This window comes from Neolamprologus multifasciatus, chromosome 16, assembly GCF_963576455.1.
Source record: "Neolamprologus multifasciatus chromosome 16, fNeoMul1.2, whole genome shotgun sequence".
Classification (NCBI taxonomy): Eukaryota; Metazoa; Chordata; class Actinopteri; order Cichliformes; family Cichlidae; genus Neolamprologus; species Neolamprologus multifasciatus.
This window is the reverse complement of record NC_140454.1, coordinates 2,416,611-2,488,699: the sequence shown is the minus strand read 5'-3', so window position 1 is coordinate 2,488,699 and position 72,089 is coordinate 2,416,611. Positions and strand designations below refer to the sequence as shown.

Sequence of the window (72,089 nt, the reverse complement as noted above, 5' to 3'; positions counted from 1 at the left end):
GCTCCTTTGACTACGATGACCTGGATGACTGAGAACCTTCACAGACATATTGCCGTACATTTTGGGAGGAACACCCTTCAACTGGTGCGGGAGTATGAAAGGGAATCGAGGAAACTAGCGGATTATAGGAACCATCTCCGTTTCAACCTAAGATGCAGACAAACCAGAGTTGTTCCTAAGAGCCTGCGCCTTGGATCCACTGTCAGGGGATACAGAGCAGACTTGATTCTACAGAGAGCGCAAAATCACCTTTTAAGTGAAAGGATAAGACAGGTCCATTTCACTATAGATGCCCTCCAGATCAAGATCAGCCAGACTCTGCAGGAACTGGAAACTCTTCTACCCTCTCCAATCTTAGAAGAGGTTTACAAGTTTGTGGACAAGGCTCAGCGGGCCCAACACTCGAAAGGAAAAGAAAGAAAACGCAGGAAATTTCACACCTTGCTTTCAAAAACACACACTCCTCATTCTGAATCTGAACCTACACAACCCATAGAAGAAAACACACCTGAAGACAGTCAGGAGAAATGGGTTAAGAACTTTTCAGACAGGAATCTCACTGAACCTGAAAAGAGAGTATTAGCCAAAGGTCTCAATTTTGCCATTTCTCCACAACAGTTGCCCATAGTGGACCTCATCACAGCCACAGAATCTGCCATACGGATTAATAAATTATCACAGACAGAAGCAGAGCAAATCAGGATGAAAGTCTCAGCCACCCTCTCCAGTGCCAAAGTCCCTCCGTCCAACCTCACAATACAGGAAAAGAAGGCCGTCGCTTCCCTGAGCAAAGACCACAACATCACTGTTTTACCAGCGGATAAGGGAAGATGCACCGTGGTCCTAAACACTACAGATTACCATACAAAGATCACTACTCTCCTCAGTGACAACAATACCTACGAAGCCTTAAAGCGAGACCCCACAAGCAGCTACAAAAAGAAAGTTATAGCTTGCCTTCAAGACTTGGAAAAGGACAAAATCATTGACCGCCTTACTTACCACCGCCTTTACCCAGGGGATGCCATACCCTGCATTTACGGACTTCCAAAAATCCACAAGGAAGCTGTCCCACTCAGACCCATAGTCAGTAGCATAAACTCAGCCACTTATAACATTGCAAAACACCTTGCTACCATCCTTGCTCCTCTCATGGGGAACACCCCACACCACATCAAGAACTCCACCGACTTCACTGACAAGGTCCAGAAACTTACCCTGGATCCAGATGAAACCATGGTGTCCTTTGATGTAGTCTCTCTCTTCACGTGCATACCCACCACGGAGGCAGTGGAGACTGTCAGAAAACGACTACAAGAAGACAACTCCTTGGAGGACAGGACCAACTTCACACCCGATCAGATTTGCACACTGTTAGACCTCTGCCTCACCACTACATATTTCAAATACAACGAAGGCTATTACAGACAAAAACATGGCTGTGCCATGGGCTCCCCCGTGTCACCTATTGTAGCCAACCTTTACATGGAGGAAGTGGAAAGGAAGGCTCTTGGCTCTTTCAAAGGAAGAGTACCCAGCCACTGGTACAGATATGTAGACGACACCTGGGTCAAAATCAAGACACAAGAAGTGGAATCCTTCACTGCGCACATCAATGCTGTGGATAAAAACATCAAGTTCACCAGGGAAGACACAAAGGACGACTGTTTGCCTTTCCTGGACTGCGCTGTGCACATTGAAGAGAATGGCAACCTCAACATCGAAGTTTACCGGAAGCCCACACACACGGACCAGTACCTCCTGTTTGACTCCCATCACCCTCTGGAACACAAACTTGGAGTAATTAGGACCCTACACCACCGGGCAGAACATGTTCCCTCTAAGCCTGAAGGGAAAAAGAAGGAACACACACATGTAAAGGAAGCACTCAAAACGTGCGGCTATCCTAAATGGGCATTCTTAAAGTCAGCAAAGAGGCACAGAAAAGAAGATCAGACATCAGCGAGGGAGGATAAGAAGGACAGACGCAACAACATTGTCATCCCCTATGTAGCCGGTGTATCAGAGAAACTCAGGAGGGTTTTCTCCAAGCATGACATCCCGGTGTACTTCAGACCCAGCAACACACTCAGACAAAAACTGGTTCACCCGAAAGACAAAACGGCAAAACACAGACTTAACAATGTGGTGTATGCTGTACAGTGCAGCGAGAAATGCCCAGACCTCTACATTGGAGAGACCAAACAGCCACTTCACAAGCGCATGGCACAACACAGAAGAGCCACCTCCACAGGACAAGACTCAGCTGTCCATCTGCATCTTAAGGATAAAGGACACTCTTTCGAGGATGCCAATGTTCACATTTTGGACAGAGAGGACAGATGGTTTGAAAGAGGAGTGAAAGAAGCCATCTATGTCCACTGTGAGCGACCATCTTTGAACAGAGGCGGTGGTTTACGACACCAACTCTCTGCCATCTATAATCCAGTTTTGAGATCCCTTCCCAGACGCCTTAACGCCCACTCACACCCTGGGCCATCTGACCTCAGGAATTCGCATGATAAGGTGGGGCCAGGTTTCACAATGAACTCACCCGAAACTCTGGCTGATTGGGACCCACACCCAGTTCCACACCTTGGCTCAGGCGATTAGAGGATCATCAGGGGGTCCTTTTGTCCCTCTGTGGGGGGAAACTCCCACTAGGTTTATATCTGGGACTCTCCACCATTTGACCTTAGAACTGAAGAAGCTTCTCGGATGAGAGGTGAAACGTCTTTTAGTAACTTAAAGAAGTCCAGACGCTTTTCTTTGCAAGCTCCTTTGACTACGATGACCTGGATGACTGAGAACCTTCACAGACATATTGCCGTACATTTTGGGAGGAACACCCTTCAACTGGTGCGGGAGTATGAAAGGGAATCAAGGAAACTAGCGGATTATAGGAACCATCTCCGTTTCAACCTAAGATGCAGACAAACCAGAGTTGTTCCTAAGAGCCTGCGCCTTGGATCCACTGTCAGGGGATACAGAGCAGACTTGATTCTACAGAGAGCGCAAAATTTGGTCTTTTGTAGGCAAGGCAAGGCAAGTTTATTTGTATAGCACAATTCAACAACAAGGTGATTCAAAGTGCTTTACAGAGACATTAGAAACAAAAACAAATAAAAAGCATGATTTAAAATTGATTAAAACAAGCAAATAAACAAACTAACTAATTAACAAACAAACAAACAAAACAGTATATAAAATTAAAACAGATAAAATCAGAACAGTAGATAAAATCTGTAGTTAAATGTAGTGTTGTAGTGTTTTTAAGCTTCTACGTGGGGGTTTATTTTTCCAAAGGAATTTGGACATGTATGAATCTAGAGATCTGAACCAGTCTTGTGGTGGTTTAGTTGGGATCATTGAGAATAAATAATTTATTTTTGGTAAGACCATCATTTTTATAGCAGCAACCCTTCCCATGAGTGATATGGGTAGACATTTCCATCTAGCCAGATCACCTTCTACTTTCTTTAAAAGTGGGATATGGTTTAATTTAGTTAGATCTGCAAGCTTGGGAGAAACATTAATACCTAAATATTTTATATTTCCCGATTGCAGTGGTGTAGAAGAACAATTATGGAAGGAGCAATTAATCGGAAGGACTGTAGATTTTGACCAGTTAATTGAGTAATCTGATATTCTTGCAAAAGAGCTTATCAATTCAATCACCCCAGAGATATTGGTTTGTGAGTTTTGGAGAAAAAGTAACACATCATCCGCATCCAAAGGCTGATTTTACACGTTCTTGCATTTTATGCCCTTAAGTACTGAATTCTGTCTAATTGCTGCTGCTAGTGGTTCAATAGAAACATTCCAACACGTCAAATGCTTCAGGAGCTGTCCACTCAGTGCAGCATCAGCACCGTGGAAATACACGGATACATCCGTAGACTCGATACAGAATTCACAATGCGTTTTCGGGACTTTCAGGTGTATGGACCAATGTTTTCTTTTCTGATCAAACCAGAAAGCTGGTTTGATCAGCATTGCAGAGGCCTTATTGACAATATTTGGCTCTACATATCTGTGTGAGCAGATTTTCTCTCTTATGAGTGTCCTCAGGTAGCCGTCTGAATTCTGGACACTCGGACCCTGCGTCTCTGAGTGGGAGACCAGAGATCACATTAACATGTGTGTCTCTGTATTAACGAACATGCCATATTGGCACAGTTTATTTTTCTTATCATTGTTGTGAGGAGACCATAAATAGCATTTGTATTTTCTGCTGTACAGTTCATTTGCTGTTCTTGTTATGGATAAAACGTGTTTTCTTTTTGTTTCAAAATAGCTGATAACTATTCGCTGATAGCTGCCAACATCTGCAAAGAAATATAATCCTATAAAGTTGTTCTATATAGTGTGTAACTGTTAATATGGAGCGTTATTACATTTATTGCTAATGCAATCATATTGCACTTTGACTTCTGAGGAAATTTTAGATGGCACTCATCATCAGAAAGGTTGCCTACCCCTGCTGTAGACTGACAATCTTATCCAACCTTATCTACTGGCCAGAAGTGGAACACTGGTTGACATGTATAAGATATCATCTGTCTTGTTGCTAAATTTCTTTTTGTTTTGATATTAAATTGTTCTCCATAGCCTTGGTATTTCAAAAGATTTTTCTTAGTCTATATAGCCTTAGGGTATGGGGTTACCACTTCATAAGGTAAGATGTACCATGTTTTCAGACACATCTTTCTCGGTTTAAGCTTATGGTATAAATTTTGTTCAAATACATCAATAAATTGCATTTAATGTGAAATACAAGCAAGCTGGCAATAGACATCAAAAGTTGGGTAGGCTTATTTAATGTTTCATGAAATTTCTCATAAGTTGCTCCAGTCTTTTATAGTAAATTAGCCTTACAGAAGCGAGAATTCAGTATCTTAAGTGTTACTATTAGTTTAATAGATCTCCTGAACCAGGGATAGAAAAAAGCATAAACCAGAGGGTTTACACAGGAATTAAAAATAGAAGAGAGTTATAAAAACAGTCGCAGTTGAAGCATTTCTTAATAGTTACTGTTACAGAACCCTGCACAGCGACAGCTTCAATACGAGACCTCATGGAACGAGCCTGAGTAACAACCACCATAAATACTTTCAGATACAGAGCTATGATAACAATGACAGGACCAATAAATGACAATAAATTATCTACAATTCCAGTAACATAATAAACAAGAACCACACACTCACCAGAGCAGGAATTATAACTACCTGGTTGTCCCAGATTATCTTTCAACAGCACAAAGACACAGAAGAGAGAAAACATCCAACATAATGAAACAGAAATCCTTACTCTTTTTGGAGTGACTTTGCTTGGGTAATAAAGGGGGTCGCAAATAACCACATAGCGGTCAACTGATATGAGCACCATGGTTCCTATTGATGCATTAGTAACAACATAATCGAAACTATTATACAGAATACACAACTGTTCACCAAGATACCAGCAGCCGTCTATGACTGGTATTTGAAAGACTGTGAGATTGTAAATATTATATACTAGCCATATTTAAATAAAGTATGCAAATTGTACTGGGGAAAATTAAGCCATTATGACTGGCTGGGATGAGCTGGGAAATAGCTGGAGTTGAAGTGAATCTAGGCCTGATCCGGCCTAAATGCGGGATTCTTATTTTTTTGGATCAATCTTACTGTGTAAGTGGACTTCTACCCAGACAACTGACTCACAGATTTACCTGCCACTGAAACATTAATTTTTGAGTCCTCTGAGGGTTTTACTAGATTGTTTGGAGCAGAGGCGGTTTTTGATATGGGCGACATGGCAGTTGCCCAGGGTGGCATCATGCCAGGGTATTTTGGGGATTGCATGGGCACCGATCGGTTTGCTATCGCCCATTTGTGGGGAGTAAAGGTGCCCTCCGTTTGTCGGGTACGCCTGCTGCTTGCTGCACAGGGAGGAGAGGGCAGAACGGTGGGGAATTCTCTGGCTGGCTCGAGCGGCATCTAATAACCAGCTCACAAAATAAAACAAAATGGAAACAAACCAACAAAGTAAGGCTGTCAACGTTAATGCCATCATCACAATTAAAATTTTAAGGCAATTAATCCATTTGGAGCGCAGAATGACTCAAAATCCCTAAAATGTTTCTGTGAACGCATTTCACCCATCTGGAGTCCATTCTGCGTTAAAAAATTTTAATCGCGTTAATCGTGATGATGGCGTTAACGTTGGCAGCCCTACAAACACAAAAACTGAAGACATTATGATACAGACTTATAATTTGCACCGATGTGTTTTCTATATTCTAACACACACTTAACGTGAAAAGTGCGCCGAGGGCCCTTGGCGCGCCTGCTGCTGCTGTGCGGAAGTCTCACAAAACCTGTCAAAAGGGGAGGGGGCGGGCTGCTTCCAAATAGGACACATTTCATTCATAATATTGTCATTCCAAGCCCGTTATGTACTAATTATTTTTCCTGGGTTGTGTGAAATCCCGGAAAAAATTCCTATACAAAGTGCAGTGGTTTGTTAGGTTATTAGTTTATGTTGTGGGGTTGGGTGTTGAAACTGGAGTGAAAAATTACTGATGGAAGATGGACATGAAAAGTTCAAAGCCAGTCCTCAGTTTAGAAAAAAAGAGAAAAGAAGAGGAGGAGAGGGAGGGTTCACCCAGGGCACCCTACAGGCCAGGACCACCCCTGGTTTGGAGAATGGTAAGACATGGATGGCTTTAAACTTTCTTAACTCAAGTCAACAGAAAACAGAGGTCATTGTGTTTGGTCCCTGTGACCACTACGACTTTGGCCCTTTAGAAATTTATAAAAACAACACCTTTGTGAAGAACTTAGGAGTGATTTTTGACAGTAACCTAACATTTGATAAACAGATTAATGCTGTAATCAAGTCCAGTTTCTTTCATCTTCAACTACTTGCAAAAGTGAAGCAATTCCTCTGTTTCAGAGACTTTGAGAGAGCTATCCATGCCTTCATTTTATCTCGCCTCAATTTTTGTTATAGTCTTTACTCAGGTGTCAGTCTGTCATCATAGTCAACTGCAGCTGGTCCAAAATGCTGCAGCATGGTTACTAACTGGCACACACAAGTGACACCACATATCCCCCATATTGGCATCCTTACACTGGCTGCCAGTTAGTTTTCCAATTGATTTTAAGCTTTTGTTATTCATTTTTAAGGTGTTGCGCAGATTAGCACCCTCATACCTTTCTGCTCTTTTGAATGGAAACACTCTTGCATGATCAATGAGGTCTGCAGATCAATTGCTCCTGGCTGTCCTGAGGTCCAGATTCAAGCACAGAGGAAATCGGACCTTTGCTGTGACTGCTCCTTCAAATCAGGACCTCCCCAACATTAAACACTTTCACAACCCGTTTGAAAACCCACTTTAATTCCTTGGCTTTTAAATCAGAATGAGTTTGTACTACGTTTGTCTTTTTTATTACTCAGACTTTCTCATTTTATGCTTCTTTTCTTAAATTTTGTCATGTCTTCTTATGTTTTTTTCTCTTTTGATTGTTTTAAATGTACAGCACTTCAGTCGACAGTTGTTGTTTTAAATGTGCTGTATAAATAAATTTGACTTTGGCTTTATATAGCGCTTTTCTACTGTACTTGAGCGTTCGATTGGTTGTATACAACATGTTTTATTCACTCTTTCACAGCCAGTCATAAAAGCATTTTTTAAGTGCTTTCTATTTAAAATGAACTTGCATAATCCAGTGAACACAAGAGAGCAACTTGGGGTTCAGTATCTTGTAGACTGTAGCAACAAAGGATCAAGCCACCAACTTTTCTATTAGTAGATGACCTGGTGACCGACCTACCTATCTACAGGTACCGCTAACCGTGGTACAGGTAGCGTATCTGGGAAGCGTATCTGTAATTGGAAGGTCGCCGGTTCGATCTCCGGGCTCTCTGTCCTGGTCATTGTGTCCCTGGGCAAGACACTTTACCTACTGCCTACTTGCCTACTGGTGTTGGCCAGAGGGGCCGATTGTGGGATATGGCAGCCTCGCTTCTGTCAGTCTGCCCCAGGGCAGCTGTGGCTACAACCGTAGCTTGCTAAGTATATATTAAAGTATATATTAAAGTGTAATATCTGTGAAGGTTCTCAGTATTGCAGGTCATCGCACTCCAAGGTGCTTGGAAAGAAAAGTCTCTGGACTTCTTTAAGTTGCTTGAAGACGTTTCACCTCTCATCCGAGAAGCTTCTTCAATTTTAGTGTAATATTAAAGTGTAATGTTAAAGGCCAGTTTTGAGGGTTTATATTCTGTGCTCTAGGTCATTAGACTGCTTGGCAACATTACAATTTTTCTCAGTTGCTTTGGTGCATTTCTCACAACAGAATTAAACTTTGCACAATAGTTAGTTCAACCTCCACAACATGTAGTCGTTTTGGCACAACCTTGTGGCGGTTACATGTTCATTTCGTCCAATGGCAAATGCCTTTGGACACGAAGCAGTTGAGTAAGTACAAATATCTAAAGAATGGTCACTTTTGACTTGCTATTCATCACTATCTCCTTGCTTTTATCATGAATGTCACAATTATTTATACTTGTACCGGCTGAATAGTCATTGTCCTTACAACTAATAGTCTTCATTTCATTGCTTGTGTCAGTGCACTCAAAATTGTTGAACATCTTGTCAAACAATTTGTACACCCATTTTGAAAACCCTATTTTTAAGGAGTTTCCATGAAAATCTCCATAAATTACTTTTCTCAGGTGAACCTTGGTGAACCAATCGGACAATGTATGTAGTGGTTTGGGATAATGTTAGCTTCCATCACTCTGCTGTAGTCAGGCAGTGGTTTGCAGCACACGACTTTGGGGTGGCTGTAGCTCAGGTGGTAGAGCAGGTCATCTACTGATCGGAAGGTTGGTGGTTCGATCCCTGGCTTCCCCAGTCTGCATGCCAAATATCCTTGGGCAAGATACTAACCCCAAATTGCTCTCCGATGCATCCATCGGAGTATGAATGTGTGTGTGAATGTTACGTAGATAGCACTTAGAAAAATGTGCTTGTGTGAATGGGTGTGAATGGGTGAATGTACAAGTTGTGTACAGCGCTTTGAGTGCTCAGAAAGAGTAGAAAAGCGCTATATAAGAACCAGTCCATTTCAAATTCAAATTCAAATTCAAATTTTTATTTGTCACATACACAGTCATACACAGTACGATATGTAGTGAAATGCTTGGACAACTGCTCGTGACCTAAAGAAAAGAAAAAAAAAAAAAAAAAAAAAAGAGAAGGCTATGAATAAGATAGGAAATAAATATGAAAATAAAAAAGAGTAAATTTAACCAGGAAGGAATAAAATAAAATAAAATATAAAAATTAAGTTAAGAATGAGATAACTGTACAACACAAATTAGAATGAAGGGTAAAGGGTAAATTTAACTGGGAAGAATAGATAAAATATATAAATTAAAGTTGAAAATAAAATAACTGTACAGCAAAATACACAGTATAGAAATATATAAGAATGTATGAAGAAATATAAATATAAATATATATATACACACAATAACAGCAGCTGTACAAATATTAACTGGAAATGAGGAATATAATGTCCAGTGTTGTGCAATCCACATTATATAGTGTCTTGTGCAGTGCAAATATGCTTAAAGTGGTTTAAGTGATGAAGTGAAAACAATGTCCAGAATGTCCAGTGTGTGTGTAAGAACTATATGTGTGGGTCAGTACTGTGTGGTGGTGTGATTGAGAGACCGTATCGCCTGCGGGAAGAAGCTCCTCCTCAGTCTCTCTGTGTTGGTCTTCAGGGAGCGGAATCGCTTTCCTGACCTCAACAGAGAGAACAGTCCGTTGTTGGGGTGGCTGAGGTCCTTCACGATCTTCCTGGCCTTGGTCCAGCACCGCCTGCTGTAGATTGAGTGCAGGTCAGGGAGCTCGGAGCGGATGGTGCGCTCAGCTGATCGCACAACCCTCTGTAGAGCTCGTCTGTCCTGCATGGTGCTGTTGGGGTGGCTGTAGCTCAGGTGGCAGAGCGGATCAGCCACTAACCAGAAGGTCGGTGGTTCGATCCCCGGTCTCCAGTCTGCATGCCAAATATCCTTGGGCAAGATACTAACCCCATGTTGCTCTCCGATGCATCCATCGGAGTGTGAATGTGTACGAATGTTAGATACTCAGCACTTAAAAACTTAGAAGTGCTTGTGTGAATGGGTGTGATTGGGTGAATGAATTTGCTGTATAAAGCGCTTTGAGTGCTCGGACAGAGTAGAAAAGCGCTATATAAGAACCAGTCCATTTACCATTTACCATTCCCGAACCAGGTTAAGATGTTTCCCGTCAGGATGCTCTCTATGGTGCAGGAGTAAAAGTTCCTGAGCACCTTGGGGGGCAGTCGGAAGTCTCTCAAGCGTCTGAGGTGGTAGAGACGCTGACAGGCCTTTTTCACCACGGTGTTGATGTGACAGGACCATGACAGGTCCTGCGTGATGTGAACTCCGAGGTATTTGAAGCTGTCCACTCTCTCCACTGGGCACTCGTTGATGACGGGGGTCTGGTAGTTCCTCTCCTGCTTAGTGCTGAAGTCCACTATCAACTCCTTTGTCTTACTGATGTTTAGAAGGAGGTTGTTCCTCTGGCACCAGTTCTCCAGATTCCTAATCTCCTTCAGGTAGGCCGCCTCGTTGTTGTCAGAGATCAGGCCCACCATGACGGTGTCGTCAGCAAACCTGATGATGGTGGTGGAGCTGGTAGTGGCCACACAGTCATATGTGTACAAAGAGTACAGCAGGGGGCTCAGAACACACCCCTGGGGGGCTCCAGTGCTGAGAGTGGTGGAGGCTGAGACATGTCCGCCCATCCTTACTGCCTGTGGTCTGCCAGTTAGGAAGTTGGAGATCCACTGACACATAGATGAGCTGAGTCCCAGATGCTCCAGCTTGGTGGTGAGTGTGGAGGGAATTATAGTATTAAATGCAGAGCTGTAGTCTATGAAGAGCATTTTAATATAATTCCCCCTTCTAGTGTCCAAGTGAGTAAGTGATGTGTGGAGGAGGTGAGAGATGGCATCGTCTGTGGAACGATTTGGATGGTAAGCGAACTGTAGTGGGTCCAGTGTGTCTGGTAGTGAAGAAATGATGAAGTCTCTGACCAGGCGTTCAAAGCACTTCATCACTACTGAGGTGAGGGCTACAGGGCGATAGTCATTGAGAGAAGCAGGGTGGGGTTTCTTTGGGACAGGAACAATGATGGACTCTTTGAAGCATGTGGGGATCACCGACTGAGATAAAGAGATGTTGAATATCTTAGTGAACACAGGAGCTAGCTGGTATGCGCAGTCTCTGAGGATACGACCTGGGATGCCATCTGGTCCTGCTGCTTTCCTGGTGTTCACTCTCTTGAAGGCTCTCCTTACTTCATGCTCGGAGATGACGAGCACGTTTCCGGTGCTGGCAGTATCTTCCTGTCTGCAGCCGTTAGCGCCGCTAGCACTAGCATCGTTGGAGTCCTTAGCTGCAGCCTCGAAGCGAGCATAGAAAGTGTTCAGCTCATCTGCCAGAGTCACGGCCGTGTTCGTCATACCGGTTGTTGGTGCTTTATAATCCGTTATTGTCCTTAGTCCCCGCCACAGGCTCCTAGAGTCACTCTGTTGGAGTTGTGACTCTAGTTTCCTCCCGTAGCGCTGCTTCGCCTCTTTCACCGCCTTCCGCACGTTATATGATGCGGCTTTGTACGGGTCCATGTCCCCCGTCGTGAGTCTCGTGTTGTAGGCAGTGGTGCGGGATCTCAGAGTGTCGCGGATGGTTTTATCCACCCACGGCTTCTGGTTGGGAAACGTTGTGATAGTCTTTGTCTCCACGGTATCATCTGCTAGTTTCCCGATGAATCCCACAACTGCTTCCGTAAACACGTTGACATCATCGTCGGAGCTGTTTCTGAACATGTCCCAGTCTGCGTCGTCGAGTGCGTCTTGTAACACGGCCACCGATTGATGGCCGACAGGATGCTTATGGAGTTTCTTCCTCCTTACACTCCATTCCTAAATCCAATTGAGGAGTTTTTCTCTTCCTGGAGGTGGAAGGTATATGACAGGCATCCACATACCCAAATGACCCTGCTAGCAGCTATGGATGCAGCTTGTGATGACATCACAGCAGAGTCCTGCAGAGGGTGGATTCAACACTCCAGAAGATACTTTCCCCGATGCATCGATAGAGCTGACATTCGCTGTGATGTTGATGCAAATATGTGGGCAGACAGACGGGAGCGTCTAGATATCAATGATTGATATGCAGCAGTCTGTTTTTCAGTTGTTTTGTTTTATTTCATAACTACTGCAGTAAGGTTTACTGTCTAAGTGAGTTTGTGTTTGCTGTAAAATGTTTGATTTACTGTATTTCCCCAGTTGCGCAATGCTGTGAACAGTTTCAATTGAATATTATCAAGAGTGCATATGAAGTGTCTTGATTTTCCTTTACAATTTATGGTTTTCAACATGCCATGCATGCTGTCCAGACTTGACATGTCATTGGGAAGCACCTACAAAGAAATCCGTCACAATGAGAACATGTTCAAACCATTTGATTTTGTGACCAAGGGTGCTGGTGTTATGACTTGTAATTGTGACAGCCCTGACACTTTGATTAATATAAGTACTTGCTTTTGATGAATATATTATCTGTTTTGATTAAGGGACTTGCTTTTTCAATTCAATTCAATTCAATTCAATTCAATTCAATTCAATTTTATTTATATAGCGCCAAATCACAACAAATGTCGCCTCAAGGCGCTTCATAGATACAGAGAAAAACCCAACAATCATATGACCCCCTATGAGCAAGCACTTTGGCGACAGTGGGAAGGAAAAACTCCCTTTTAACAGGAAGAAACCTCCGGCAGAACCAGGCTCAGGGAGGGGCGGCCATCTGCTGCGACCGGTTGGGGTGAGAGAAGGAAGACAGGATAAAGACATGCTGTGGAAGAGAGACAGAGATTAATAACAGATACGATTCAATACAGAGAGGTCTGTTAATACATAGTGAGTGAGAAAGGTGACTGGAAAGGAAAAACTCAATGCATCATGGGAATCCCCCGGCAGCCTACATCTATTGCAGCATAACTAAGGGAGGATTCAGGGTCACCTGGTCCAGCCCTAACTATATGCTTTAGCAAAAAGGAAGGTTTTAAGCCTAATCTTAAAAGTAGAGATAGTGTCTGTCTCCTGAATCCAAACTGGAAGCTGGTTCCACAGAAGAGGGGCCTGAAAACTGAAGGCTCTCCCTCCCATTCTACTTTTAAATACTCTAGGAACAACAAGTAGGCCTGCAGAGCAGGAGCGAAGTGCTCTAATAGGGTGATATGGTACTACAAGGTCATTAAGATAAGATGGGGCATGATTATTTAAGACCTTGTATGTGAGGAGCAGGATTTTGAATTCAATTCTGGATTTAACAGGAAGCCAATGAAGGGAAGCCAAAACAGGAGAAATATGCTCTCTCCTTCTAGTCCCTGTCAGTACTCTTGCTGCAGCATTTTGGATTAACTGAAGGCTTTTCAGTGAGTTTTTTGGACATCCTGATAATAATGAATTGCAGTAGTCCAGCCTGGAAGTAATAAATGCATGAACTAGTTTTTCAGCGTCACTCTGAGACAGGATATTTCTAATTTTAGAGATGTTGCGCAAATGGAAGAACGCAGTCTTACATATTTGTTTAATATGTGCGTTGAAGGACATATCCTGGTCAAAAATGACTCCAAGGTTCCTCACAGTGTTACTGGAGGCCAAGGTAATGCCATCCAGAGTAAGAATCTGGTTAGATACCATATTTCTAAGCTTTTCAGCGCCGAGTACAATGACCTCAGTTTTATCTGAGTTAAGAAGCAGAAAGTTAGTGGCCATCCAAGTCTTTATGTCTTTAAGACATTCCTGCAGTTTAACTAATTGGTGTGTGTTATCTGGCTTCATGGACAGATAGAGCTGGGTGTCATCTGCATAGCAGTGAAAATGTATGCTATGTCTTCTAATGATGCTGCCTAGGGGAAGCATGTATAATGTAAACAGAATTGGTCCTAGCACCGAACCCTGTAATGCTTTTGAAGCATTGACTACTTATTTTGAACAACTGACTTTTCTTTTTGATGAAGTGACTCACTTTTGCAAGTTATCCACCATGTTTTGCAGTTTGCACTAATTGTTTTGAGAAGAGCCTTAGTAGTGGTTCAAAGTTTAATTCTGTTGTGAGAAATGCACCAAAGCAACTGAGAAAAACTGTAAACTGTGATAAACAGGATATTTTAGTGCAGACTTTCCAGAGAGTGTTACCTATGTTTGTGCTGCTAGAGGATAACTGTCACGGTGGTGGACGGACACAGACAGAGGTAGCACGGTTCAACAACACTTTATTAATCACTCCGGTGCGCTATGTACACGTGAAGGGGGGGTGGGACACCAGGGTCCCAGGGATCAATAGGCCGGGGAAACACACTTCCTCACACTTGCTCCGCTCCTTGTCCAAACACTCCTCACACGAGCAACCCACTCACACTCACGGGGTCCAGATAAACCTATAAACATAGACGAGGGTAAGTCGGCGGCAAGCACGGGAACAACTGATTCACAATGAAGCCAGGCAATACTGACGAGGGTTACTCAATATTCCAGCGACGAATAGCTCAGAGCCCCAGCCTTAAGAAGAGCCAGAGATCAACTGCAATTCACTCGAGATCAGCTGCAGGTGCGTGGGCCAAGGGCGGGAGCCCAATCAGAGCTCCGCCCAGGCAGACAGGTAGGAGAAAGAGAGAGAGAAAAACAACAAACACTTGTGGCCACACTGGGCTGGCCGGGGGGGCACAGGGACCATGACAATAACAACAGGAGACAACCTTCGGGTGGTGGAAACCAGACGTGAGGAGTGAGGGTGTAGGGTATATCACACACATCCTGTCGGTAATGCATTAGATTTGCAGGAGGTTTTGTGCGGTGCACATCTCCATTCCGTTGTGCACATTTGCAATCAGGTTTTGTTGAATAAAGCATATATTTTGAATACACTGAGTTTGCGTCTTCTCCTGCCTGAGGAAAAAAGAATCGAGTCAATAATTGGAGCCGGATCCAAAACAGGGTGAAATTTGGATGAACTCTAAATTATCTGTTGGCTAGTTGGCAAGTTAAATTACATTCGTGCAAAATTCTTCCAGTGTCTGGACTTTAGAGCAAGATACTTTTTTTGTTTTGGTTTGGGTTTTTTTGCAAGTTGATGTCTAACGTGCCGAGTTTGTCCTGGGGTTGCCCCCGGCGTCTGGATGCAGCGTCTGGATGCAGCGTCTGACCAGCGGTGTCTGGAGGTCTAGGTTTATAACCTGAGAACTGAGGACCCTCAAACCATTCTAGAATAGTGCAGAGCAAGAGATGTTTGCTAAGAACTGCAGGTTGATGCCTGCTGGTCATAAAGTGTAAAACCCGTTTAAATTAAAAGGACTTTAGGAGTCCCATATAATGTGACCCGTCCCACAGGCGAATTTTTACTTTATAGTTTGAGTTGTTGCCTTCCGGTTGCCGTTTTAGAGTACCTGTGAGGAAGACTAAAAGACTCCAGGTTACTTTTCTCCCTACTGCATTTTGTCTCCTTAATGGCAAATAACCGTCCTTGGACTTTCTATCACTATTATTGTCATTATTATTTTATATTATTGTTCTGTTTATTTTTATCCTGCTGCTAAACTAATTTCCCCTTGTGGGACAATAACGAAATTGAATTGAACTGAATTGAATTGAATTAAATTGATAATCATTAAGTAAAATCATTATGGTTGTGGAAGCCAGACGTGAGGAGTGGGGGTGTAGCGTATATCACACACATCCTGTCAGTAATGCATTGGATTTGCTTCGCGTTGTGCACATTTGCAATCAGGTTTTGTTGAAAAAAGCATATATTTTGAATACACTGAGTTTGCGTCTTCTCTGACAAGCCTGAGGACAAAAGAATTGTGTCATTACTATCTAACATTCACACAAATTCATACTACCATAAAGTCAGCAACTGGGGGTTCAGTATATCTTGCCCAGTGATATTTGGCATGCAGACTGGGGCAGCCTGAGATCAAACATCGAACCTTCTGATGAGTAGACTATCTGTTCTACTTCCTGAGTTACAGCCACCTGATGTGGAGTGGAGCGATGTGTTGAGCGACATAGGCCAGAAGTAATTCCTAGTTAAAGGTTTGCACAATACATCCTGAGGCTATAAAGATGACTTCTTTTCTCTATGTTTTTATCCATTATTGTACCAGAAGTGTGAGAAGATTTAAAGATACATATTTCAGCTTACTCTAATAATAACAATGATCATGTGTACATTCAGAAGTCACTGGGTATTGAATTCTTTTCTTTTCTTCTTTTTTTGTTTAGACATTTCCTATAAAAACCTAGAGACAGCTGTCTGGAAAAAATCCATGCAGACCACCAGCCTGTCTGGCACCTATAACCAAATTCAGGGTAACACGTTTCCCCTTCCTTAGCTGTTCTGGTGCTCAGTTTTAACTTTAGCAGGTCATCTTCGTGGCGATCGTGGCTCAAGAGTTGGGAGTTTGCCTTGTAATCGGAAGGTTGCCGGTTCGAGCCCCGGCTTGGACAGTCTCGGTTGTTGTGTTCTTGGGCAAGACACTTCACCCGTTGCCTACTGGTGGTGGTCAGAGGGCCCGGTGGCGCCTCCGGCAGCCTCGCCTCTGTCAGTGCGCCCAGGGTGGCTGTGGCTACATGTAGCTGCCATCACCATTGTGTGAATGTGTGTGTGGATGACTGGATGTGTAAAGCACTTTGGGTTCTTAGGGACTAGTAAAGTGCTATATAAATACAGGCCATTTACCATCTCCACATGCCCAAATGCACTGAGCTGATGCCATGTAGTTGGCTTTTAAGATAGTTGCCTTAGTAAGCAGTGGAATATGTGTACATAACAAAATGGTATTTCTAGTTTAAATTCTTGTTCTGTGATTTGTGTTCCTGAATGTGTAACAGGAATGAACATACATGTCCAGTACATTTCTCCCCGATTTGTGTTTCATTTCTTTACTTGTAGGTTACACCAAGCGTATGTTTGAATTTTTTAGTTGGTGAACATTTTGTTTGTATATCAGTGCTTTCATTCTGTTTACATGATATTGGTGTCACAGGAGCCAGACTTCAATATTCTAAGTGTAACAATTTGTTTAACAGATTTTCTGAACCAGGGGTAAAATAAAGCATAGATTAGAGGGTTTAGACAGGAGTTTAAATAGAACAAACACATTACAAATGCAACAGATGAAGCACTGAGCATGCCATCTTGACCTGAGAGTGTGACACAGTAATATGGGCAGAGACATATCAGAAACACAATGATAACAACACTGATGGTGCTTACTGCTTTCATTTCAGACTTCTTAACATTTGTACTTACTGACCCCTTGTGTGTCAGAGCTGCAATATGTGACCGCAGGGCACGAGCTTGAGTCATAGCCACAACAAATACGTTTAGATAAAGAACTACAATCACAATGACAGGACCAATAAAGGACAGCAATAGATCAGCAACTCCAAAAGCATGGCCAACAACAACCACACACTCCCCATAGCAGGAATTATACCTGCCAGGTTGCACCAGGTTGTCTTTTAGCATCAGACATTGGAAGACTGAAGAACAAATCCAACACAGATAAACACATGCTTTTGTTCTTTTTGGGGTGACTTTGGTAGAGTAATGGAGAGGGTAACAAATAGCCACATAACGGTCAATTGATATGAGAACCATGGTTCCTATTGACGCAGAGGTAATAATGTAGTCCAAGAGAAAATACATACTACACATGAATTCACCAAGAAACCAGCAACCATCTATAATCATAATTTGAAATAAGATCAGGAGACCCACCAGGCAATCAGAGACAGCCAAAGAGAGGAGGAGGAGATTGGTGGGGGTGTGCAGCTTCCTGAAGACAAAAGACAGCGACACAGTTATTATTATTATTATTTGTAGCAACAAGTACAATTTTATACAGATAAAAGGAAAAAGCATTTCGCTCAGACTCACTCAGATAGGATATCATATCATTTTCATCTTTTAGCCATAAAATCTTACTGTCTGCATATGTCTAACAAAATTATTACTTGAAATGTGAGATGGAGATGATGACCAGCAGATTAAGAGTCACAGTGAGCAAAGAAATAGAGGACAGGGTAATATAAATAAGTATAGAAAATGTATAAGGACGCATGGTCTTCCTGCAGGAGGAGTTGAGGAGTTGAGGAAAGCAGAGTTCAGTTTCTTCAAAGGTTTTCATCATTAGAAAAAGGAGTTTCCAGCTTGCTGCCTGAAGCTCTTTGTTCTGTACCTGATTTATTTTCTTTGCTCACATTGCTCCTCCCTCTTGCCCACTGGTGGCAGTTTTCTTTCAGTATGTTTACAACTATGTCAAATCCTGCATTTGACTTATTCGCAGAGGGAAAAAATATCAGAGAATGAGTTACGTCAGAAGGCAAATGTGTGAAGTTTCTTTTTATATGATGCTTTTGTCTTTTCCTCATAGTTTTAATGTTTTAACTGTTAAACTAGAGATGCTATTACCAATATAATGCTTTATTTTAATCCAGGCAGCTGCACACCCCAACCAACCTCCTCCTCCTCCAACACGTTCTCACTCCCAACTCGTCAAATGTGTGACGCATGGTCAGGCTCCCTCTGCTTCACTTATCGACGCACAGGGTATCCCCCTTGCATCGAGAATTGACATGCAGGGTCCTCTCATTGAATACTATAGAGTTCCCCAAACGTTGCTTACTGACGACAAGAGATTTCCGCGGAAGAGCCTGTTGTTTGTATATTTATACATTTCCGAAATCACATTGTAGTGACGTATACTGAACACAATATATTATATAATGTAAGCAACTACCTGTGAAACAGCAGATACAGCAGATAAATTAATTATAGACTATTACTTTTGTATCGTTTATTGCATTTATGGAGGGAGTGGTGTATGCTGGGTAATGGCACAGCTAGCGACTGGGTGACTTTATTCACCCGCTTCGGCTGTTATCAGTCCATACAATGGGCGTTATTAGCACAAATCAGTCCCATAGATATGGGCCATCTCCTTCTAGATTGTTCAGAAGGTTGTTCTCATCCATCCAGATGGAGGATCACTAACAGGAGCGTGGGAAGACTCCAGAATCCACTCTGGCTGGAATCCGGTGGATACAGCAGTGTTTACAGGTAAGACCATTTAAACGGACACCATTTATAGAATGACTATTAAAAGTCAGCAAGTGTCAATAATGTTAATGTGGTTATGTTAGTAAAACACCGAGTGCTAATATAACAGCTTTAAGATGCATTTGTAGATATTATTACGTGTTTTACCGTCTTTATGGTGCTAGCTTAAAGTTACTGTGTAAACATTAGCTTATATTGGAGTAAAGCTGTCACTGTTTAAACGATGTTAGCACAGAAATATTAGCTTCTGTCATGACTGATGAAGTTACTAGTGTGGGATTATAATATTATTTTATGCCATATTTGACCCCTAATTAAAAATTGTGAATTATTATGTAGTTTTAGTTTGCATTATTCTCCTGAATTAGAAGAAGGTGATAACTATTACATTTGTTAAACTGATTTGCATTACATTAGACTGCTGATTTATTGTGAATGAATGATATTGTTTTATGATGCATTATACTGCTGAGTTAGAAGAAATACTGTTTGCAGAAAGTCATCGCCTTGTTTGTCTGATTAGAAGAGAACAGAACATACTGGAGAGGTTTGCTACCCCATCTCAGCAGGAGCAGATAAACAGGGAGCCAAGGTCGTAGCTTAGGCGCTGTGTGAGAGAAAGAATGTGAATGTTTAGGCGTTTATGATTAGGTGGGGGCCACTAGAGGCTATAAGAGTTTGATCAGTGCTCCACCATTTTGAGATCTGATGCTGTCTACTGTATGGTGTCCATCTCCCACGCGTGTGTTCATTAAATCATCCTTTGACTCAACCCGGCCGGACCAGTGTTGTTATTTTGGTTTTCCTCGTGTATCCATCCCCAATATTTGAATCCCTGACAGTTTGGGGGCTCGTCCTATGGCATTGGGGTGGAAGTTGGAGGCTTGGACGGTCCGAGGTGGTCAGACGGGCAGACATTATCCGGCAATCAAACTGAGTGGACAGGCGCCTTATAAAAGAGGTAGGCACAGGCCTGTTGATTTTATCCGAAGTGTGCTGAATTGGACGATAAAATTGAATGTCTATTCAGTAGAAGTTGCCGGTGGGTGTTTGTTTTGATTTTGATGAAAAAAATCTCATGAGAATTGAAGCTGAAGTAATGATAAACAAACGTTGAAAGTGACAGTACTGATGATTTAAAGCAGTTGGACTGCTGAGTGAAGTTAAAGCAGTTGGACTGCTGAGTGAAGTTAAAGCAGTTGGACTGCTGAGAGAAAAAAAGCAGTTGGACTGCTAAGAGATAATAAAAAGCAGTTGGAATGCTGAGAGAAGTTAAAGCAGTAGGACTGCTGAGAAATATTAAAAAGCAGTTGGACTGCTGAGAGAAGTTAAAGCAGTTGGACTGCTGAAAAATATTAAAAAGCACTTGGACTGCTGAGAGATAATAAAAAGCAGTTGGACTGCTGAGAGAAGTTAAAGCAGTTGGACTGCTGAGAAATATTAAAAAGCAGTTGGACTGCTGAGTGAAGTTAAAGCAGTTGGACTGCTGAGAGGAAAAAAAAGCAGTTGGACTGCTGAGAGATAATAAAAAGCAGTTGGACTGCTGAGTGAAGTTAAAGCAGTTGGACTGCTGAGAGGGGAAAAAACAGTTGGACTGCTGAGAAATATTAAAAAGCAGCTGGACTGCTGAGTGAAGTTAAAGCAGTTGGACTGCTGAATGAATTTAGCTTGATAGGGAATTGTTCATTTAGTGGGTTAAAGTCCCCATTGGTCATGGTTGGACCTGCCATGACCAATGGGCATCCTGGAAGAAGTTAGGAGTTAGAGTCTCCTTACCGTTTGGAACGGTATCTGCGCTTTTTTGGGCAGTAAAGGTTAGACCTTGGGTCTTGGACACTTTTAAATTGAGTTAGGGACTTTAGAGATGAGGCCAGAAACTGTTGGACAGATACTGGTTAATTGATCACAAAAAAGTTGGACTTTTTCGGTTGGACCGTTAACTTAAATTTGTCGAAATTTTGTAGGCGCTATAGCTGTCAGGCCTGACAGTGATTGTAAATATAAGACGTCTTTGTAATATAAAATAGAGACTTGGGTGTGAAACGAGGGTGTGTGTGACGACAGCGCGCTGCAGTGCTGCAAGCTATTTTTAGACGGTGTGTGAACATGCAAATGAGGCGGCTGCTGTGATGCGCACAGAGGACTTTCACTTCCTGTTTAGCGTGTTATTGAGTTATCGGTTACCATCACTGGAAATTTTCAGGCAAGGTTTTCGCTGAATTGTTTTTGGCACCATGTGTCCCTGAATCTCACAAGCAAGCTCTAATTCCTGGCTGAAGACATGGAATGCTGTTATTTAAGGTGGGAAATCAAAATTTGGGAAACAAAATAAAAACATACACACAACCACAGAAATATATGAGAAAGGCACGTGATAGAGAAATGCCTTGTTTGAGAAAAAAGTTAAAATAACCCACCCACAAACATACACACACGCAATGAAGAAACAGCTTACATTCATGAACACGTGAAGATTTTCCAGCAAGGTTAAAGCAGCGAAACTTAACATACACCTGTTGTTAAATGATAAAGTTTATCCACTACTAACAAATAAACTTTATGGGTTGCAGGACAACAACTTGGCTCCAAAAAGAAAGACACTGGTATGACCAACCAGTGATGAAACAACAAATTTAGTGGTTAAAAGAGTCAAATTGTGACATGTTTTCTGCTGATTGATTAATACAAGTGATTACTGAATGAAGGAAAATTTCTTTTTTGGACTTTTAAACATGATTTTAAGAATTTTAACATGTATCTGTGTTGTCCTGTCAACTTGGTGGGTTATGACTTGATTATATACTGAGAAAAAACAAAGAAAAGGGGGGGAGAAGGCTGACACAGGGCCTGGCCCCTCTCTAAATAACACAGCCAAAACAACATCATTTTCCTGTTTGTCTGTTTTTCTTTTGTTTTTGTTTTTTCTCTTTGTGCTTGATTAGAGGCTGCTTTGTCGGCCCGGAAAGCCGAGGCTGACCTGGACTCCTGCTCTCCCCTCTACCATCTTTGCTCTCCCCTCTACCATCTTGGCTCTCCCCTCTACCATCTTTGATGTGACCCTGACCAAATGCTACAGCAGCTGGACCCACAACAACAACCTGAAAATGTCAATGGTGCTGCAGGAAAACGATCTCATGCAGCGGAGACGGAGAGCGTTAAATCCAAGGCCCGTTTCACTACACGGGGGAGATTTCCAGACAGCTTCAGCTGACAGAACTGTGACGAGACGCCTATTAAGCCCGGATGAAAAGTGAGGCCGAGCAAAAGAATGCTGACCTTAACAACTCTGCATTAAAACTGTGCAGGACAGTGACGGACCAACACGGATGATCGGGCAGCAAAAAGGGCATGCCAGAGACACGAGGAGTAACTGAGGTCAGGAGGCACCTCAGATTGGACAAAAGCACCAGAAGAACATAAGCTGAAGACACAGGTGTCGGGGCTCAGCCAGGAGCTGACCTCTGAGAAGAGCCGGACAGCAGAGCTGCAGAAGGCCGTGGAGCAAAGCAAGGAAAACATCAATAAACTTCAATCCGACGTGTACGGAAAAGACTCTGAGGTTTCTGTCCTCAGTAAGAGCTCGAGGCATCAGAGCAGAATCTGAGCATGGCTCAGGAGGAGCTGGCTGCAAATCGAACCCATCAGTCAGGCTTGGAGTCCCAGATACAGGACTTGAAATCAGGCCGGAGCTTGCTGGAGCAGGAGGTCGCCAATCCTGACGAGAAGCTCCAACAGCAGGAGCAAACACTGAAGGAGCTACAGAAGCAAAAGGGTCAAGTTAAGGAGGAGTTGGACAAGGAGAAGATGCATGACACTGGAGAAAAGGACTGCCTCAATTGGGGCCAGAACCAGTATGGACAGAACTTTGAGCAGTAGCACCAATGGACGCAAACGGACTGAAAAGGAGGAGGGCAGGACCCCAGGGCACGCTTCAGGCTGTGGTTTACCCAGAACACCAGAACAGGAAAGTGATGAACACAAACACACACACAAACACACACAAACACACACATCTACATACACTGACTCAGAATCAAGAGAAACACACATATGAACACATATGCACTCATTGATTGAGTGAGAAATGACACACACACACACGCACACAAATCGAAATGCTGACTCAATTCACTGAGAAGTGATCCACACACACACACACACACATACACACGCTTGTGCAATGAAGAGTGATACACACACACGCTGATGCAATGAAGAATGCTTTACTAACAAATGCTATGCTGATACGCAAAATGCTGCACACAAACGTTCAAATACAGAATCTGTTACAACAACAAGAAGCCATTGATTGTTTATTGGTTAAATGCATTTCATGTCACCCAGAGGGCATTTGTGTAGATTTAGGGGACAGGGTCTAGAGCAGTTTGGTTATGAAAACAATGTCTGTGGGTAATGTCTGTTTATGGCTCAAGGCCTCGACTGAATTGTTTACTGTGCTTCACACAGCCTGATAAGGAGCAGTGGTACAGAGTGAAAATGATAAATCAACGGTGTGAGCCTTATTTCGGAGTGCCACATTTTTGTGATTGAGATTTAATTGAAGGAGGAACATACTGGAAAAAAAGGGGGGGGGGGGCAGCCCTTGGATTTACGTAAGCATCTCGCGTGTATTTAACACAATTGCCTCAGGCTTTAAAGATCTGTACAAAATTCAACAACTCAATTTGTTCTCATTGAGATGACACGATACAATCTAGTAAGAGTGGTTAGTTGCTGAACTCACGGATTTCACAAGACCGCATAAGATTTCAAACTGCAGAAAAATCACTGGAGTTATAAGAGGCAGACAACGACACACACACCAAATGCATGCTATTGCTATTTATTGTGGATTAACCTGTCAAGGGCAAGAACAAAAGAATTCTGCCTCAAATACAGGAAATCATAGCTTTCCTGTATTGCCTACATTGTTGGCATGCTGGTTAGTGCTGTTGCTCCACAGTAAGAAGGTCCTGGGTGCAAGTCCACAGTCTGGCTAGTTTGCAGTGGTTTCTCTCTAGGTATTCTGGTTTCCTGCCACAGTGAAAAGTCATGCAGCTATTAGAGCTAGGTTAATTGATGATTCTAAATTATCCGTGAAGGTAAGTGTAAATGGTTGTTTGTTTCTATGTGATAGACTGGTGAGCTGTCCGGGGTGCACCCTGCCTCGTAACCTATCACTTTAGAGTTATTTCCCAGCCCTCCTGCAACCAGGATAAAGATAGGAGGATGGTAGTTGTTGTAGACCCATTCAATTTTTATGGTAACCAGGATCTAGACTTTGTTGAACCATATGCAATATGAAGACAACATGTAGTATTTAAGTGACCAAGTAGCATTTGGATAAAAGTTATTCAATAGTGTTGAAATAAACTGACAGAATCGTGAAGGATTAAAATATTCCAGGAGCTCAACTTACTCCAATCTGAACATGTTTTAATCGTGTAATATGAACACAAAATGCACAGGTTTACTGGATATGAAAAGGTTGTGTTGATTTAACTCAGTTGTTTAAGTTTCTGCCAAAGCAAAACATTTGTGTGCAACAAGTGTCCACTATTGAATCAAGTAAATCCAACATGTTTTTTGTCAGTGCAAAAAGAAGTACCTGTATTCCTACACAATATTGTCGGGAGGGAGAAAAACTTTCTGGTGAAGTTTTGGTTGAGTTTGGGTTTTGCTTAACACTAGGTTGATTTTATCAGTGAGGTTTGGATTGTTTTCTTTCTCTAAGAGAGAGAAAGATGGTTTTATGCTTGGACATGTTTGCAACGGGCCCCAGCATTGGTTATTTTATGAGTATTTTATTGGTTACGTTTGTTTTTGCTTTTGTTACAGCGCACTGAAATAAGAACATCTGAGAGGTGTAATCCACCGGTGGTGATATTTTGGTATTTTGTGAGTTCCTGATTTAATAAATCAGCTCTTTAATCCAGGCCTGAGAGATTGAACTTTAAGGCGCTATAAAACATTCTTACTGAAAACAGTTGCAAAGTATTTTTCTCCATGATTATAATGGGCTTCGGAGAAATTCACTTATAGGGGACATTGATCACATGAGAAGTCCTGAGCCTAAAAGGATTGCAGCGAGTCAATCCAGTCAAAAAACAAGGAACTGTTTTCCTTTAAAATGATGACGTCATCTTGCTGGTGATGGAGGCTCGAATAGGTTGCGCGTGAGACTCCATTATCAGCAATATCTGGTATGAATGTGTGAATGTATGCATGTGACTGGACTGTGATGGACTGACGACTAAAAGTTTTAACTGACTTGATACTGAGACAAAAACGGTACTGACTTTAGGATTAGTAAATGTCCACAAACAATTCACCCAGCCTGTAAAAGAAGGGTGGATGTTTTGTCTTGCTTTGTTTTGTTTTTGCAGGAACAGGAGGATGACAGAGACTAAAGGGGGAGGCTGTAGCTTCACATGAGTGTGAGCTGCAGACTTAACCCTTTGGTTGCTAATTTTGAGTTACTGATGTTTACATTAAGAAAATTGTGTTTTATTAGCTGTGTTTTGATTAATGTATCACATTATATTGTTGGGAATGTTAAATGCTAAAGTGAAGAAAAGCTTTGATTTCACTCATGACTGAACATGTTATTATTAACCATAGCAGGCCACTGTAAAGAGTCAATTAACTTTTATAGAGGAAAAAAGCCAAAAAGCTCGATTAATATCTATGAATAACAGGGGAATGATAGACGTTCACATTCAAAATAGAGATATGTAATAACAAACACTGGTCCATGTCATTTAGGTTCTCCATTGAAATAGTCAATAATTTACAAAAGTAGGATAGAACCGACAGGGGCATGTGCTGAGATGTGGTGCTGCACAAGAACAAGAGCAAAATAAAGAAAAATTATTGTGTTTAGCTTTGATAAATTAAAATTAAAATGTACCATTACACTCAGAGGATCAATATGAAATTCAATATATGCTAATTTTGTATGAAGTACATGACTGATAACTGTTCTGTCCTGAGCTTTTGTTTTTACAGCACCCACTTGACCACACCAACAGTTTCTCGCCACCAAAAGGGGGTACTTGCAAAGAATAGGGAGGAATATCATCAGAAGTGGGAAAGGTAAGCAGTCAGCGTTAAAGTCACCTTTGACAGTCCAGACTAAGATGGCGTTGGACATATTCAGGGCGGAAAAGGGTTGGTGTGACCAAGGTGTGGTTTGGCTCGTTGTATGTATATTTCAAGATGATATGGCTCTGGATGGACCAGTTACCAGGGCATGGAAGGAGGACAGACTCATTAAATGAGGAGAAGGAATTTTCTGGGATTGGAGATCCTCTGGGTGAGTGGTTGACTAAAAGCATGCAGAAAATAAAAGCTATCTTTTGTTATTGATTGGTAATAGATTGATAATTGGCCACATTTACAGCTGTATTGACTTGTTGTGGACGTAGTCTACTTCATGTTGAAGCACTCTAATTAACAGATTGAAAATAGTGACATTAAAGGAAGAATATGCAGTGCCAACCTGTCAGATGCCAGTGACGGTGGGGCTCAGTGATGAATCAGGTGAGCTGGATTCATGGCTGAATCAAAACATAGATGCCCCAGCTGTGGTCAGTAAGGGAAAAACAGGGGGAAATAAAATTGAAAAGAGGCATTTATAAACATTTATGTGTGAAGTTTATAAACAGGATGTTTTATCATTGTTTTACTGTTATTTTACCATCAGCATTATTGTTACATCAGAATCATATAACAAGCATTGCATTAAACATTTATTGAAGCTATTGACATTACATTAACATTTGTATTACAGTGATTGTTATAACCTCATGTTAATCTTCTATTTACAGGTGTCAGAATAATCATATGATCTTTCATTGCAGGTGTAACCATGATCATCTTTATACATATTGCAGTTTGTTGCTCATTATAGAGTTGTGCTCAAGTTAATAAGGGTTAAAAGCTACAGTCAGCGCGATGTCTGGATGATCTATGGAGTGGACTGACTTCAGCATATAAGGCCGCATGCGCTTACATAACACTGATATCATGTTGTTCTTTGTGATCTTTTATTCAGTTATATCTTTTATTAAGTTTTAAGTAGTGGCCGTTGATTAAACAACATTCATTTAATATTACATACCTGATTCAGAGCATTACACACAGATCAACTTAACAATCTGCTGAACCTTATAGCTGGAATGTTGTGTCTCAATAAGGGACAGTTGGCTCGAGGAGATAAGTGGGAGTCAGTGCCTGTCCTGGGGAAGGAGAGAATGTTCCTTTGCTGTGTCAAAAGTAGTCAACAAGTTCATATTGTAGTGAAGTTCATATTAATACAGGTTTTGTTTGTAGACAATTGTGAAGACGCAGGCTCTGGGCGGAGCCAGGAGTTGAACAGATCTAACATGACAATTAAATTGATTTCATTCCTTGGCACAGGATAACAAGACTGGAGCAACGACACCGGATAGGAGAAAGTCTGATACTTTCTAAGATATGAGGTCACTAACCTTTTCTTTTAATTTTCTAGCTCCGTTGAATGGACACATGGGAATGTGTCAAAAAGGGGGGGGAAGTTGAGTTTTAACATCAAACAAGGGTTATATGAACATTTTTATGACTTCATTTGTTTTAATAACTTAGGTATGGTAAAACTTAAGCTAATAATGACCCAAGAGGTTTCCAGATTTTTTAGAGAACCCATGAGAAGCATGAATGATTATTTCAATGTTTAAGCATTAATCATTGAAATGAACTGAATAGCGTTTAGAAGATAAAATGCCTGTGTTCACGAGAAGCTGAGTACCACACTGGAGAGGAAACCGTGGGACGGTAGGCGGAAGGAAACACATGATTTTTGTGAAAACGGGGGTAAATGTTAGAATTAAAAATGGCTAATTTGTTTTTGATGTCTTTTATTAAAATGAGTGGTTTTAATCATTTTCATACACACCTGGCAAATGTCCTTATAATGAGATGGCACTCGGTCCTTTGAAGGTCATAAGCTTCGTTCGGCGTGATGGTCCAGACTGATAAAGTGTAGGAAATGCCTTGAGTGCAGAGGGCTAAATGCAAACACGCTTACACACACATACACTAAATTAGGTTAAGTCCCTGGGACATTCTGAATGTTCTAAACCAATTCTGAACCACCAAAAGATCAGTAGATAACAACATCAGATTATTAGAGCTAGGAAGCGAGGTGATTTGGTTTTCTGTCTCTTACAGAGAAAGGAACAGACACCAGACGAGGTCACAGATATACGAGGATCCTTCGCAGCAGAGACAGACACAGTGACTGCTGAAACACCAACTGGGTTCAAGTGTCATGGCATTTTGGGCTCCAGCTAGTCACCTCAAAAGGATGGATCCCATAAACACAGCAATAACCATGAAGGGGTTGGCGGAAATCCAGGAACACCAGACCAACGAGGTTCGAGAGGCTCTTGGTCAAAAGGGGAACACAGCTGTGACCCCAGAATACACAGATCATTGTTTGAAATCGGGGCAGAATAATCCCCTGATTTGTGCAATGACTGAAGGGTTGTCTAACCCCTGAGGTTGAAGAAAGAAGAGCAGAGGATCACCCGACTGGAAGACACTGGTGCCTGCAGCAATAAAATAAAGGTTAAAAGCTCCTTGGACAGAGGTTCTAGTCTGAGTACGTTTGGAGGGTATAAGGTAGCACCGAAATAAAGCTGTGGGAGAACTGGGAAGTGATGGGAGTATCATCTGTACCTACTATTGTTGTTGTAATAATAGTTATTCTTGCATCTGAACTGCGCAAACACAGAGGTCATCTCACATATGGTTCACCCAACAGGGGGACAAAGGGCCTCAGGAGTAAGGAGAAATGAACCCGGCAACACTGGATTGCAGGGTGTAAGTGAGCTCTTTAAGTCTAAAGAGCTCATCAGGGGGAATTGTTGGATTATAATATTATTTTATGCCAAGTTAGACCCCTAATTAAAGATTGTGAATTATTATGTAGTTTTAGTTTGCATTATGTTCCTGAATTAGAAGAAGGTGATAACTATTACATTTGTTAAACTGATTTGCATTACATTAGACTGCTGATTTATTGTGAATGAATGATATTGTTTTATGATGCATTATACTGCTGAGTTATAAGAAATACTGTTTGCAGAAAGTCATCGCCTTATTTGTCTGAGTAGGAGAAAACAGAGCATACTGCCCCATCTCAGCAGGAGCAGATAAACAGGGAGCCAAGGTCGTAGCTTAGGCGCTGTGTGAGAAAGAATGTGAATGTTTAGGCTTTTATGATGAGGTGGGGGCCACTAGAGGCTACTAGAGTTTGATCAGTGCTCCACCATTTTGAGATCTGATGCTGTCTACTGTATGGTGTCCATCTCCCACGCGTGTTCATTAAATCATCGTTTGACTCAACCCGGCCGGACCAGTGTTGTTATTTTGGTTTTCCTCGTGTATCTATCCCCAATATTTGAATCCGTGACATAAGGCATACAGTCTTTGACACTGAAAAACTGATAAATGATTATTTATTTCAAGTCTGATGAAACATATGTCTGCTAGAGGTTGCTTTACATTTAAATTTTCAGGGCTAGTATTCTAATCCTCTGTTACACCATGACAAAATCAGGTGTTCGTTTCTCTAATTTAAATGAATGTGAATCCATTACAAATTCTGAAAACCATCACTAACTAAACTAAACTAAATGAAGATGTGACATATGCTAGTTTACATTGGAACCTAATTTACATCTACAGCCTACAGCTGTAAAAAAATGCTTGTCTTAGCAGTGTAATAGATGTGTTAATAAATTAACAACCATTCTTACTGAAACACTGAAATCTACACAGAATAGAATAGAATAAATCTTTATTGTCATTGTTACAAGAACAATGAAATGCAGTTTGGCATTTCTTTGTTAGCAGCATGTAGATTTTTACATTAAAATTATTTTAGAATAACAAGAAAAAAGAAAAGAAGAGAGACCCAAAAAAATTGATTTAGAGTTAAAGAGGTACCTGCACAGGGAATATATGTAATAACGTAAGTATCTACATATTTCATTGTTTAAATTAATATCTCCACAACATAAGAACAGAATAAAAACACAAACATTCCCCACCGGTGGACAATGTCACCCCACTCTTTACAGTGTTTCCAGAGAATTAGAGTCTATCTCTTCTAGTTTGTTGTTGAGGAAGTTACCAAATCATTGATGATGTTACAGACTGGCCTGAACAGTGGAATAGGAATGAGCTCTTTCTTTATTCTAATGCACAAAATGATCTGATCACAGTCAGAAAGTGCTTTCTGCAGTGTGCTTTACTGAACCTTTAACTAAAACGAGTCTTAATCTTAATCTTAATATATTGCATGTCATTTTAAATCTTTTTTCAGGCTGACTTAAAAAAGGGTTGTGCTTCATATTTAATTGATGTCTAATATTTCATATACAGAAATTTGTTAGTAAACATCCTATATTAAAAATAAATGATTTAATTTTTCTAATGAACAAAGTGAACTGGTTTCAGTCACAAAGTGTTTTACTTAGGTGCTTTTCACTTTATTTTTTACATATTGCTTGACATTTGAAAACCCTTATTTCAACTAATTTAAACTAATTTTCCCTTAATATTTAGTATATTTCCGTCATTCCATCATATTTTTGATGCTCAGTAATCCAGGTAATTAAACTCCAGAAGGCTGACTCTGTTTATTTTGAAACAGCAATTTAAGTAGTAGAAAATCTTCATCACTCATTTCAGTGAGGTTTCCACAACCTTAAAAACAGTTGGACAGATACATACATACAGATTTACTCTTAGTTCACCTCCTTGGTTCAGTGATCATTTCTCCCTTTTCAAATAAATGGCGTCCTTCATTTCCTGCTTAAACTGGCGTTCCTCTGTGTGCAGGATGTGCACATCCATATCACAAGTCTGCAGTTTTAAATAGTTAGTCCTGGTCTGACAAAGTAGCTCTTCTTTGTTGTGTAATTTACTTAGCCAGTGGTTGATTGGTTTGTCCAATGCATAATCCACGGTGGTGTGAACGACTTTTACAGAAACCTTTCACAATGTTATCAGAGTCTGAGCATCTTATTTTTCATGGTGAACATAATGTTTTTGTTCATCAAGCTGTGTGATCAGTGAATTGTGGAATGTCCTGAGATTTGATTTTAACCCAGGTATCATCCATATACCTGAACCAATGGCTCAGTGCTGTTCATGGATAGGATATCAGAACCCTCCTCTTCCCCACTTCCTTCATGCACAAACTGGCCATGGTTAACAGTTCGGAACTCATGTCACACCAATGTTTCTGTCTATAGTACAGACACTTGTATTGAAAAATGTAGTTCTAAGAGCAGATACACTTGGCCAGTATTAAGGGTGGTTCTGTTGTGAAGAATAGGGTCTCCCTTTAATTTCTTATAAACTGTCTCCACTGCTTCAGTAACTTGAACACACACAAATGAAGAAAAACACATCATAAAGCCCAGCAATTCATTTGCCTCTATGATCTCGAGTTCTCCACAAAAATCAAAGTGCTTTAAATTTGGAGCTGACTACCACTGGGTTGAGGACTGCAACCAAAAATCTGAAGATGTTATAGTTGATGGAATCAACCATACAGACAATGGGGCTTGAGCTATTCCCTGTTCAGGATTGACCAGACAAGGACGCTTCAACTTGGTATAATGTGTGGTATGAAATCCAATCTATATTGTGATCCTGTTAACTGCTTTAGGCAATCTATCCCCTTCTGTAACTATCCAGGAGCTCATAAGAATCATTGTCACTGGGTAGTGACATATTTTTCTCATGACAGTCTTTCGGGTTTAACAAAACTGTGCTCCTACTCTTGTCTGATGATGTTGTCCTTAACATGTGTATAACACGTGCCTTTGTACCTAGGGCCACAGAGTCAGCTACTAAGTGAATGGGTGAGACAACCTTATTTATATAATATGTTCCAATCCAAAGAGGAGCAGAACTGAACACGCCACTTCTCATACCAAAATCTCATACCATAATACCCATATTTTAACAAATTTTGTCATATTTAGATTTGATTTATGCAGTGCTTGCTGTATTGTTTTTTTTATCATTATTTGAGCTCCTTTAATAAATATAACCATTTTGTTCTTTGATATTGTATAAATTTTTTTGTTGTTTTTTTTATCATTTGCTTTTTTTGTGATAAAAAAACGGAAGAGAGTTGTAACATCGTACGAGACAATTGTTTTATCTGCCTTTGTAATGACATCTCTCTGTTATGGTCCTGGGTCATTTTGAACCAGCGTTCTTAGTTTGTTTGTTTTTTAATTTTGTTCATTATTTATCCCATGGTCCCTAGGTAGTTCCGTTTAGTTTTTTTAGATTTCCCATCGTGTCTTTACACCCTGTGTCCCCCTCCATGTATCTGTGAGGTCCCATGCCTCCTTTTTCCTCCTTGTGTTTTATTTCATATTTTCCCCAGCCTGTTATGTCTGTCCTCTCCACGTGTTCTCTCTTTCCCTCTGGTCTGTTTATCTTTGCCAGTGGCGGTCCTAGCCTGTTTGGCGCCCTGAGTGAATTCTCTCTCTCTGGCGTCACAGAAGCACGTTCAGTGAGAGACTGAGATTACCAAAAAATGCTACTGAACAACACAGGAAATCATTCCCGCCCGTGGTCATCTCCCTGTACAACTCCTCGATCTAATACACTGTAAAAACTGCAATAGTTACACCCTTTTTGCACACACTCTTTTCTACTCAGTAATATTCTTGTCAATTTTCTTGACATTTATTTAAAATCCTTTCTGTTCATCCTTGATATTTATAATTGAGTGATCTGTATATATTAGTGCTATTTCTTAAATGTGTAAAATCTGTAACAAAAAGTATTGTTTGGAGTTTAGTCTTTTACTGTTACTATTTTTACCATTCCTTCTTGGAGCAACTGTGACCCACATAATTTCCTTAGGGATTAATAAAGTATTCTGATTCTGATTCTGTGTTCGGTGTTACTTCTCTGTTAGTAACCTTTTTGTAATAGAAAACATTAAAAAAAAACCAACAAAAAAACAATGGGGCTTTGATTCTCAGTCTTTCATTCTGTTTACATGATATTGGTGTCACAGGAGCCAGACTTCAATATTTTAAGTGTAACAATTTGTTTAACAGATTTTCTGAACCAGGGGTAAAATAAAGCATAGATTAGAGGGTTTAGACAGGAGTTTAAATAGAACAAACACATTACAAATGCAACAGATGAAGCACTGAGCATGGCATCTTGACCTGAGAGTGTGACACCAAAGTATGGGCAGAGACATATTAGAAACACAATGATAAGAACACTGATGGTCCTTGCTGCTTTCATTTCAGATTTAACATTTGTATTTACTGACCCCTCGTGTGTCAGAGCTGCAATATGTGACCGCAGGGCACGAGCGTGAGTCATAGCCACAACAAATACGTTTAGATAAAGAACTACAATCACAGTGACAGGACCAATAATGGACAGCAATAGATCAGCAACTCCAAAAGCATGGCCAACAACAACCACACACTCCCCATAGCAGGAATTATACCTGCCAGGTTGCACCAGGTTGTCTTTTAGCACAAGACAGTGGAAGACTGAAGAACAAATCCAACACAGATAAACACATGCTTTTGTTCTTTTTGGGGTGACTTTGGTAGAGTAATGGAGAGGGTAACAAATAGCCACATAACGGTCAATTGATATGAGAACCATGGTTCCTATTGACGCAGAGGTTATAATGTAGTCCAAGAGAAAATACATACTACACATGAATTCACCAAGAAACCAGCAACCATCTATAATCATAATTTGAAATAATATCAGGAGACCCACCAGGCAATCAGAGACAGCCAAAGAGAGGAGGAGGAGATTGGTGGGGGTGTGCAGCTTCCTGAAGACAAAAGACAGCGACACAGTTATTATTATTATTATTTGTAGCAACAAGTACAATTTTATACAGATAAAAGGAAAAAGCATTTCGCTCAGAATCACTCAGATAGGATATCATATCATTTTCATCTTTTAGCCATAAAATCTTACTGTCTGCATATGTCTAACAAAATTATTACTTGAAATGTGAGATGGAGATGATGACCAGCAGATTAAGAGTCACGGTGAGCAAAGAAATAGAGGACAGGGTAATATAAATAAGTATAGATAATGTATAAGGACGCATGGTCTTCCTGCAGGAGGAGTTGAGGAGTTGTGGAAAGCAGAGTTCAGTTTCTTCAAAGGTTTTCATCATTAGAAAAAGGAGTTTCCAGCTTTCTGCCTGAAGCTCTTTGTTCTGTACCTGATTTATTTTCTTTGCTCACATTGCTCCTCCCTCTTGCCCACTGGTGGCAGTTTTCTTTCAGTATGTTTACAACTATGTCAAGTCCTGCATAGTTTCATTGTGTATTGAGGTTTTTAAACTTTTTCCAGTGAAGTTCATGTACTTGATAGATTGCATGCATTACCTACAATCGGCCAACCCTGTTCTTCGACCTCAAAACCCCGAAGTCTTCGACCCATTACTATCAGCCTTACCCTTGCGGGAACTTAGGAGTGGCTACTTTGTCATTTATTTACCCTTCCACTGGTGCACATCCTCTGCCTCTACCTTCCCTGCCTAAGAGGCGCTATAGGAAGCGGAGCAAACTGAGTGGGTTCCATGTTCGCTTTAAGGTCTACCTTAAGGCACATGCTGTGGCTCCGGTAAAATGCAATAGAAATGACTTCTGCGGGCCCTCGTCGCCCTGTATGTATATTTAATTCTGAGACTGTGCCTTTTTTGATCCTGATAGCACGGACACTAAGTCTTTTACTCTGTGATCAATCCTTGTCCTGGAAGGTCAGATTTGGCTTCCTCAGCTCTCTGTGAGCAATTTTTAAATCATTTTACAAGAAAAATTCTCTTAAGCCTTCATTTTTACACCCCTCTGTGGTGAATCCTCTTCGTGCTAAAGTAGAAAGAGGTAGGAAGTAGGAAGTAGTTCATTCTCCACCCTCAAGAGATTATTGGTCAGGTGAGAAGTTCGAATTCTGTACGTGACATTTCTCCTATTATTAAGGATGGTTTTGATGTAATTGGGCCTTATATTCTACCTTTGATGAACCTATCATTAATGGTGGGCTGTGTCCCGACTGCCTTTAAACACGCAACAGTGCAGCCTGTTCTAAAAAAAAAAGCAGCCTTGACCAGAATGATCCGGCAAACTATAGACCAATCTCCAAACTCCCGTTCTTATCTAAAGTACTAGAGAAAATTGTGTTTTGCTGTGTGTCATGCTGTAGGCATTAAGGGTTCTGCCCTTAACTGGTTTAAATCCTATCTCTCAGATCTTTTTCTTTCACAATGGGATGTTACTCATCCACCCTGGCCCCTCTTTGTTGTGGTGTGCCCCAGGGTTCTGTGCTGGGCCCTTTGTTGTTTTCTTTGTACATGCTACCTCTGGGCTCTATTTTTGATAAATATAAAACCTCTTGCCACTGTTATGCTGATGACATTCAAATTTTCTTTCAATTGATTCATGATTTGTCATCTTCACTGGAATGCTTGTTAGATTGCATGAAAGAGGTCAAGGACTGGCTTTTGGCCAATTCTCTTATTTTGAATGAAAACAAAACTGAGATTGTAGTGTTTGATAGGCATATCCCTCGGGACTAGTTAGCCATTCTATTTGGCCACCTTGCCAGCTTCTTCTCTGACACTGTAAGCAATCTAGGTGTTTTCCTGGACAGTTCATTTAGGCTTAATAAACAAGTGTCCTCAGTAGTCAAATCTGGCTTTTTCAATTGCACAATCTCTAAAGCCAAACATTTTATACAGCACAATGACCTTGAAAAACGTATCCATGCTTTTTTGACTTCCAGATTAGAATACTGCAATTCCCTTTAATTTGGCCAATCCGTCCATCTCCATAGACTTTAACTTGCTCAAAATGCTGCAACTATATAAATTCAAACTATATACCAGTTTTTCAATTGTGTTGATGGGCCACGTAATACCAGCGTTATGATAAAAAAGATACACGCAATGTTTTATCCTGAACAAAACAGTGGTGTTTACAGCGGGAAGAACGGTAAAAACTGCGTTTTCTACGGACAGCGCTAGCAAACACTCTCCGCTTGTGAGTGAAAAAAGAAAAAGAAAAAACACCCCTTCCCTATTGGTGTTAAAGTTTACCTTGTCAGCCAATCAAAAACTGATATGGCAACATTTGGCACTTGGTTGTTTAGGGAGAAGGGGCAGTTTTAGGAGCGACACCCGCGACGGAAAGCGGGCAAGCGAAAGAAAGACAGAGAGCGAGTTTTCATATGTGAGACATTAGTGATGTTTAGCATGTTTGGAGGCTAGAGTTAGTGTGTTGTGTAGTTATTGTTTTGTATTTTGTGTAAGTTATACTGCTGAATGTCACATTTGCTCCAAAAAAGCCGTCAAAGACAAATTCCAGTGTAAACGCTGTCCCCACATGGAAAACAGGACTGACACACCTCCTGTTGTCAGACCTGGAGGGTTTAGGACTGTGCTGTTCTCCTCTGTATTATATTGGACACAAACTATTTTTTTGGACTGGCACAAATAATTTGTGTGCCTTCTTATTTGATGCAGCACACCTGATTGTTCAGTAAATAGTTTTAAATTGTTATTTAAAAAACGCCTGAGACCTTGGCTGCATTTTTAGGTAAATAGTACCATATAACTTTGTTGTTCGCAAAACTTGTGTATAATTTTTAGAAATGTACAATTTCTATTTGCATTTCAAGTTATGAAAACGATTCGTTAAACATGTTTTTTGAATTTTTTGTCTGGATTTAGATCAATTGTGCTAATATAGTATGCCAAAATGAAAAAATAACTCAAATTTCAGATATTTGAGGTTATGCTGAAAATAATGATACAAAACAAGGCAAGATAAACAGTTTTTAAAGGTGTAATATAGAGGCAAAATCAAAAGTAGTCAAAAACGGCCAATTATACCCTGGACCCCAGAGGGTTAAGATCATCTGCTCAATTACTCTTGGTCCAGCCTAGGTCCCACCTGAAGACCAAGGGGGATTGTGCTGTTGTCTCAGCTGCACTGAACTTCTGGAATAGTCTTCCTGTTACTATTCGTCAGTCAGCAGCCCGGCTGACGTCAGTTCAGTCAGGAGCCCGGCTACCCTCAGTTAGGCCAGCTCACTCACCCATTCAGCCACCATCCTCACCGTCTCATCCTAAGCAGGGAACACACTCCACCACAACATCTGCTGGGTCTCTTAAGCTGGTCATCTTCAAGGACGTAACCCCCTCCAGAGCCTCCCCAGAGGCTCGGTGCCAGTCGTCAGCCAACTCTGGACCCCTGGAGGTTAAGCCACCAGCTCCAGCAATTTCACCCGAGAACTTTTCTGAGCAGTCTCAGCCGTCATCCCCTGCTGAGAGCTCCAGTGAGTTCACCCTTCTGCCTCCGTATTCTGCTGGAGGGTCAGAAGGACACGTTCAGCCGCCTATCTCAGCTGGAGGGCCCAAGGAGCCCGTCCAGCCTCAGGCCAAGTTAGCTGGAGGGCCCGAGGAGCCCATCCAGCCTCAAGCCACGTCAGCTGGGGGTTCGGGAGAACCCAGCCAGCCCCAGGTCTCGTCAGCTGGGGGTTCAGGTGAACCCAGCCAGCATCATGCCTCATATACTGGAGGGCCCGAGTTGCCCGTCCAGCCTCGTGCCACGTCTGCTAGAGGGCCCGAGTCGCCCATCCAGCCTCATGCCGCGTCTGCTGGAGGGCCCGAGTCGCCCGTCCAGTTTCAGGCAAAGTCAGCTGGTGGGTCCGAGGAGCCCACCCATCACCACGCCTCGTCTGCTGGGGGTCCTGGAGGACCCAGCCAGCACATCCTCATGTCAGCTGACAGTCCGGGGAAGTCTGTTCAGCCGTCACCTGCTGAATCATCCCCTGCGGCAGCATTCACATCACCACCTGCAGCATCACCGCCTGCAGCATCACCGCCTGCTGCTTCACCGCCTACTGCATCCACATCGTTGCCTGCAGCATCATCGCCTGCAGCATCATTCCTGCAGCATCGCCACTGTCAGGTTCTGCAGCTGCCACGCTGCCATCAGGTTCTGCAGCTGCCACGCTGCTGTCAGGTTGTGCAGCTGCCACGCTGCCGTCAGGTTCTGCAGCTGCCATCACCGCCTGCTGCATCACCGCCTGCGGCATCACCGCCTGCAGCGTCATCGCCTGCAGCTTTATCGCCTGCAGCTTTATCGCCTACAGCATCATCACCTGCAGCATCATCGCCTGCAGCATCATCGCCTGCAGCATCACCGCCTGCTGCATCCCCGCCTGCTGCATCCCCGCCTGCTGCATCACCGCCTGCTGCATCACCGCCTGCTGCATCATTGCCTGCAGCATCGCCACTGTCAGGTTTCGCAGCCGCCACGCTGCCGTCAGGTTCCGCAGCCGCCACGCCTGCAGCGTCAGCCTCATCCACGCCTGCAGCGTCAGCCTCATCCATGCCTGGTCCAGCCTCTGTGTCTTCATCCACGCCTGGTCCAGTCTCGCCAGACTCGTCCACGTCTGGTCCTGCCTCATCAGACTCGTCCATGTCTGGTCCTTCCACGTCTGGTCCTTCCACTTCTGGTCCTGCCTCGTCAGACTCGTCCACGTCTGGTCCTGCCTCGTCTGGTCCTGCCTCGTCTGGTCCTGTCTCGTGTGGTCCTGCGGTTGCCACACCATCATTGGACCCAGCTCGTCCTGTTCCGGCTCGCCTCTGCCAGCCGCTTTCCAGGCCGGTCGGTTCGACTCAGCATTTTAGAGTTGTTATGTTTTGGCTTTGAATAATGGATTATTCCTGTATACTGGTGGCGGTGGTGATGATTATGATGATGATAGATTATTATTAGATTTCCATGTTTCTGTTTATGTGTGTTTCAGGATTTGTGTCTCATGTTTAGCATTTAGGTTCCATGTGTTATATTCAGTCTGTCTCTCAGTGTCAAGTCTGCGTCTTTGTGTAGTGAGGTCTTGTTTCCTGTTTTATTGTGAAGGTCTGCGTCTCTTGTGAATGTGTTCAATTTTACCTCTTGTCTCGTCTCGTTAATTGCTCCCAGCATTGTCCACCACCTGTGTGTAATCTCCCTGTGTTTCTCTGTGTGTATTTAAGTCGTGTCTTCTGTTATTGTAGTTGCTGGTCCGTCTGTGTATCCACCATGTCTCACCTGTGTGTTCTCCCTCCTGTCCATCGTCATTCTCCTCTGCTCGTTCTCATTCTTGTTCAGGTTTGTGCTCTGTAGTTTAGTTGTGTCCAGTATAGTTTAGTTTGTCTTCGTTTGCCATTTTTCCCTGTGCTGTGTATTCAATAAACCACCTTCACACCTTTACAAGTGCCTGCAATTGGATCCTCCTTTATCATCTCCACACGGCTCACTCCACTCGCCGTGACAGTAGTAGTGTTTGTTTTTTGTACTTTGTTAATGTTTTATAACAATGTCTTGTTGGATTATTGTGAAGCACTTGGGTATACCTTTGGTTTTAAATGTGCTATATAAATAAAATTGTATTGTATTGTATAAAAATTTATGTTAACAACAAAAAAGCATCTGATGTCCCAAGACCAAAAGCTCAGTACCAAAAACTGGACCAGAATTAAATTCAAAATCCTGCTCCTCACATACAAGGTCTTAAATAATCAGGCCCCATCTTATTTAAATGACCTTGTAGTACCATATCAACCTATTAGAGCCCTTTGCTCTCACACTGCAGGCCTACTTGTTGTTCCTAGAGTATTTGAAAGTAGAATGGGAGGCAGAGCCTTCAGTTTTCAGGCCCCTCTTCTGTGGAACCAGCTTCCAGCTTGGATTCATGAGACAGACACTATCTCTGCTTTTAAGATTAGGCTTAAAACTTTCCATTTTGGTAAAGCATATAGTTAGGGCTGGACCAGGTGACCCTGAATCCTCCCTTAGTTATGCTGCAATAGGTGTAGGCTGCCGGGGGATTCCCATGATGCACTGAGTATTTCTTCTTTACTCACTTTGTGTTAATAGACCTCTCTACATTGAATCACACTTATCATTAATCTCTGTCTCTCTTCCACAACATGTCTTCATCCTGTCTTCCTTCTCTCACCCCAAACGGTCACAGCAGATGGCCCCGCCCCTCCCTGAGCCTGGTTCTGTCAGAGGTTTCTTCCTGTTAAAAGGGAGTTTTTCCTTCCCACTGTCGCCAAAGTGCTTGCTCATAGGGGGTCATATGATTGTTGGGCTTTTCTCTCTATGTATGTTTGTAGGGTCTACCTTAAAATATAAAGCACCACAGGTGATTGCTGTTGTGAGTTGGCGATATATAAATAAAATTGAATTGAACTGTCTCAAGTGCAGGAACCCAGAGCAGTGACAGCGAAATGTTTTACATTGTTTATTTGTTAAACTCAAAACTTCAAAGTGTGACAGGGACAAAGGCAACAAAACACAGAACATGACGTTGCAAGGCCTAGTTTACAGGCTAGGTAGACATGGATTTAAAAGGGGGAATTGAGCCAGAGATGCAGACTGGACCGTGGCAGTTAAGCAGTCACACTGAGGAGAGAGGACAGCGGAGTTAGCTAGGTAGTAAATAGAATAGAACAGAATAGAATAGCTTTTATTGTCACTGTTACAAGAACAATGAAAGGCTATTTGGCATTTCTCCATGTGTGTGAAGTACACAATAGCTTAAATATTTACACAATAACAGACAAATTTACATTTACACAAGAAAGATATGTACAAGTTATACATACACCCATACAAACATACACATACATACATACGTATATGTATATATACACATGTATGTCTGTGTACATACATACACACACATATTTCCACATAAACGCTTACATATATATACATACACATACATGCCATCTGAGGAGCAGGTGCATTGAGAGGTGCAGTGTGATCAGTGATGTTGCACACTGAGTGGGGGGAGGGGGGGCTGTTGCAACTATACTAAATAAGGTTATTATAAATACAGTTTAAAGAGGTAGGGATGTTGGTTGCATTGAAGTATAAATAGAAATACGATTTATAAATAATGTCCATGAGTGTTGGCAGTGCAGTTATCCTCCAATCAGGGTGGAGGTAGGGCATGTTTGACAGCCTGTGGGTAAAAACTTCTGTTGAGTCTGCTTGTCTTCAACCTGATGGACCTGTAGCGTTTACCAGAGGGAAGGGGGGGAAAAGTGTGTGTCCAGGGTGCGAGGGGTCTTTGATGATGATACTGGCTTTCTGCTGAAGTCTGCCAGTATAGATGTCTCTGAGGGGGGTTGGTGAAGTGCAGATTGCCCGCTCCGCTGCCCTCACCACCTGCTGCAGTTTCCTCTTATCCTCCACTGCGCACTTAGGAGCCTGATAGAAAATTCCAGCCGCACACCCTGACTAATTATCATGAAGGTCCTCCAAAGTAGCTGTGATCTGACATTCAGAGACATGTGACCATTGGGATTCATGTGGTGTCTAGCACCAGGATATTGATAGCAGATCTATCCTGTTCTATTTGCTAAGGTGTGGTGCTTTTCTGAGGAATGTTCCAGCTTAAGACATGGGCTCTTTTTTTGTTTCTCAAGGTTTTCCTGGACAGGTAAGGTTTATGAATCAATTAAAATGCCATTTTTAATCCAGTTTAAAACTAAGCAGTTATACTTCCATGTTATGCAATCACGACATCCAAAAATGAATGAGGTCAGATGGGAAAAATAGGAGGACGGACATTAGTGTGATGCACAGGAGAAAAAAGGGGCTCGGTCACAAAGCTGTTTGTGCTGAAGAGCCTCACTTGTCTTGGTTTTCTTGTACTTTATATTATTAACATTACATTTTGACTTATTCGCAGAGGGAAAAAATATCAGAGAATGAGTTACGTCAGAAGGCAAATGTGGGAGGAAGGATGGTGATACAAAAAAGGGGCTCAGTCACAAAGCTGTTTGTGCTGAACAGCTGTCTTTCTCTAACAATGGAAGAAACTGAACTCTGCTTTCCACAACTATTCAACTCCTCTTGTGTGCGGCAAAAGCGCCCACAAATTGAGGCTGTGTGTATTTACACCCTGCTATCATCTATCTCTCTGCTTACTGCAGTACTGAACCTACTTGTCATCATCTCCATCGCTCACTTCAAGTACTGACCTATTTAAATTAGTGACTTTTTTTTAGTGATAAAAAATCATTTTTGCTTGTGAAGTTTCTTTTTATATGATGCGTTTGTCTTTTCCTCATAGTTTTAATGTTTTAACTGTTATACTAGAGATGCTATTACCAATGTAATGCTTTATTTTAATCCAGGCAGCTGCACACCCCAACCAACCTCCTCCTCGTCTCTCTGGCCGTCTCAGATTTCTTCGTGGGCCTCATCATGGCTTTTGAGATTAGTCTCCTAGATGGCTGCTGGTTTCTTGGTGACCACATGTGTGCTCTGTATAGCAGTTTAGATTACATTGCTACTTCTGCTTCAGTAGGAACTATGGTACTCATATCAGCTGACCGCTATGTAGCCATTTGTGACCCTCTGCATTATCCCACCAAAATTACTATAAAAAGAGTCTCAGTCTGTATTTGTACTTGCTGGGCTTGTTCAATTCTGTATAACAGTCTTATCATGAAGGATAATTTCAAGCAGCCAGGGAGGTATAATTCTTGTTCTGGTGATTGTGTAGTTGTCATTGATTACTTTGTGGGAATTGTTGACTTTGTTTTGACCTTTGTCGGCCCTGTGATTGTCATCATAGTTCTATATCTAAGAGTATTTGTGGTGGCTGTGTCTCAGGCTCGGGCAATGCGCTCTCATATCACTGCTCTCAGACTCCAGGGGTCAGAGACGGTGCATGCTAAGAAATCTGAGCTGAAAGCTGCCAGGACTCTCGGTGTACTTGTTATTGCCTTTCTGATATGTCTTTTCCCATTTTTTTGTTCCTCAATGGTAGGCCAGAACAGTTTCTTTGATATTAGATCTGTACCTTTTGAGCTCTTGCTGTTCTACTTTAACTCTTGTCTGAACCCATTAATCTACACTTTTTGCTACCCCTGGTTTCTGAAATCTATTAAGCTCATTGTGACATTTAAGATATTTAGGCATGGCTCCTGTGAGGCCAATATACTATAGGGAAAGGTGATGTTATCACTGACACGGTGAAAAAAGATAAATTATGATTAGTTTACACTAAGTACAATTCCAGAAGTCTGATAAAATGGATTTGTTTCCATTGTTTCCATTATTAAAGTACTAGTCCTCTGGTCCACAATGAGAAAATTCTGTGTTTTGTCCATAATTTAAATGATTGTAATTCCATCAAAATTAAATTGGAATGCACAAACAATTTCCGAGAATTGTACATGGTACTCTAATTTATCTGCAGCCTACAGATGAGACAAAAAATGTTGGTCTTAGTAAATAAATACATATATGAATAGTCATTCTTATTCTACCAGTGAAATTCATACATTTGAATTGTTGACCTTAATATCAGACTCTATAACATAAGAACATAAAAAACAAACATTCCCTGGAGCTCAACAGCATCCCTCCATCTCTCACTGTGTTTCCTCTGGGAAATTGAGTCACTTTGTAGTATTTTGAGGTTAAAATGTGGCTTCTACATCAGTCTGTGCTCACCAGGCACGTGCAGAGGGGGGGGGGGGGCTAGAGGGGCTTGAGCACCCGCCCCTTTCCTGATGGGTGCCCATGGTGCCCTTTTGTTGAGGCAACTTTTTAAAAAAATTTTTTTTTTTTTTTTAATGTGTGTGTCCGTGCGGAGTCCTGTCTGTGCCCCTCAACAATAATATTTAACTATTAATCACAGTTAAATAAAATAAAGGGATCTGGCTTGCATCAGTCACATGATCACATTTAACCAATGATCGCCCTTGACAGCAGAACGCGCTGGTTACGAGCCGGGAACGAGCTCACAAAGAGCATGCGCATTTTTTGCGGTCCGGAGCTGCAGGAGAAACACAAGTTAATTCAGAGACACAGACCGATGCGACAAAACCAGTAAGTAGGTGTACAGCGTACACTGTAGTGTATAGCACAGAGGAGTATTAGCTTATTACGTACACGTTGGTAAGCTGTCTTGTTGCAACTGACGAACTGAAACAAACGAGGGTGCTGCGTGTGCAACAGTGCAACAAACATTACCTGTCCTTTTATTAACTGCACAAGTAGTGCTGGTCATAGCTGCTGGCTACCTGTGTAAGGCTGTCATGGGTCTGTAGCTCTGTCACCGTTTTAGGGAACATATTTAGTTTTAAAGTATTTAGAACATATTTAGTTTTAAAGTAAGTTTCCGGGCTTTTCCTGCCTTTCTGGAGGGATTATATTTCACTAAAAAGCAATCTAATATGCATGTCCACATAATTATGCATTATTATAATTATAATATATTAAAAAACACACGCTGTATTTTAAAGAACATACATTAAGAAGCAGATTATATTAGATTTATATTTTAAATAAGACAAAATTTAGATTTTACAGCAGTAAAATTATTGTATCTCTACAGTTTAAAAATGTAATAAGCTTTGCTCCTGCACAGAGTGGATAGTGAAACAAATGGAATCATCATAAATACATTATTTCATATTTATTACTTCCCCCTCCTCATTGCTTTGTTATTGTAGCTCTAGTAATAAATAATAATGTAAGGATTCTGGATCAGCACAGTGATGCCCATAGTATATACAGTATTCTGAAGAAGGTCACTGTGTGTGCGTGCATGTGTTTGTTTTATGTATATGGATTTTTTAAAAAATATTACTCATGATATAACATTGTCCAGACATGCCTGGTAAGGACATGAGGAGGAAACAGTAGGAGCTGTGTGAGGCTACTAAAAGCAGTGCTATAACATTTTTCTGTCATCATTTTATTATAGATTAAGTGCAAGAGTTGTTAGGTGTGGATAAATAAAACTGTGATAAATTATTTCTCACAGTTTTTGTTGCCTTATGGTTCCAAGCGCTGTCACCAATTTTTGCATTTTGTTATTATCTCATGACACTTGTTTAATCAGCTACCATCTCTCCTATGGACTTTTTAATGTCTACAGTCTCAGATCAACACAGCCCTGCCCTTTCCATATTAGATTCTTGATGAATGTGTGTTGTTGTTATTCAGCCTGGTTCAATGTGTCCCTTTTTAACTTTGAGCACCCGCCCCTTTAAACCTCTGTGCACGGCCCTGGTGCTCACTATCAATTTTACACATATATGAACTTGAGTGACAGCTTTTTCTTAATCCATAAGGTTAAATATGTTGTTGGTCCAGGTATATAAACTTCACCTCTATGGGAAGGCTTTCCACAAGGTTTAGGAGTGTGTATATGGGAGTTTTTGACTATTATTACACATCAAACCTTGTCTTTATGAGACTTACCTTTTGTATTGATGCCCATGTTGGTGAGACACAGCAACAATCTAAATGACTGTGGCTAATATGATGTGATGATATGATGCTGGCTATGGATAATAAACAGATACTGACCACTTAATAGACATGCAACTGAAAGCATCCTCTAAAATGTGTTAACATCTGTTTTAGTTCTGTTGCCTCAAGGACTGTTTTTTAATCTTTATAATCTCATACCACAAAACCTACATTCAGTCTGGATTTATTGAGCTTCTGTATTGTAATTTTTAGCTTTCAAAGCTATTTATGTGATACTGTTAATATCTTATCTTGTAAAGACATGATTATACCCCGTAAGCTTGTTAAAGTGTACCCTAACAATAAGCCGTGGGTCATCAAAAGCGTCAAATCCTGTTTACGGAAAAAGAGACAAGCTTTTAGAGAGGGGGCTGTTACTGACATTCAGACAGCCACCAAAGACCTGAAAGTCAAGATCTTGAAACCAAAACAGAGCTACAAAAACCTTCTAGAAACCAAATTTGCTGCAAAAAATTTGGGGTCTGCCTGGACTTGTATGAAAACCACAGCAGGGTTTCAAAATCCCCAGAGCAGCAGTCAGATCATTTTAGATGGCTTTAATTCAGACACAGATTTTGCACTTTGAATATGTTTTATGCTCATTTTAGTTCCTCTGATTTTAGCAAGGATATTTTGGAACTGAAACAGAAACTGAGAGATACTCAGCATTTATCATTGAACTCATGTCCTTTCATATATTTAATGTGAACAAAAGTCAGGGTCCTGATTACACTATTGGCCGCCTAATTAAATCTTGTGCTAAAAAACTCAGTCCTATATTTCAGGTTATTTTTTATAAATCCTTGCAAACACAACATGTGCCCTCTCTTTGGAAAGAAGCAGTTGTGGTTCCTGTACCTAAATCTAGTCATCCAACAGTTCTAAGTGACTTCAGGCTAGTTGCCCTCACCTCAGTTGTGATGAAAGTCTTCAGAAAATCACCAGAAGTTTGATTATGGAAGAGATTGAACATCAGCTGGATCCAATGCAATTTGCATATAGGCCCAATAGAGGAGTGGAGGAGGCGCTTTTGACTCTACTAAATTTGATTTAATAACACTCTATATTAACAGTTACACACTATATAAAACAACTTTATAGAATTATATTTGTTTGCAGATGTTGGCAGCTATCAGCGAATAGTTATCAGCTATTTTGAAACAAAAAAAGACTCTTTTTATTCATAACAAGAATTCCATAACAGCAAATGAACTGTGAAGCAGAAAATACAAATGCTATTTATGGTCTCCTCACAACAATGATAAGAAAAATAAACTGTGCCAAAATGGCATGTTTGGTAATACAGGGATACACATGTTAATGTGTGTCTGGTCTCCCACTCAGAGACACAGGTCTCCAAGTGTTCAGCATTCAGATGGCTACAGGGACAGTCATGTGAGAGAAAATCTGCTCACACAGATATGTAGAGCCAAGTACTGTCAATAAGGCCTCTGTATTGTTCTGAAGACAGTTAAACTAGTTGGGTAGTGATGTCCAGCAGGTGAAAAATACAAGCTCCATGAACACGCACAGCTATGGATTCCAGCTGCGTTCGTAGTTCTGCAACCCCACAGAGTCAAACTTTCCAGTTCAATCAGCTGCATTTCAATGTCCTCTGTGTCCAGCCAGTTAATGTGAGACAAATCCAGCTGCTCATTAAAGCTTTCTGGTTTGATCAGTCTTGAGTCTACAGATGTATCCGTGTATTTCCACGGTGCTGATGCTGCGCTGAGTGGACAGCTCCTGAAGCATTTGAAGTGTCGGAATGTGGAAATTTCAATATTGCTTGAAAACACTGCCAGTTAGCAACGTCCCTCTGGGCTAAGGTAGGGTAGGCTAAGTTGTTTTTAGCCAATTACAAGCTGAATGTGGTTGTTGGGGTTGTTAGCTAAGATACCGTCATTAAGAAGTGGCACAACTATGTGTCTATGCGAGCTAATTTGCGATGTGCACCGCATTTATTCGTTAATGCACCTTCTCAGATTAATTCACTGCGTGTTGTGCCATCAGTTAACCCTTCGCGTGCCAGCTGTGGCACGCATGCCCAGGATTGCAGACCCCTGATGTAGAGAGTAAAGGGACTTTTGCAAGACTTCTTTTCATCAATTTTTCTTTTGCTTTTAATATAATACAGCCCCATATTTTAATTAAAATACTTTTAGAACAGTTTGAAATCAAGAAAAACCTGGTGGGCTGGATTCTAGATTTTTTAACGAATAGGTCACAAAAAGTGAGAATAAATGGGGTTCTGTCTGACCCAGTGTTCTCCTCCACAGGTTGTCCTCAAGGGTGTGTCTTATCGCCCTTATTATTCATTCTTTATCCAGTCTTTAAGTGATGACGTGAAAAATCCAGCTTCTGAGCCCAATGTAGTCTGCATAGGCTGTTGTGTGTGTTTTTAACATGTTTTAATGCTTTGTATCTTGTTCTGTTTAATTTCAACAAGCCCCTAAAAACAGTCAGTGATCACTGTCGGCTTCTCTTGGTTTTTATTACCTCTAATCATTTTAAAGCTCAGTTTGTAAGCCCTTACGATGCAACTACAGCCCAGCCCATACAGCAGTATATTAATGACTAACCTCGTATTGTGGATGGATTTTCTCGGTTGTTCTCCTGACTGAAGTTTGGTCCGTTTACAGCATCCTGCCATGACATTGCAGGATGCTGTAATCCATTGAAAACTCTCACATTAACTTTTATTGAGTGGAAAAAAGTCCTCCATTTGTTAGCGTTCGCCCTCCAGCTTCACTGTTTATGTTATACTAATGTTGGGTCTAAACTCAGACCCAACGTCTGGTACCCTCTTCTGGTACCAGACGTTTCCTACACAATTTTGACAAATTTAAAAGCATCTAAGCCCAGGTCCAACCTTGCTGACTGATCGACCCGCTTCGCGAACGCCCTCACCAATAGCGGTCAAATTTCTAAGCCCTATAATAATTTAAAAGTGGTCCCCGTGAGTTGACCGGAAACCCCACTCGTGGGCGCTTTCAAATCCCGTCTGCGCCTGAAGCTTTACTTAAGGTTTACCTGTCAATCACGTTTAAATGGGACCACCCGGGTCCAACCCCGTCGGTCAAAGTGGTGCTTGACCACTAGCTATTAACGAGTGTCCCCAGTGCTCGGCGTTGCCAGCCGAATTAACCCTCTCGCCGGAGGACAATGTCCCGCGTCCGGAAGAGAGTGGAGGTATAACCCTCAGAACATTTTGCAGCCCTGGAAGTTTAACTTGCGTCCTAAAATTTATTTAAATACATTTTGGATTTAAATAAATTTAAATGTGGATTCCCCACAGCACCACTGTGGGGAATCCACAGTTAATTTATCTGGTGCCCGAGTCCAACTCTGCTTATCAATGTGGGGAATGAAATCCCCTGACCAAATGTCCTAATCTAATCTCTTTTCCTCTTTTCTTGGCTGACTTAACACATAACGGGGCGACCGTGGCTCAGGGGGTTTGGAATCGCATCTGTAACAGGAAGGTCGCCGGTTCGATCCCTGGGCTCTCTGTCCTGGTCGTTGTGTCCTTGGGCAAGACACTTCACCTACCGCCTACTGGTGTTGGCCAGAGGGGCTGATGGTGCGATATGGCAGCCTCGCTTCTGTCAGTCTGCCCCAGGGCAGCTGTGGCTACAACTGTAGCTGCCTCCACCAGTGTGTGAATGAATAGTGGAATTGTAAAGCGCTTTGGGTGCCTTGAAAAGCACTATATAAATCCACTCCGTTATTATTATTATTATTATAACACACCAACTTCAAACATACGTCACAACAATTTAAAATCCACCCCGGTATTAACAATAAGCTTTCGTCAAATATCCCCAAACTTTACTTTTATTTATCCCTAATTACCCAAAATTACCATGGACATGTCACCTGAAGTCTACTTAACAGATTTTATAATTTCATTTAATTTCCACTACTGAGCCAATTTAATGGTAACAATCATCAATTCGGTGGACAACTAATTTAGAATTCCTCCAATGTGCACAATTTTTTACAGGTTTGTTCTTACTTTATCTTTTAGACCGGTCTGTTGTCCGCCTCATATCACATCAAGGTCCAAATTAGTCCCCTCAGCCGCAAAAGAATCCGGGTCACTGGCACCAAGTTTTATATCCGGTTCTTTTATATTCTTTATGGCCAAAAAAGACACAAGGCTCAAAGTGGTCTTTTAGTCAAAAAATAATCTTTAATTTTACATATTCCGGAATATGGAGACCCGAGCAGGCACACAGACACGCCAGCCAAAGTCTGAAGCACAAACACGAAGCCTAGTTATATACTCCATCCAGACGTCACACCACACTTTAAGTTTCGATCAAACACTCTGCTTAGTTTCACTTTCTGATCCTGCAGTTACCATGCTCTTGCAAAAGCATGTAGTTTCCTGTCAGTACTTTCAGCACAGACTGTACTAAGAGATGGCCCTTTTAAACTACATTAAAAGCAAGTAACAATAAACACTAAATAAGGATTAACAATATATTTATTTCATGACAAGGTGATAGCAGAGCTGTACATTTTAATTTGTTTCATAAATCCCTCAGTCTGAAGATGGCATATTATATTTAGATGGAAGCTAGCGAGCTAACTTCGTGCTTACTTCTAACTCCATTAAATATCATAAATTCTGTTTTCATGGATGCTTAGATGTTAAACTTAATTGTTACACCTGTTAAAGCAGCAACACTGATCATTTTATTAGAGATGAAAGAATTTCATCTCTAATAAATGTGTGAATATTCAATATTCAAAATCTGTGGTGGAGATTTTACACCGGGAATTTAAATCTCTGAGAGAATCCCTGGAATTAGGCCAGCCGCAGGTGGAAACGCTTGCCGCTGAAAATGCCACGCTATGGGAGTCGGTCAAATCTCTCACCGATAACATGACCCAGCTAAACACTGAAAATAAAAAAATAAAAGAGTCCGTTATCGATCTACAAGCCCGTAGCATGAGAGATAATCTTGTGTTTTCTGGTATTCCAGAATCTGCCGGAGAGGACGTGGAGGCAACAGTGAAAAGCTTCATTAAAATCCACCTGAAGCTACCGGAGGACACCGTAAAGAACGTCGCCTTCGATACAGTGCATCGCTTGGGGGGTGTGAGGTCGCGGACCGGGAGACCACGTCCTATTGTGGCCAAATTTGGTCAATTCAAACAGAAGGAACAGGTGAAGAGTCGCGGCAGGGAGCTGAAAGGAACGGACTTCAGTGTGAACGACCAGTTCCCCAAAGAAATCCTGGAACGACGCAAGGTCCTGTTCCCAGTTCGACGTAGCTTCATTCAGAAAGGCTCGCGTGCTGTCATCGCCGTGGACCGGCTCTACGTGGACGGACAGCTCTACTGCGACCCCGGCACCACTCCGTGGTTATATTGACTGCACTCCAGATAAGAACCCGCTACACTCTTTTCTTATTCATTCACACTTTCTCCTTTAACATGGGTTTAACCTAGTAATATCAGTATGATGTCATAGCAGATATAACACCGTCACCCTCCGTCATTACTTTAATTGGAATGTTTCCGTTTCCTTTTCTTTTTTTTGTTGTCGTTCGCAGTTTATGTGGTTTCTTTCTTTCTCTTGTCTTTCACTGCTGTGATCACCTACTTCCCCACTCACCTACAAACAACACCCTCTATTTCTCCATATTTTCACACCACGATCACGCAAACACATGCGCTCAACGGCAGCACATTTACAACAGCCAAACAGCACGCACAGACTTGCAGGACACATACGCAAGCCACGCTTGTTCATATTAGTGAATATTCACACACATAGTCAGACTTATGGAGCCTATCACCACACTTTTTTCTCTTTCTATTTACAAACAAGTGATGTTTCCACATTCTCTCCACCCGTCTGAACGAAACACCCAGCTTACATCATTAGACATACACACACAATTATGGGCACGCTGAGGTTTGTCACATGGAATGTAAATGGGGCTGGCACCAGAGGAAAGAGGTTAAAGATATTTAACCAGCTTAAAAAACTACAGGCAGATGTTGTTTTATTACAAGAAACTCACAGACCTGTTACAGGTTTAAACGAACTTAAAACATCTGAGTTTCCTAATGTGTTTGCAGCCTGTTATAATTCTATACAAAGAGGAGTAGCAATTTTAATACATAAAAATGTTAATTTCACAGTACTCGATTCAATTCAATTCAATTCAATTCAATTTTATTTATATAGCGCCAAATCACAACAAATGTCACCTCAAGGCGCTTCATAGATACAGAGAAAAACCCAACAATCATATGACCCCCTATGAGCAAGCACTTTGGCGACAGTGGGAAGGAAAAACTCCCTTTTAACAGGAAGAAACCTCCGGCAGAACCAGGCTCAGGGAGGGGCGGCCATCTGCTGCGACCGGTTGGGGTGAGAGAAGGAAGACAGGATAAAAGACAGGCTGTGGAAGAGAGACAGAGGTTAATAACAGATATGATTCAATACAGAGAGGTCTATTAACACATAGTGAGTGAGAAAGGTGACTGGAAAGGAAAAACTCAATGCATCATGGGAATCCCCCGGCAGCCTACATCTATTGCAGCATAACTAAGGGAGGATTCAGGGTCACCTGGTCCAGCCCTAACTATATGCTTTAGCAAAAAGGAAAGTTTTAAGCCTAATCTTAAAAGTAGAGGTAGTGTCTGTCTCCCGAATCCAAACTGGAAGCTGGTTCCACAGAAGAGGGCTCCTGTCGGTGGCGCTGTCACTTGGTGTTCGCTCGCTCGCTCTGTGGTATAGTATCGCTTCCTGTTCCTGCTCAAACACAGTGGTGTTTCTGAGTAGCTTATTTGCTTAGCAGTTTAATTAACAACTTTTAAATACATTCTTTTTTCACAGTATAATCTTCACGTGCTTCATCCGAAGCACACTTTCTGTGTACTCACTACCTAATTTATAGTATTCACTCACTGTCTCTGTACTGTTTCGCTAGCTTAGCTCGTAGCCGACCCGTTAGCACCATGGCTACTTCACCTGTCCCTTCTGCACTTTCTTGCTCATTGTGTCAGATGTTTAGTTACTCCTCGGCCTCCTTTAGCAGTAATGATATCTGTAACAAATGTAGCATATTTGCAGCTCTGGAGGCCAGGATTACTGAATTGGAGACTCGGCTTTGCACCCTGCTCTCACCCTTAGCTAGCCAGGCCCCTGTAGCTGGTGCAGCCGAAGATAGCGTAGGCCCCGCTAGCTGTTCCCCGGCAGACCCCAAGCAGCTGGGGAAAGGCTGGGTAACGGTGAGAAGGAAGCGTAGTCCTAAACAGAAGCCCCAGGTACACCACCAACCCGTTCATGTGTCTAACCGTTTTTCCCCACTCGGTGACACACCCGCCGGGGGTCAAACTCTGGTAATTGGTGATTCTGTTCTCAGACATGTGAAGCTAGAGACACCGGCAACCATAGTCAATTGTCTTCCAGGGGCCAGAGCAGGCGACATTGAAGGAAATTTAAAACTGCTGGCTAAGGGTAAACGTAAATTCAATAAAATCATAATTCACGTCGGCAGTAATGACACCCGGTTACGCCAATCGGAGGTCACTAAAATCAATATTGAATCGGTGTGTAACTTTGCCAAAACAATGTCGGACTCTGTAGTTTTCTCTGGTCCCCTCCCCAATCAGACCAGGAGTGACATGTTTAGCCGCATGTTCTCCTTAAATTGCTGGCTGTCTGAGTGGTGTCCCAGAAACGATGTGGGCTTCATAGATAATTGGCAAACCTTCTGGAGGAAACCTGGTCTTGTTAGGAGAGATGGCATCCATCCCACTTTGGATGGAGCAGCTCTCATTTCTAGAAATATCGACAAGTTTATTAAACCCCTCAAAACATGACTATCCAGAGTTGGGACCAGGAAGCAGAGTTGCAGTCTTACACGCCTCTCTGCAGCTTCTCTCCTCCTGCTACCCACCCAAAAACCCATCTCCATAGAGACTGTGTCTGCTTCCAAAAAGACAAAAAACAAACTAAAAACCAGCAAGCTGTTTTGGCTTCCCTTCATTGGCTTCCTGTTAAATCCAGAATTGAATTCAAAATCCTGCTCCTCACATACAAGGTCTTAAATAATCAGGCCCCATCTTATCTTAATGACCTTGTAGTACCATATCACCCTATTAGAGCACTTCGCTCCCGCTCTGCAGGCCTACTTGTTGTTCCTAGAGTATTTAAAAGTAGAATGGGAGGGAGAGCCTTCAGTTTTCAGGCCCCTCTTCTGTGGAACCAGCTTCCAGTTTGGATTCAGGAGACAGACACTATCTCTACTTTTAAGATTAGGCTTAAAACCTTCCTTTTTGCTAAAGCATATAGTTAGGGCTGGACCAGGTGACCCTGAATCCTCCCTTAGTTATGCTGCAATAGATGTAGGCTGCCGGGGGATTCCCATGATGCATTGAGTTTTTCCTTTCCAGTCACCTTTCTCACTCACTATGTATTAACAGACCTCTCTGTATTGAATCGTATCTGTTATTAATCTCTGTCTCTCTTCCACAGCATGTCTTTATCCTGTCTTCCTTCTCTCACCCCAACCGGTCGCAGCAGATGGCCGCCCCTCCCTGAGCCTGGTTCTGCCGGAGGTTTCTTCCTGTTAAAAGGGAGTTTTTCCTTCCCACTGTCGCCAAAGTGCTTGCTCATAGGGGGTCATATGATTGTTGGGCTTTTCTCTGTATCTATGAAGCGCCTTGAGGCGACATTTGTTGTGATTTGGCGCTATATAAATAAAATTGAATTGAATTGAATTGAAAACTGAAGGCTCTCCCTCCCATTCTACTTTTAAATACTCTAGGAACAACAAGTAGGCCTGCAGAGCGAGAGCGAAGTGCTCTAATAGGGTGATATGGTACTACAAGGTCATTAAGATAAGATGGGGCCTGATTATTTAAGACCTTGTATGTGAGGAGCAGGATTTTGAATTCAATTCTGGATTTAACAGGAAGCCAATGAAGGGAAGCCAAAACAGGAGAAATATGCTCTCTCTTTCTGGTCCCTGTCAGTACTCTTGCTGCAGCATTTTGGATTAACTGAAGGCTTTTCAGTGAGTTTTTTGGACATCCTGATAATAATGAATTGCAGTGGTCCAGCCTGGAAGTAATAAATGCATGAACTAGTTTTTCAGCGTCACTCTGAGACAGGATATTTCTAATTTTAGAGATGTTGCGCAAATGGAAGAACGCAGTCTTACATATTTGTTTAATATGTGCGTTGAAGGACATATCCTGGTCAAAAATGACTCCAAGGTTCCTCACAGTGTTACTGGAGGCCAAGGTAATGCCATCCAGAGTAAGAATCTGGTTAGATACCATATTTCTAAGCTTTTCAGCGCCGAGTACAATGACCTCAGTTTTATCTGAGTTAAGAAGCAGAAGGTTAGTGGCCATCCAAGTCTTTATGTCTTTAAGACATTCCTGCAGTTTAACTAATTGGTGTGTGTTATCTGGCTTCATGGACAGATAGAGCTGGGTGTCATCTGCATAGCAGTGAAAATGTATGCTATGTCTTCTAATGATGCTGCCTAGGGGAAGCATGTATAATGTAAACAGAATTGGTCCTAGCACTGAACCCTGTGGAACTCCATAATTAACCTCAGTGTGTGAAGAGGACTCTCCATTTACATGCACAAATTGGAGTCTATTAGATAGATATGATACAAACCACTGCAGTGCAATACCTGTAATACCTACAGCATGTTCTAATCGCTCTAATAGGATATTATGGCCACCTTGAAGGCCTGTGGTACATAGCCGATTATTAGAGATAGATTGATCATATATAAGATCGAAGAATTAAATAATGGCAGGACTTCTTTGAGCAGTTTTGTAGGAATGGGGTCTAAAAGACACGTTGATGGTTTGGAGGAAGTAATTATTGAAGTTAACTCAGAAAGATCAATTGGAGAAAAGGAGTCTAACTTAACATCAATGGTACTAAGAGTAGCTGTAGATAATATTACATCTGTGGGATGATTATTGGTAATTTTTTCTCTAATGATAAAAATTTTATTTGTGAAGAAGTTCATGAAGTCATCACTAGTTAACGTTAAAGGGATGGTTGGCTCAAAAGAGCTCTGACTTTTTGTCAGCCTGGCTACAGTGCTGAAGAGAAACCTGGGGTTGTTCTTATTTTCTTCAATCAGTGATGAGTAGTAAGCTGTTCTGGCTTTGCGGAGGGCTTTCTTATAAAGCAACAAACTATTTCTCCAGGCTAAATGATGATCCTCTAAATTTGTGACACGCCATTTCCTCTCCAGATTACGAGTCATCTGCTTTAGGGTACGTGTTTGAGAATTATACCACGGGGTCAGGTACTTCTGATTAGAGACCTTAGTTTTCACTGGAGCTACAGTATCCAGAGTCGTACGTAGTGAGGAGGTGAAATTATTAACAAGATAATCGACCTCTGTTGGGGTAGCGTTCAGATAGCTGCTCTGCTCTGTGTTGGTACAGGGCATTGACGATGATAACAGTGGCTGGATTATATTCTTAAACTTAGTTACAGCGCTTTCAGAAAGACATCTACTTTGATAAAGTCCACTCTCCACTGCTGTGTAATCAATTATTGTAAATGTAAATGTTATCAAGAAATGATCAGACAGGAGAGGGTTTTCAGGAAACACTGTTAAATGTTCAGTTTCTATGCCATATGTTAAAACAAGATCTAGAGTGTGATTAAAGTGGTGGGTGGGTTCTTTTACATTTTGAGAGAAACCAATTGAGTCTAACAACAGATTAAATGCCATGTTGAGGCTGTCATTTTTAGCATCAACATGGATGTTAAAATCACCCACAATAATTATTTTATCTGAGCTCAGAACTAAATCAGATATAAAGTCTGAGAAATCAGACAGAAACTCTGTGTAAGGCCCAGGTGGACGATAGATGATAACAAGTAAGACTGGTTTCTGAGTTTCACAGCTGGGGTGGACGAGGCTAAGCATCAGGCTTTCAAATGAATTAAAAGTCTGTCTGGGTCTTTCATTAATTAATAGACTGGTGTGAAAAATTGCTGCCACACCGCCCCCTCGGCCTGTGCTTCGAGATTTCTGGTAGTTAGAATGACTCGGGGGTGTTGATTCATTTAAACTAACATAATCATCCTGCTGCAACCAGGTTTCTGTAAGGCAGAGTAAATCAATTTGTTGATCAATTATTAAGTCATGTACTAACAGAGACTTGGAGGAGAGAGACCTAATATTTAATAATCCACATTTCACTGTTTTACTCTTTGGTTCAGATGTGGATACTGTATTATTCTTTCTTTGTAAATGTTTAAGTTGTTTGTTGCTGGTTTTTAGTTTGTTTTTTGTCTTTTTGGAAGCAGACACAGTCTCTATGGAGATGGGTTTTTGGGGGGGTAGCAGGAGGAGAGAAGCTGCAGAGAGGCGTTACTCGATACAGTTATAGATCCAGAGGGTAGATTTCTAATTATTAAACTATCAATATTGAACAAAAAACTATGTATTGTAAGTATATATGGTCCAAATGTTGATGAACCCTCATTCTTCCACGGATTTTTTAGTGCACTCTCTGAACACCTTGATTGCACACTCATTCTTGGAGGCGACCTCAACCTTGGACTAAATGAAGAAATGGATAGGCTCAAAACTACAGGAACTCAGCGCAATTGGCAATCCACAAATATAATCAACCAGTATATGAGCGACTATGGCCTTTGCGATGCATGGCGCTGCCTTCACCCCAACAGTAAGGAATATTCTTTCTTCTCACATAGTCATCACTCCTACTCTCGTCTGGATTATTTTTTGGTCAGCAGCTCACTGCTGAGTGACATTTCAGACACCGAGATTCACCCTATAGCTGTCAGCGATCATGCCACTGTATCTTTAACACTAATGCACAGAATAATACTACGCCAAGTAAAAACTGGAGATTTAACTCATCACTACTTAAAGATGAAGACTTTATTAAATATTTTAAAAAGGAATGGATTTCATATTTAGACTTTAATGACACTCCCGGAACATCTGCTTCTGTTCTATGGGAAGCAGGAAAAGCTGTGATGAGAGGTAAAATAATTTCTTTCTCATCACACTAAAAGAAAGAAGATAACAAAAATATTCAGGAATTAGAAAAAACCATCAAATCCTTAGAAGAAGCCTACGCGTTCCACCAAGATCAAGAAATAATGAACAAAATATGCAAAACAAAACTGGAATTAAATGAAATTATTAATAGAAAAACACAATTCCTTGTACAAAGACTTTGTAACAAATCAGGTCGATTTCTAACAAAAGAGTTAAAAATGAATAAAGAAAAAACAACTATCTGTGCTGCTAAAGATTTATCAGGGAACACAATATATTACCCTGGAAGAATAAACAACATTTTTAGGGATTTCTATGAAACTTTATATTCACCACAAATAAACCCACCAACGACATCGGTGCGTTGGTGGTTCTTTGTGTCCGGGGGTGGGCGTCCGGGTACACACCGGCTCACTCCTTGGCGGCTGCTTATCGGGGCCTGGAGCCTGGGGCTCGCTTGGGCCACTTCGGAGGTGGGGTGCCCCCGGCCTCTCGGTCTGGGGCTCGGTCACTCAGGCACAGCTGGCTGCCGGCGGAGCTCACGGGCACGTCACTGCAGCCCCCCCTGGCTTCTGCTCCGTGGCTGCTGGGTGACCCCTCATCTGGGACTCTCCTCAGCTCTTTCTGGGACGGTGGCACGGCTGCCCCTCTGTTGGTCTTCCTTGGTCTCTTGTGTTCTGGGGGCCTCTGGATGTCTGGAGTTTTGATCTCCTCCATACCTGCTTCATGCCCTGGAGGACGGGGCAGTGGCCCCCCACACCCTCTAGCAGATCATTACATGAGGGAACCTTTTAAGAAAACAAGCGCGTCCATGCTCACAGGTGTACACACGGGTGATCACACACACAAACTACACCCTTTTTGGCTCCTACCTCAATGCACACTGTGCTGTCGATCTTACGTGCTGCACAATAATGTTTAATATTTAGTATTTACTGTCATATTCCCATATATCATTGTGATGTGGTTTATTGTATTACTCTCGTTTTCTTCTGCTTGTTTTCTTTTTTCTTTCTCAACAGGTGATCCAGGTGATCGATATATGTATTTTTTTTTTTTTTTTTTTCTGCTTATTCTGTTGGTTTTTGTTTTTTGCCCTTCTCCCCCGTCCCTCTTCTCAACTGTTTTTCTTTCCCTCTTTCTTTCTCCCTTTTCTTTCCCCCAGTCAAGTCTGTCCCGTATTCAGCAAGTGAAAATAAAATAAAGAATAAAAGGTGAATCAAATGGACCATTACGGCAAAGCTGGGATGGTCAATTTGGTAAAGAAAATCCATTGGGCATCTTTCTTCGCCTTTAGACAATAATTCTGATGGCAAAAGAGCCAAACGGGACAGGCAAAAAAAAAAAAAAAAATTTTTTTTAAAAAATTAAAAAAAAATAAATAAATAAATAAACCCGTCTAAAAATGAAATTGATTTGTTTCTAGACAATATAACACTTCCAAAATTACTAGACAGTCAAGCAATTCGCCACTGACGCCAGGTGAACTCCAGGAAGCCCTGATAAGTATGCCCAATAATAAGGCTCCAGGTCCAGACGGCTTTCCTGCAGAATTCTACAAAGAATTCTGGACAATTTTGACACCAGTATTCCATGGAATGTTGCAGGAAATCGAGAAAAATGGCAGACTACCACCAAATATAAATTCAGCCAACATTAGTGCTTGTTAACTCAGATAAAACTGAGGTCATTGTACTCGGCGCTGAAAAGCTTAGAAATATGGTATCTAACCAGATTCTTACTCTGGATGGCATTACCTTGGCCTCCAGTAACACTGTGAGGAACCTTGGAGTCATTTTTGACCAGGATATGTCCTTCAACGCACATATTAAACAAATATGTAAGACTGCGTTCTTCCATTTGCGCAACATCTCTAAAATTAGAAATATCCTGTCTCAGAGTGACGCTGAAAAACTAGTTCATGCATTTATTACTTCCAGGCTAGACTACTGCAATTCATTATTATCAGGATGTCCAAAAAACTCACTGAAAAGCCTTCAGTTAATCCAAAATGCTGCAGCAAGAGTACTGACAGGGACTAGAAGGAGAGAGCATATTTCTCCTGTTTTGGCTTCCCTTCATTGGCTTCCTGTTAAATCCAGAATTGAATTCAAAATCCTGCTCCTCACATACAAGGTCTTAAATAATCAGGCCCCATCTTATCTTAATGACCTTGTAGTACCATATCACCCTATTAGAGCACTTCGCTCCCGCTCTGCAGGCCTACTTGTTGTTCCTAGAGTATTTAAAAGTAGAATGGGAGGGAGAGCCTTCAGTTTTCAGGCCCCTCTTCTGTGGAACCAGCTTCCAGTTTGGATTCAGGAGACAGACACTATCTCTACTTTTAAGATTAGGCTTAAAACCTTCCTTTTTGCTAAAGCATATAGTTAGGGCTGGACCAGGTGACCCTGAATCCTCCCTTAGTTATGCTGCAATAGATGTAGGCTGCCGGGGGATTCCCATGATGCATTGAGTTTTTCCTTTCCAGTCACCTTTCTCACTCACTATGTATTAACAGACCTCTCTGTATTGAATCGTATCTGTTATTAATCTCTGTCTCTCTTCCACAGCATGTCTTTATCCTGTCTTCCTTCTCTCACCCCAACCGGTCGCAGCAGATGGCCGCCCCTCCCTGAGCCTGGTTCTGCCGGAGGTTTCTTCCTGTTAAAAGGGAGTTTTTCCTTCCCACTGTCGCCAAAGTGCTTGCTCATAGGGGGTCATATGATTGTTGGGCTTTTCTCTGTATCTATGAAGCGCCTTGAGGCGACATTTGTTGTGATTTGGCGCTATATAAATAAAATTGAATTGAATTGAATTGAATTAGTCTCCTGCTAAAACCAGGCAAAGACCCTTTATTTCCCTCAAGTTATCGTCCAATTTCTCTTTTAAATGTAGACCTTAAAATAATCTGCAAAGCTCTCTCAAAGAGATTAGTGAAAATAACCCCCCCTCTTAATTCATCCTGACCAAACTGGTTTCATAAAAGGTCGGCACTCCTCAACAAACACTCGTAGATTACTTAATTTAATAGACTACTCATACAATAAAAACATTGAAACCATAATATTATCTCTAGATGCAGAAAAAGCATTTGACAGAGTTAACTGGAAATTTTTATTTGCAAATTTACAAAAATTTGGTTTTGGAAACTCTTTCATAAATTGGATAAGAATATTATACAATTCCCCAACAGCTCGTATCAGAACAAATGACCAGACATTCTCCAGCTTTTGTCTCCTGAGGGGCACCAGACAGGGATGCCCACTCTCCCCTTCACTTTTTGCAATTTTTATCGAACCTCTAGCAGCAGCATTTAGACAGGCTACAACAATTAAGGGCATAAAATGTAAGAACGTAGAACATAAAATCAGTCTCTATGTGGATGATGTGTTGCTTTTTCTGCAAAACTCACAAATCAACCTCTCTGAGGTAATTACTCTAATAATTATTGGGTATTCAAGAGTTTCAGATTATTCAATTAACTGGCCAAAATCTACAGTTCTTCCCATTAACTGCTCCTTCCATAATTCTTCTTCTGCCCCACTACAATCTGGAAATATTAAATATTTAGGTATTAATGTTTCTCCTAAGCTTTCAGACTTAACTAAATTAAACCACATCCCACTTCTAAAGAAAGTAGAAGGTGATCTGACTAGATGGAAATTTCTACCCATATCACTCATGGGAAGGGTCGCCACTATAAAAATGATTATCTTGCCAAAAATAAATTACTTATTTTTAATGATCCCTAACAAACCATCACAAGATTGGTTCAGATCTCTGGATTCATATATTTCTAAATTCCTTTGGAAAGATAAACCCCCGTGTATCAGATTAAAAATGCTACAAAGAATCAAGGATAGAGGAGGATTAGATCTGCCTAATTTTTACCAATACTTCTTAGCCAACAGGCTTCAGTTCATCTCAGAATGGTTAAAATGTACCCTCTTAGATGAGCCCTGGCTAGATGTTGAACAGGCACTATGCAATGATCTGGAGATTTCAGACCTACCATTTATTAGCTCAAACATCAAAAGACATGAATGCTTCAAAAGCATCAACATCAGCTTTTCTCTGACAGCATGGTGGGAGTTTCTAAAAATAACAGAGTCTTCATTAATCCCATGCAAACGTACACCTATCTGGAATAACCCTGACATATTACAAAACAATAATATGATTAATTTCCCAGAATGGAGTTGTAAAGGAATTAAATACTTAGAACATATATTAGAGGGAACAGAATTTATTCCATTGACAGACTAGTTACACAATATGGGATCAACAAGAAAAGATTTTTAGAATATCAACTAATTAAATCCATAGTAAAAAAGAAATTTAACCTCAGTCAAGTTGAATTACAAACACCACTAAGTGCGGTACATTTTCTTACTCTTAAATCCCCCAAATTATCATCTAAAATATACAGAACACTTTCTAAAATAGATGAATCAATATCCCTTCCTATTCCAAAGTGGGAAGCAGATTTATCAGTCAGCTTAGACCAAAACGTCTGGTCTCAGATTTGCTTAAAAACCTTTAAATTGATTAAAAATCCCAGTCTGCAATTAATACAATACAAAATACTACATAGAGTGCACTATACAGGTCATCGAATGTTCAAGATGGGCTTTACATCCGCCAACAACTGCTCACACTGTCAAGGCAATACACCAGACAATTACATACACGCTCTTTGGTTATGTCCACCAGTGCAGAAGTTTTGCCACGAGATATGTGAAGACTTATCAAAGTGTCTGAAATGTAAAATTCCAACTTCCCCTTTAGTATGCTTGTTGGGAAATTTGGATGATGTCACTACTGAAACTAATACAGTCCACATGGTTTTTACTGCCCTATGCATCGCCAAGAAAACGGTCCTCATGAACTGGAAAAATATAAATAATCTTAATTCTAGCCAATATAGAAACTATCTAATAGATCACATTAGTCTCGATATAGCCTCTGCCACCACATTAGATCAATCCCTCTGGGCTCCTTTGATCAGCTCCATCACCTAGCGGGGGTAGGGGGTCGTGGTTTGGTCCCGCCTTAGCTATTGTGGTTGATGTGGAGGTTGGGACGGGCTTAGGGCACCTGGAGGGCACCTGGAGGACCCCTAGAGACGTTATCCCTGGAGGGCTTAACCCAGGGGTTGTGTTCATAACCTGGTTAGTGGCTCTGGTCGCTCTTAGAGGTTGTTCTCCTCATGGCTGCGTGCAGCGGGGCTGGAGGATGGTCTGTGCTGGCGGACGTAGGTTACTGGCCTGGTGGCTTGGCTGCCCCTATGTGGATCCGGGGCAGGCGTGGGGGTTTGGGGTTCGGGGGTGCTTCGCCTCCGTGCTGGGGCTCTGGCTGGGCCTTGGGGGCTTCGGTCCTCGTCGGTGTGTTGCCGAGGTTGTGGGCGGGTGGGTGCACGGGGGCTCAGCCCTGGTGCAGGGGGCCTCTTGTGCATTGGCCTAACTGGGGGGCTCTTCAACTGGCAGGGAGGTTGTTCCAACCTTGCAGGAGTCCACTCTGCAGGTGGGGGAGAGACATAGGAGAGGTGGAGAATAAACTTAACCTTGGTGTCTGTTGTCTTGTGTAGTCTGGGAGATGATTGAATGTTGGGGTGGGTACAGTTTCCTCTGCGGTGGGGTAGGGTGGGCTGCCCCGGGTCCTGTGGGGCTTGGCGGTGCTGCTGCCGTAGGCCTTGGTCTGGATGGGCCTGGGCTCCCTTGCCTTGGTGGATACCAGAGGACGGGGGTGCCTACTGGGGTCAGTGGGGGAGCTGGCCCTAGGGAGGAGCATCCTCCCCTCCCTTCTTTTCCTCCCCATCCCTGGCTACCTCCCTCTTCCCGCTCCACCACACCCACCCACACAGGTAGGGCCTTGGGTTGCGGGTGTGTCACCAGGGTGCAGGGGAGACATTCCCCCCCTCTGTCCTCTTCTGGCCACCTGTGCCTCAATTTTATCTCACAACTTAGACATCCACATTACTTACACTCTAATAACACACACACACATATATATATATATATATATATATATATATATATATATATATAGGGCCTTGAGGGTGGGCACGTTAACGGCGTCCAGTAGACGGTCTGTGTATTCAAACCTACCTCTGGCGCCGGTGCCCACCTCTCAATTTTAAATCCATGTAGACATTGAGGGTTCTCGGGAGGGGCCGTGCTAACACCTGCTGCTCTCTGGCAGCAGCACCATGCTCTCCCTTGTTTTAAATGCACTTTAGAGCAACACGCAGCAACACTACACATGAGTGGGAGGAGGAAGGTATGGGGTCTTAACACCCCCCCGTTCTCTACTAGCCATTGGGGCGGGGGGGCTGGGAGGAGATGCTGGCTGTCCGATTGGCCTCCCTGCTGCTGCGGAGCCTGGGACAGTCTGCTTGCCTCCGCCCCGGAGGGAAGGGTAACATCTCTTGGGTCTGGGTGCCGTTTCCCCCTCTGGGGGCGAGGATACCTGGACCCAGGGTATAGAGTATGTTTGGGGAGTGTGATTGTGTGTACCATTTATGTTTATCCCTACGTTGGGTGAGTGCTGAGTGTTTGTAAATGTGTGCATGAGGGTGGGAATGCATGTCTGTGTCTGTGTGTGCCTGTTTGTCTGTGTCTATATATCTGTTTGTCTGTGTCTTAGACTCCACCTCTCTGGGAACTCCCAGGCCCTCCAAAGTGTGGAGGCCTATCTCCCCTCACCACACTCCCTGCCGGTGACTGATGCCCTCAGGGGTCGGTGCATTGGTGGTTCTTGGTGTCCGGGGCTGGGTGCTCAGGTATGTACCAGCTCACTCCCGGTGGCTACTTGGCGGGGCCTGGCGCCTGTTGCTTGGTCAGGCCTCTTCCGGGGCGCGTGGGGGCCCTCGGGCCTCCGGCCTCTGTGCCTGTGGCTCTGTTCACTCTGGCACAGCTGGCTGCCGGCAGAGCCGGCGGGCTCGCCGGTGCAGCCCCCTCTAGCTTCTGCCTGGTGGCTACTGGGTGACCCCTCGTCTGGGGATCCTCAGCCCTTCCAATGAAGGTGGCACGGATGCCCCTCCGGTGGTCCTCCTTGGGCTCTTGCACTCTGGGGCCTCTGGATGTCTGGGGCATGGATCTCCTCCATGCCTGCTTCATGCCCTGGGGGACAGGGCTATGGCTCTCTACATCCTCTAGCAGACCATTACATGGGGAAACCATTTGAATACAAGCGCGCCAATCCACACAGGTGTGCACACGGGTGTTCACTGTCCGTAGACTTAAATCACACCTTTCTTGGCTGCTGCTTCAAAGCACATTGTGCGCTGTCTGTTCTGCGTGCTGCACAACAACATTCAATATTTAGTATTTACTGCTGTTTGCACTTAGGTAGATTAATGCGATGGTGTTGTGTTTAGTATGTTGCTTTGTTTTTTTTTTTGGTTGTTTTCTATTCTTTTTCTCTCAACAGGTGATCCAGGAGATATTTTCCCCCCCCTTTCTCACTGTCCCTCTCCCCTTCTGTTTTTCTTTTCCTTCCTCTTTCTTTCTCCCTTTCCTATCCCTCACTCATGTCTGTCCCGTCTGTAACAACTGAAAATAAAATAAAATAAATAATAAAAACAAAGGTTGATCAAATGGACCAATACGGCAATGCCATGATGATCCATTTGGCAAAATAAATCCATTGGGTCTCCTTGTTGGTCTTCAGACAACAATTCTGATGGCTAAAGAACCAAATGGGACAGGCAAAAAAAAAAAAAAAAAAAAAAGAGATGAAAGAATTTAGACCGTTTTTCAACTCTCAGTAATGCTGCAGTGATAGTTTGACTTAGGGACCTGCAGCAGAGTCTGGGCCCAGACATGGCTAATTCTGCAGACTTAAAGACCAGATACAAACACGTGTCAGAGCAGATATGAAAACAGGGCCGTTATTAAATATGCAGATGACTCGGAGCAGACCCAAAACAAAGTCCCAAAACAAAACGTCCGTAACACACACTGGAGCTCGAGAAACAGTTCGAAACATAATTAAGGCGGCTGACCCGGGGGCCAACACCACAGAAGACCAGGGTGAAACAGTTCAGGGGGCAGGCCCCGCGGGAGGCAGTGGCAGCGTGGAAACAGTTCAGGAGGCCAGCTACATGTTAGGCAGTGGCGGCGACACACACCATTCAGGAGGTTGTCCACGACAGTGATTGTAAGAGTGAGATTTTTTTTATATTGTCATTTGTGCTTAGAAACATATAATCATTTATGCTTAAAAATATGTAATCATTTGTATGCTGATAAAAATCATATCCTTATTAGGTCTCATAAGATCGTGTGCACTTGTGTACCATGAGATGAGAGGACGCAGTCTCGACGTTATAATTCCATTATAGCTTTTGACTATAACTTCGGTGTGTCCTCCCTCTCCTCGATGAGCGGTGATATCTTTGGATCCGGCTCGAAGGACCAAGGTCAGTGAGTCTAAACTCACTGACCTTGCTGTCTCAGAGACCTGTCACTGTGAACCAAGCAAGACACTCAGAGTTCGATTGGTTTTACTTGCCGGCAAGGGAAGTTGGGCTGGGGTCTCAAATTTGTAAGGCCTTCACCCGAACTCAGCCAACTCCGAACCTGACTTCCCTTACAGCTCCTTTTATTGATAAAATGCAGTCATACATTCAGTTAACCACGTGACAGTTAAGGCGAGCATACCTGAGCAAGCAAGAGTGTGTGTGTGATTTCCTGACACAATTTATGGCGTGACCCTTCAACAACATCTCAAGTCACTCCATTTTAGGGCATGACCTTTTAACAAACCAACATGTACAAAAGCAGAAGTGAGCAGTCCTGCTAAACTTATTAAAACAGGAACTTGTGGTTTCTTGTGTGCAATGGAAAAATTACAGCAACGAGACTGCTCATTACATGCAAAGGCTACATCCTAATATGAAAAATTATTTTTAATCAGCGCACATACAAGCAATGGCCATGTGACTTTGCACAAATCACAGTTTTCAAAGAATCAACTCTGACAGAAACATCAGGACTCTTCGTAGTGTGACAGGTGAGACCTGAGTCTGGGAACCGGCCCTGGTATATAGGGCTGGGTTTTCCCCTTTCATATGCACAGGTCCAGGTAATTAGTTGATCTTTTGTGTGAATCTGGAGCTGTGTGAATGACTGGTCTAAGCCGTACGATTTGGCCTTTTAACTTTTCTAAGACAGCTTAATGTGGGTGGCATAGCCTTCTATTGGAGATGTAGGTCACAGAAAACATTCTGCTCGAGTTTTGGTAAAGTTTTCTTTGCAAGCTCCTTTGATGTCGATGTTTAAAGTTATTTTTACCCCTTTAGGAAAAAAGACTGGTTCATACCTGTAGGGAAACTTGTAGTGGACTCACTCTTGCCAATACTTATTAAGATGTGACCCTAACCTAGAGACAGATGGCCAAGCTGCTACTTTGCTGGTGTGGATTTCTGACTGCTGGGCTGAGGTCCTTATACACCTATGGCCATTGTAATTTGTTTTAAAACTGGTTTAACTTGAATGCAAAGAGCTGAGGACTGTTCTTATTTTTGTGGTTGCTTATTTTGTTTATTTATTGCTATTTTATTGTATCAGAAAGCACCAATTAATGCATTGATTGTGTTTTAGAGTGATTTAATCACTTCTTATCATTGCAGACAGTGAATGCACTGCATGGAAATTGAGCTTGAGTGGTGATGGGCATTGAATTGAATTTATAGTATTCACTCACTGTCTCTGTACTGTTTCGCTAGCTTAGCTCGTAGCCGACCCGTTAGCACCATGGCTACTTCACCTGTCCCTTCTGCACTTTCTTGCTCATTGTGTCAGATGTTTAGTTACTCCTCGGCCTCCTTTAGCAGTAATGATATCTGTAACAAATGTAGCATATTTGCAGCTCTGGAGGCCAGGATTACTGAATTGGAGACTCGGCTTTGCACCCTGCTCTCACCCTTAGCTAGCCAGGCCCCTGTAGCTGGTGCAGCCGAAGATAGCGTAGGCCCCGCTAGCTGTTCCCCGGCAGACCCCAAGCAGCTGGGGAAAGGCTGGGTAACGGTGAGAAGGAAGCGTAGTCCTAAACAGAAGCCCCAGGTACACCACCTACCCGTTCATGTGTCTAACCGTTTTTCCCCACTCGGTGACACACCCGCCGGGGGTCAAACTCTGGTAATTGGTGACTCTGTTCTCAGACATGTGAAGCTAGAGACACCGGCAACCATAGTCAATTGTCTTCCAGGGGCCAGAGCAGGCGACATTGAAGGAAATTTAAAACTGCTGGCTAAGGGTAAACGTAAATTCAATAAAATCATAATTCACGTCGGCAGTAATGACACCCGGTTACGCCAATCGGAGGTCACTAAAATCAATATTGAATCGGTGTGTAACTTTGCCAAAACAATGTCGGACTCTGTAGTTTTCTCTGGTCCCCTCCCCAATCAGACCAGGAGTGACATGTTTAGCCGCATGTTCTCCTTAAATTGCTGGCTGTCTGAGTGGTGTCCCAGAAACGATGTGGGCTTCATAGATAATTGGCAAACCTTCTGGAGGAAACCTGGTCTTGTTAGGAGAGATGGCATCCATCCCACTTTGGATGGAGCAGCTCTCATTTCTAGAAATATGGACAAATTTATTAAACCCCTCAAAATATGACTATCCAGAGTTGGGACCAGGAAGCAGAGTTGCAGTCTTACACGCCTCTCTGCAGCTTCTCTCCTCCTGCTACCCCCCCAAAAACCCATCTCCATAGAGACTGTGTCTGCTTCCAAAAAGACAAAAAACAAACAACTTAAACAATCACAAAGAAAGAATAATACAGTATCCACATCTGAACCAAAGAGTAAAACAGTGAAATGTGGATTATTAAATATTAGGTCTCTCTCCTCCAAGTCTCTGTTAGTACATGACTTAATAATTGATCAACAAATTGATTTACTCTGCCTTACAGAAACCTGGTTGCAGCAGGATGATTATGTTAGTTTAAATGAATCAACACCCCCGAGTCATTCTAACTACCAGAAATCTCGAAGCACAGGTCGAGGGGGCGGTGTGGCAGCAATTTTTCACACCAGTCTATTAATTAATGATAGACCAAGACAGACTTTTAATTCATTTGAAAGCCTGATGCTTAGCATTGTCCACCCCAGCTGTGAAACTCAGAAACCAGTCTTACTTGTTATCATCTATCGTCCACCTGGGCCTTACACAGAGTTTCTGTCTGATTTCTCAGACTTTATATCTAATTTAGTTCTGAGCTCAGATAAAATAATTATTGTGGGTGATTTTAACATCCATGTAGATGCTAAAAATGACAGCCTCAACATGGCATTTAATCTGTTGTTAGACTCAATTGGTTTCTCTCAAAATGTAAAAGAACCCACCCACCACTTTAATCACACTCTAGATCTTGTTTTAACATATGGCATAGAAACTGAACATTTAACAGTGTTTCCTGAAAACCCTCTCCTGTCTGATCATTTCTTGATAACATTTACATTTACAATAATTGATTACGCAGCAGTGGAGAGTGGACTTTATCAAAGTAGATGTCTTTCTGAAAGCGCTGTAACTAAGTTTAAGAATATAATCCAGCCACTGTTATCATCGTCAATGCCCTGTACCAACACAGAGCAGAGCAGCTATCTGAACGCTACCCCAACAGAGGTCGATTATCTTGTTAATAATTTCACCTCCTCACTACGTACGACTCTGGATACTGTAGCTCCAGTGAAAACTAAGGTCTCTAATCAGAAGTACCTGACCCCGTGGTATAATTCTCAAACACGTACCCTAAAGCAGATGACTCGTAATCTGGAGAGGAAATGGCGTGTCACAAATTTAGAGGATCATCATTTAGCCTGGAGAAATAGTTTGTTGCTTTATAAGAAAGCCCTCCGCGAAGCCAGAACAGCTTACTACTCATCACTGATTGAAGAAAATAAGAACAACCCCAGGTTTCTCTTCAGCACTGTAGCCAGGCTGACAAAAAGTCAGAGCTCTGTTGAGCCAACCATCCCTTTAACGTTAACTAGTGATGACTTCATGAACTTCTTCACAAATAAAATTTTTATCATTAGAGAAAAAATTACCAATAATCATCCCACAGATGTAATATTATCTACAGCTACTCTTAGTTCCATTGATGTTAAGTTAGACTCTTTTTTTCCAATCGATCTTTCTGAGTTAACTTCAATAATTACTTCCTCCAAACCATCAACGTGTCTTTTAGACCCCATTCCTACAAAACTGCTCAAAGAAGTCCTGCCATTGATTAATTCTTCGATCTTATATATGATCAACCTATCTCTAATAATCGGCTATGTACCACAGGCCTTCAAGGTGGCTGCAGTTAAACCTTTACTCAAAAAGCCATCTCTAGACCCAGCAGTCTTAGCTAATTATAGGCCAATCTCCAACCTTCCTTTCATATCAAAAATCCTTGAAAGAGTAGTTGTCAAACAGCTAACAGATCATCTGCAGAGGAATGGTTTATTTGAAGAGTTTCAGTCAGGTTTCAGAGTTCATCACAGCACAGAAACAGCTTTATTGAAGGTTACAAATGATCTTCTTATGGCCTCTGACAGTGGACTCATCTCTGTGCTTGTCCTTCTTGACCTTAGTGCAGCATTCGATACTGTTGACCATAATATCCTATTAGAGCGATTAGAACATGCTGTAGGTATTACAGGTATTGCACTGCAGTGGTTTGTATCATATCTATCTAATAGACTCCAATTTGTGCATGTAAATGGAGAGTCCTCTTCACACACTGAGGTTAATTATGGAGTTCCACAGGGTTCGGTGCTAGGACCAATTCTGTTTACATTATACATGCTTCCCCTAGGCAGCATCATTAGAAGACATAGCATACATTTTCACTGCTATGCAGATGACACCCAGCTCTATCTGTCCATGAAGCCAGATAACACACACCAATTAGTTAAACTGCAGGAATGTCTTAAAGACATAAAGACTTGGATGGCCACTAACTTTCTGCTTCTTAACTCAGATAAAACTGAGGTCATTGTACTCGGCGCTGAAAAGCTTAGAAATATGGTATCTAACCAGATTCTTACTCTGGATGGCATTACCTTGGCCTCCAGTAACACTGTGAGGAACCTTGGAGTCATTTTTGACCAGGATATGTCCTTCAACGCACATATTAAACAAATATGTAAGACTGCGTTCTTCCATTTGCGCAACATCTCTAAAATTAGAAATATCCTGTCTCAGAGTGACGCTGAAAAACTAGTTCATGCATTTATTACTTCCAGGCTGGACTACTGCAATTCATTATTATCAGGATGTCCAAAAAACTCACTGAAAAGCCTTCAGTTAATCCAAAATGCTGCAGCAAGAGTACTGACAGGGACTAGAAGGAGAGAGCATATTTCTCCTGTTTTGGCTTCCCTTCATTGGCTTCCTGTTAAATCCAGAATTGAATTCAAAATCCTGCTCCTCACATACAAGGTCTTAAATAATCAGGCCCCATCTTATCTTAATGACCTTGTAGTACCATATCACCCTATTAGAGCACTTCGCTCCCGCTCTGCAGGCCTACTTGTTGTTCCTAGAGTATTTAAAAGTAGAATGGGAGGGAGAGCCTTCAGTTTTCAGGCCCCTCTTCTGTGGAACCAGCTTCCAGTTTGGATTCAGGAGACAGACACTATCTCTACTTTTAAGATTAGGCTTAAAACCTTCCTTTTTGCTAAAGCATATAGTTAGGGCTGGACCAGGTGACCCTGAATCCTCCCTTAGTTATGCTGCAATAGATGTAGGCTGCCGGGGGATTCCCATGATGCATTGAGTTTTTCCTTTCCAGTCACCTTTCTCACTCACTATGTATTAACAGACCTCTCTGTATTGAATCGTATCTGTTATTAATCTCTGTCTCTCTTCCACAGCATGTCTTTATCCTGTCTTCCTTCTCTCACCCCAACCGGTCGCAGCAGATGGCCGCCCCTCCCTGAGCCTGGTTCTGCCGGAGGTTTCTTCCTGTTAAAAGGGAGTTTTTCCTTCCCACTGTCGCCAAAGTGCTTGCTCATAGGGGGTCATATGATTGTTGGGCTTTTCTCTGTATCTATGAAGCGCCTTGAGGCGACATTTGTTGTGATTTGGCGCTATATAAATAAAATTGAATTGAATTGAATTGAATTGAACACACAGTGATCTACACTTGAATCTAAATGAGCAAAAATATACACAAGAAAATTGTCCAATGTGACACATGGTGTTGGGCATTAATATATTCCCTGCAGTGCTTATCCTGTCTTCTTCATACTATCATAACATTTTCTAGTTTTTACTGTATCTAATAAAGTAGATCTTTGTTTATTGTTTATTAAATTGTAAATTGTTTGATTGGTGCTACTGTATAGAAAGATTTTGTATTAGCATTAAGCCTTGTGAACTGACTGTATGCCTGGCTCAGT

General features: G+C 42.0%; 3 protein-coding genes and 1 pseudogene across 3 annotated transcripts in view; 2 read left to right on the top strand and 2 right to left on the bottom strand.

Annotated features, from left to right (window-relative positions):
* Window positions 1-16,835: 16,835 nt before the first annotated feature.
* Window positions 16,836-18,717, bottom strand: LOC146499982 (trace amine-associated receptor 13c-like). Its single transcript, XM_085136182.1, has 2 exons — window positions 18,120-18,717; window positions 16,836-17,941 (listed from the first exon to the last, which is right to left on the bottom strand). The coding sequence occupies exons 1-2, from the start codon at window positions 18,293-18,295 to the stop codon at window positions 17,125-17,127; spliced, it is 993 nt and encodes a 330-aa protein (XP_084992308.1). The 5' UTR covers window positions 18,296-18,717; the 3' UTR covers window positions 16,836-17,124.
* A 14,583-nt stretch (window positions 18,718-33,300) lies between these two features.
* Window positions 33,301-35,055, bottom strand: LOC146499981 (trace amine-associated receptor 13c-like). Its single transcript, XM_085135318.1, has 2 exons — window positions 34,293-35,055; window positions 33,301-34,114 (listed from the first exon to the last, which is right to left on the bottom strand). Exons 1-2 carry the CDS (start codon window positions 34,466-34,468, stop codon window positions 33,301-33,303), a joined length of 990 nt encoding a protein of 329 aa, XP_084991444.1. The 5' UTR covers window positions 34,469-35,055.
* A 5,571-nt stretch (window positions 35,056-40,626) lies between these two features.
* On the top strand, window positions 40,627-43,341 carry LOC146499980 (trace amine-associated receptor 13c-like; annotated as a pseudogene).
* A 28,477-nt stretch (window positions 43,342-71,818) lies between these two features.
* LOC146499979 (trace amine-associated receptor 13c-like) overlaps window positions 71,819-72,089 on the top strand; it is a 1,830-nt gene continuing 1,559 nt past the window's right edge. The window contains exon 1 of the mRNA XM_085136139.1: window positions 71,819-72,089. This exon is cut by the window's right edge and continues 548 nt beyond it. The gene's annotated coding sequence lies outside the window, so the exon portion shown is untranslated.

Coding starts and splice junctions, on each gene's coding strand:
- LOC146499981 (XM_085135318.1), bottom strand. CDS start 34,468: ATGATGAAAACCTTTGAAGAAACTGAACTCTGCTTTCCACAACTCCTC. Junction 34,115..34,292: donor ATCTCCATCTCACATTTCAA/GTAATAATTTTG, acceptor TTTTGTCTTCAG/GAAGCTGCACACCCCCACCA.
- LOC146499982 (XM_085136182.1), bottom strand. CDS start 18,295: ATGATGAAAACCTTTGAAGAAACTGAACTCTGCTTTCCTCAACTCCTC. Junction 17,942..18,119: donor ATCTCCATCTCACATTTCAA/GTAATAATTTTG, acceptor TTTTGTCTTCAG/GAAGCTGCACACCCCCACCA.